General features: G+C 47.7%; 1 protein-coding gene across 5 annotated transcripts; it reads right to left on the reverse strand.

Moving 5' to 3' along the window:
- Positions 1 to 7,088: 7,088 nt before the first annotated feature.
- Positions 7,089 to 44,623, reverse strand: LOC115124916 (lysophosphatidic acid receptor 2-like). 5 transcript variants are annotated; one of them, XM_065015455.1, is made up of 9 exons: positions 44,408 to 44,622; positions 42,204 to 42,449; positions 41,152 to 41,290; positions 21,873 to 22,339; positions 21,497 to 21,606; positions 18,431 to 18,517; positions 18,005 to 18,332; positions 12,549 to 12,814; positions 7,089 to 7,584 (listed from the first exon to the last, which is right to left on the reverse strand). In XM_065015455.1, the coding sequence occupies exons 4-9, from the start codon at positions 22,096 to 22,098 to the stop codon at positions 7,486 to 7,488; spliced, it is 1,116 nt and encodes a 371-aa protein (XP_064871527.1). In that variant the 5' UTR covers positions 22,099 to 22,339; positions 41,152 to 41,290; positions 42,204 to 42,449; positions 44,408 to 44,622; the 3' UTR covers positions 7,089 to 7,485. The 5 variants fall into 5 exon arrangements, with proteins under 5 accessions (XP_064871527.1, XP_064871528.1, XP_064871526.1 ...); XM_065015456.1 differs by lacking the exon at positions 41,152 to 41,290 and having other exon boundaries at positions 42,332 to 42,449; XM_065015454.1 differs by lacking the exon at positions 41,152 to 41,290.
- Positions 44,624 to 71,282: the final 26,659 nt, after the last annotated feature.

Here is a 71,282-nt window from a genome sequence, read left to right on the forward strand (position 1 = left end):
ATCATCCCTAAAGCCAACACCTCATTTGGCCGCCTTTCGTTCCAGTTCTCTGCTGCCTGTGACTGGAACGAATTGCAAAAATCGCTGAAGTTGGGGACTTTTATCTCCCTCACCAACTTCAAACATCTGCTATCTGAGCAGCTAACCGATCGCTGCAGCTGTACATAGTCTATCGGTAAATAGCCCACCCATTTTTACCTACCTCATCCCCATACTGTTTTTATTTATTTACTTTTCTGCTCTTTTCCACACCAGTATCTCTACCTGTACATGACCATCTGATCATTTATCACTCCAGTGTTAATCTGCAAAATTGTAATTATTCGCCTACCTCCTCATGCCTTTTGCACACAATGTATATAGACTCCCCTTTTTTTCTACTGTGTTATTGACTTGTTAATTGTTTACTCCATGTGTAACTCTGTGTTGTCTGTTCACACTGCTATGCTTTATCTTGGCCAGGTCGCAGTTGCAAATGAGAACTTGTTCTCAACTAGCCTACCTGGTTAAATAAAGGTGAAATAAAAAAAAATAAAAAAAATAAAAGACGAGTCCCGTTCCCTTCAGACGAGTCCCGTTCCCTTCAGACGAGTCCCGTTACCTTCAGACGGGCCTTCAGACGAGTCCCGTTCCCTTCAGACTAGTCCTGTTACCTTCAGATGAGTCCTGTTACCTTCAGACGGGCCTTCAGACGAGTCCTGTTACCTTCAGACGAGTCCCGTTCCCTTCAGACGAGTCCCGTTCCCTTCAGACGAGTGCCGTTCCCTTCAGACGAGTCCCGTTCCCTTCAGACGAGTCCCGTTACCTTCAGACGAGTCCCGTTACCTTCAGACGGGCCTTCAGACTAGTCCTGTTACCTTCAGACGAGTCCCGTTCCCTTCAGACTAGTCCTGTTACCTTCAGATGAGTCCCGTTACCTTCAGACGGGCCTTCAGACGAGTCCCGTTCCCTTCAGACGAGTCCCGTTCCCTTCAGACGAGTCCCGTTACCTTCAGACGGGCCTTCAGACGAGTCCTGTTACCTTCAGACGAGTCCCGTTTCCTTCAGACGAGTCCCGTTACCTTCAGACGAGTCCCGTTACCTTCAGACGAGTCCCGTTACCTTCAGACGGGCCTTCAGACTAGTCCTGTTACCTTCAGACGAGTCCCGTTCCCTTCAGACTAGTCCTGTTACCTTCAGATGAGTCCCGTTACCTTCAGACGGGCCTTCAGACGAGTCCTGTTACCTTCAGATGAGTCCCGTTACCTTCAGACGAGTCCCGTTCCCTTCAGACGAGTCCCGTTCCCTTCAGACGAGTGCCGTTCCCTTCAGACGAGTCCCGTTCCCTTCAGACGAGTCCCGTTCCCTTCAGACGAGTCCCGTTACCTTCAGACGAGTCCCGTTACCTTCAGACGGGCCTTCAGACGAGTCCCGTTCCCTTCAGACGAGTCCCGTTACCTTCAGACGAGTCCCGTTCCCTTCAGACGAGTCCCGTTACCTTCAGATGAGTCCCGTTCCCTTCAGATGAGTCCCGTTCCCTTCAGATGAGTCCCGTTACCTTCAGACGAGTCCCGTTCCCTTCAGATGAGTCCCATCACCTTCAGATGAGTCCTGTGGCACTTATGGGGGTCATAGAGCAAAACGGAGAGAACACCATCCTCTTCGTGAGTCTCGGACGTTAGACATTTTCGTGAGAAGACCGATTTTCGGGATGTCTCACGGTCTTGACACACACCGCTCTGTCACCTTTCACCGCAGACTTGGAAATGAGATGCTGTCAGATGTGGTGGATTGAGACGCATCCAATGCAAACAAACAGATATCTCTACCTTAAACTGACGGATTTTGATTGGGATTTTTTTTTAAATGTATCACCAATGTGTCAATCGACTCTAGAGGGTTAACACCTGAGGTGCTGACCTGTTGCACCCTCTATAACCACTGTGATTATTATTGGACCCTGCTGGTCATCAATGAATGTTTGAACATCTTGAAGAACAATCTGGCCTTAATGGCCATATACTCTTATAATCTCCACCCGGCACAGTCAGAAGAGGACTGGCCACCCCTCAGAGCCTGGTTTCTTCCCAGGTTCCAGCCTAGGAGTTTTTCCTAGTCGCATTGCTTCTGTTTGGCGTTTTGGCTGGGTTTCTGTATAAGCACTTTGACATCTGTTGGTGGAAAAAGGGTTTTATAAATAAATGTGATTGAGAGAGGAGGAGGGAGAGTGATTCTATATCACAGGGACTTTTGGGGGGGGGGTGGACTGATTTGTTGGTGGAAAAAGGGCTTTATAACTAAATGTGATTGAGAGAGGAGGAGGGAGAGTGATTCTATATCAGCAGGGATGGGTAAACTTTTGGGAGGGGATGGACTGATTTGTTGGTGGAAAAAGGTCAGTTATTAAAATATACAGGTCCATCATCATTCCTCCATTCTTTCTATCTGGTTCAAGACGTTCAAGTGTGGCCTGAAGAGGGGTGTGGCCTGAAGAGAGGTGTGGCCTGAAGAGGGGTGTGGTCTGAAGAGGGGTGTGGCCTGAGTGGGGGTGTGGTCTGACGAGGGGTGTGGCCTGAAGGGGTTTTCTAACCCCCCCTCTTTAGGATGCACACAAAGATGAACAGTCAGCTAGAATGCAGTGTAACCTGTTAAACCTGTCTGGTGATGACAACACTAAAGTTACTGACAGCTTCTGATCAGTAATGTAGCAGGTGGGTTAGAATCTAATCATTTTAGTTTGTAGTGTCTGATCAGTAATGTAGCAGAATCTAATCATTTTAGTTTGGGTTCAGTAATCTGAATCTAATCATTTTAAGTGTCTTTTAGTTTGTAGTGTCTGATCAGTAATGTAACAGGTGGGTTAGAATCTAATCATTTTAGTTTGTAGTGTCTGATCAGTAATGTAACAGGTGGGTTAGAATCTAATCATTTTAGTTTGTAGTGTCTGATCAGTAATGTAACAGGTGGGTTAGAATCTGATCCTCGGTCTGATCTTAGTCCTGACTCGGGGAAGAACAGGTGTGTTACTGTCATACAGCCTCCATTTTGACTGAGACACAGAGGAGACTTGACAGACAGCAGACTGACACAACACACAACTACAGTGAGTATCTGTGTGTGAGAGAGAGATGTTCTGAAAGTTTGTTTGTGGTGTTTGACTGTATGCTGGTTTTGTTTACCATGTCTAAGTGTATATGTCTTTCCCAATATTTGCTTGTGAATGTTTGTTTCATGTCCAAGTTCAGCTGTTTGTTGTGTGTGTGTGTGTGTGTGTGTGTGTGTGCGTGTGTATGTATGTGTGTGTGTGTCTATGTGTAAATTAGTAGTCTTGCATTATGTCTGTTTTGGGTCATTTGAATTTAATATTAATGAACCGTTTGCTATGATGTCATTCCAGATCAGTACACAAGAACCTCAGCTCTCTTCCTCTCCTCCCTGTCTGCTATGGGGGGCTCTTCCTCTAAGAAGACTGTATTTGGGGGGAGAAAGAAGCAACAGGACTCAGTGTTGACCTGGAGGGAACTGAAGGGGGCACTATCCAATAAGAAACATAAGAGAAGCATCATTATTCCTCCTCTGGACAAACTGTCAGTGGATAACCTGAAGAGGGAGGTCCTTACTCCCAATAATACGTTTTCAGTGGCCGGGAAGAGGAAGGAGTCGCTGTCATTGGGTAACTTTAGGAAGGAGTCAGTGTCACCGAAGTCTCTCTCTCTGGGTAAGAGGAAGAAAGGAGAACAGAATATATTCTCTCTGCTTAACACCAAGAAGGAATCACCTTCTCCTCCACCAGCCAAAAATATATTCTCTCTGGTTAACATCAAGAAGGAATCACCTCCTCCACCACCAGCCAAAAATATATTCTCTCTGGTTAACACCAAGAAGGAATCGTCTCCTCCTCCACCAGCCAAAAATATATTCTCTCTGGTTAACACCAAGAAGGAATCGTCTCCTCCTCCACCAGCCAAAAATATATTCTCTCTGGTTAACACCAAGAAGGAATCACCTCCTCCTCCACCAGCCAAAAATATATTCTCTCTGGTTAACATCAAGAAGGAATCACCTCCTCCTCCACCAGCCAAAAATATATTCTCTCTGCTTAACATCAAGAAGGAATCACCTCCCAAAGAGAGATTATCCCTGGCAAATGTTAACCCCTTACTTTAAACCTGACCTCGGCCCTGGACAGAGAGACGGATGGACGGATGGACAGGCAAGCGGACAGTCAGAGAGACAGGTGGACAGAGAGAGACAGGTGGACAGAGAGAGACCGGTGGACAGAGAGAGACCGGTGGACAGAGAGAGACCGGTGGACAGAGAGAGACAGGTGGACAGAGAGAGACAGGTGGACAGAGAGAGACAGGTGGACAGAGAGAGACAGGTGGACAGAGAGAGACAGGTGGACAGAGAGAGACCGGTGGACAGAGAGAGACCGGTGGACAGAGAGAGACAGGTGGACAGAGAGAGACAGGTGGACAGAGAGAGACAGGTGGACAGAGAGAGACCGGTGGACAGAGAGAGACCGGTGGACAGAGAGAGACAGGTGGACAGAGAGAGACAGGTGGACAGAGAGAGACCGGTGGACAGAGAGAGACAGGTGGACAGAAAGAGACCGGTGGACAGAGAGAGACAGGTGGACAGGTGGACAGAGAGAGACAGGTGGACAGAGAGAGACCGGTGGACAGAGAGAGACAGGTGGACAGAGAGAGACAGGTGGACAGAGAGAGACAGGTGGACAGAGAGAGACAGGTGGACAGAGAGAGACAGGTGGACAGAGAGAGACAGGTGGACAGAGAGAGACCGGTGGACAGAGAGAGACCGGTGGACAGAGAGAGAGGTGGACAGAGAGAGACAGGTGGACAGAGAGAGACAGGTGGACAGAGAGAGACAGGTGGACAGAGAGAGACAGGTGGACAGAGAGAGACAGGTGGACAGAGAGAGACAGGTGGACAGACAGGTGGACAGAGAGAGACAGGTGGACAGAGAGAGACAGGTGGACAGAGAGAGACCGGTGGACAGAGAGAGACCGGTGGACAGAGAGAGACAGGTGGACAGAGAGAGACAGGTGGACAGAGAGAGACCGGTGGACAGAGAGAGACAGGTGGACAGAGAGAGACAGGTGGACAGAGAGAGACCGGTGGACAGAGAGAGACAGGTGGACAGGTGGACAGAGAGAGACAGGTGGGTGGACAGAGAGAGACAGGTGGACAGAGAGAGACAGGTGGACAGAGAGAGACAGGTGGACAGAGAAAGACTGGTGGACAGAGAGAGACAGGTGGACAGAGAGAGACAGGTGGACAGAGAGAGACAGGTGGACAGAGAGAGACAGGTGGACAGAGAGAGACGGTGGACAGAGAGAGACAGGTGGACAGAGAGAGACAGGTGGACAGAGAGAGACAGGTGGACAGAGAGAGACAGGTGGACAGAGAGAGACAGGTGGACAGAGAGAGACCGGTGGACAGAGAGAGACAGGTGGACAGAGAGAGACAGGTGGACAGAGAGAGACAGGTGGACAGAGAGAGACAGGTGGACAGAGAGAGACAGGTGGACAGAGAGAGACCGGTGGACAGAGAGAGACCGGTGGACAGAGAGAGACAGGAGTGTTTAACTTCTAGTTTGTGTCTTTATTCTCGTTCCTAGCAGCATCATAAAGACAGACATGATCAAGCGTTGGCCGCCGCCAGGCATAACCAAGCGATCAGGCAGACAGACACAGATTAAGAATGTATTCATTTTTCTGGCTTTATTTAGAGATGTTTTGGTACAAAAATAAAACTAAAAAACAGTAAGATTTTTTTAAATAAAAGAGAAAAAAAACAGCTTCTCAAAAATGTCGTCTTTAATTTGGGGACATTATTTTAATGGTGAAATATGTTTTCATACATGCTTATAAAAATAATGCATATTAACAGGCATATTTAAATATTTAGAATATTCATAACCAGCATTTCCCTTTTATAGTTTCTCAGGTATGAACTTTTTCCCTTTTCAGAGATGATTTCAGCCAGTAATGGTGAGAGTTGGGGTACGTCCCAGTAATCTCTCCTTAAGGGTGCACCCGTTCACTACAGTCAGAGACACAGATGGACAGTCAGAGAGAGACAGATGGACATACAGTCAGAGAGACACAGATGGACAGACAGTCAGAGAGACACAGATGGACAGACAGTCAGAGACACAGGTGGACAGTCAGAGAGACACAGGTGGACAGACAGTCAGAGAGACACAGTCAGAGACAGGTGGACTGAGTCAGAGAGAGACAGGTGGACAGAGTCAGAAAGAGACAGATGGATGGACAGACAGTAACAGAGAGACAGATGGACAGACAGTAACAGAGAGACAGATGGACAGACAGTAACAGAGAGACAGATGGACAGACAGTAACAGAGAGACAGATGGACAGACAGTAACAGAGAGACAGATGGACAGACAGTAACAGATAAACAGATGGACAGACAGTAACAGAGAGACAGATGGACAGACAGTAACAGAGAGACAGATGGGCAGACAGTAACAGAGAGACAGATGGGCAGACAGTCAGAAGTGTTGTAGGTTCTTTAATAGAAACGGTTTCCATCATTTCTGACCATGAAACTGATTGTGAGGTCACAGAAACAACCAGAACACATCAGTCTACAATACAGACTGGCCTATAGTCTATTCCTTCATTCTCTAGACAGCTAGACAGATAAGAGGGACGGCTGGCAGACGGCTGGAAGGCCAAGACAACATGCAACATGTAGGCAGTATTGGGCAACAGATGGCAGATCAGAGAAGATACACCCTGATGTATAAATGCCTGTTTGATCATGTGTAAAATGTGCTTGCAGCCGAGGCTTTCAGTGCGGTGAATAAACTCTGTGTTTTTACTAGTCGTCCGTTTGAGTTTTTACTCTGTTCAGAACCTAACAATACATTTAATATCAGTAAAATGTCTTTACAAATACCCCCCCCTTCTTAAAACTCACCTAACATGTTATGCAGTACACACACACACCTCTCCAACCTCTGCACACACACCTCCCCTCACTGTATACACACCTCTCCAACCTCTCCACACACACCTCTCACACCTCTCTCACCTCACACACTCTCCCCACACACCCTCACTGTACACACTCAGCGCAGACTATTCTCGTAAGATCAACAACAAAAAATGCATAAATAAAATGTCAAATTAAAAATAAAAAGTCATAAATATTCAGTTCTGATTGTAATGATGACTTTTCTACTGAGCTGACTGCTCAGGTAGACCACATGTCATCACATATCTGAGGAGTGTATATGGGACAATGTCAATAAAGTTGTTTCAAACAGAAACGTCAGTGCCTGTAGGTAACTGTAGTCATGTTTTCTGTAACATACAGTATCATACAAACAACATTTTACATCAATACAACTAAACATCACATTATACAATAAAAACATTTAGCATTATTCAGAAACTCCAAAATAATCACACACTGTGTGTGTGTGTGTGTGTGTGTGTGTGTGCGCATGCTCGTGTCAGCTCTCTGTGGACGTCATCATGTCCTTTGTTCCCTTCAGGATGAGAGGAGCTCCCCTGGTCTTCTCCACCAGCTCCGCATCACCATTCTCATATGGCTGGAGAGGGAGGATGAAGGGGACGAGGAGAGGGGATGAAAGGAGAAAGAGAGGGATGGAGAGGCAGGGTGAAGGGGACGAGGAGAGAGGGATGGAGAGGCAGGGTGAAGGGGACGAGGAGAGGGGATGAGAGGAGAAAGAGAGGGATGGAGAGGCAGGGTGAAGGGGACGAGGAGAGAGGATGAAAGGAGAAAGAGAGGGATGGAGAGGCAGGGTGAAGGGGACGAGGAGAGAGGATGAAAGGAGAAAGAGAGGGATGGAGAGGCAGGGTGAAGGGGACGAGGAGAGGGGATGAAAGGAGAAAGAGAGGGATGGAGAGGCAGGGTGAAGGGGACGAGGAGAGGGGATGAAAGGAGAAAGAGAGGGATGGAGAGGCAGGGTGAAGGGGACGAGGAGAGAGGATGAAAGGAGAAAGAGAGGGATGGAGAGGCAGGGTGAAGGGGACGAGGAGGGGATGAAAGGAGAAAGAGGGATGGAGAGGCAGGGTGAAGGGGACGAGGAGAGGGGATGAAAGGAGAAAGAGAGGGATGGAGAGGCAGGGTGAAGGGGACGAGGAGAGGGGATGAAAGGAGAAAGAGAGGGATGGAGAGGCAGGATGAAGGGGACGAGGAGAGGGGATGAAAGGAGAAAGAGAGGGATGGAGAGGCAGGGTGAAGGGGATGAGGGAGGGGATGAAAGGAGAAAGAGAGGGATGGAGAGGCAGGGTGAAGGGGATTAGGTGGGGACGAGGAGAGAGGGGATGAAAGGAGAAAGAGAGATGGAGTAAGGTCCAGCCATGAAGAGGGAGATAGAGAGAGAGATGAAGAAAGGAGAAATACAGGATGGTGAGGCAGAGGTGAAGGGGAGTAGCTTCATCTCTGGGGATGACAAGCACAGCAAAAGCTGGATGGAGAGGCAGATATCCTCCCTGATGACAAGGCAATAAGCTGGATCACAGCGCGTACAGATATCCTCCCTGGATGACAAGCACAGCAATAAGGTGGATCACAGCAGGCGTACAGATATCCTCCCTGCTCCTCTGGATGACAAGCACAGCAATAAGGTGGATGAAAGGACAGAGAGTTATATCCTCCTGCTCCTCTCCATGACAAGCACAGCAATAAGCTGGATCACAGAAATAAGATATCCTCCCTGCTCCTCTCCATGACAAGCACAGCAATAAGGTGGATCACAGCGCGTACAGATATCCTCCCTGCTCCTCTCCATGACAAGCACAGCAATAAGGTGGATCACAGCGCGTACAGATATCCTCCCTGCTCCTCTCCATGACAAGCACAGCAATAAGCTGGATCACAGCACGTACAGATATCCTCCCTGCTCCTCTCCATGACAAGCACAGCAATAAGCTGGATCACAGCACGTACAGATATCCTCCCTGCTCCTCTCCATGACAAGCACAGCAATAAGCTGGATCACAGCACGTACAGATATCCTCCCTGCTCCTCTCCATGACAAGCACAGCAATAAGCTGGATCACAGCACGTACAGATATCCTCCCTGCTCCTCTCCATGACAAGCACAGCAATAAGCTGGATCACAGCACGTACAGATATCCTCCCTGCTCCTCTCCATGACAAGCACAGCAATAAGCTGGATCACAGCACGTACAGATATCCTCCCTGCTCCTCTCCATGACAAGCACAGCAATAAGCTGGATCACAGCGCGTACAGATAGGAAACACAATAAGGACACAATACAACCAAGCTATAACCTAAATGAAACCCAACTATAACCCACAACCTATTTATTGAGCCATTTCTGTGGGTGGTGGGTAGCCAAGCGGTGAAGCGTGTTGGGCCAGTAACCGAGACGACTAGGTGAAGAATGTCAACGTGCCCTTGAGCAAGGCACTTTAACCCGGATGCTCCTGTAAGTGGCTGTGGATAAGAGCGTCTGCTAAATGACTAACATGTTTAGCTTCTAGTTTGTGTCCTAATTCTCGTTCCTGGCAGCATCATAAAAGACAGACATGATCAAGCGATGGCCGCACCCAGCACCACGATGCCGCCAGGCATAACCAAGCGATCAGGCAGACAGGCACAGATTAGGAATATTTTCATTTTTCTGGTTTTATTTTCAGAGATTTTTTGGTACAAAAATAAAACTAAAAAACAGAAACAGATTTTTAAATGAAAGAGAAAAAACAGTTTCTCTGTTAAATGGAGTATTGTTTTATTTTACAATCTGGGAAAAATATGTTTTCATATGTGCTTATGAAAATAATGCATATTAACAGGCATATTTATATAAAAAATCTAAATATTTAGAATATTAATTACCAGCATTTCCCTTTTATAGTTTCTCAGTTATGAACATTTTCCCTTTACAGAGATGATTTCAGCCAGTAATGGTGAGAGTTGGGGTACGTCCCAATGATCTCTCCTTAAGGGTGCACCCGTTCACTACAGTCAGAGACACAGATGGACAGACAGTCAGAGAGGGAGAGAGTTGGGGTACGTCCCAATGATCTCTCCTTAAGGGTTCACTGGTTCATGACATTCCACACATCTGACAGCATTGGGTTGGTGGAGGGCTGGAGGGAGTTCCCACCATATTTCTTATACCAGTCATTTCCTTTCAAATCAGTGAAGGGAAGTGAACGAGTGCACACTTTGGGAGGAAGAAGAGACAATTGGGACGTGGCCCAGGACTGTAGAAGAGGACGACTTGATTCCACTTGACCACTGGGGGACGCTAATGTATATTACACTTTACTGTGTGTGTGTGTGTGTGTGTGTGTGTGTGTGTGTGTGTGTGTGTAAAACAAAATGACAGTCCGTGTCATGGGTGGGGTAGGGTAAGTACGAGGGGAACATATTTCACTGTCACACCAGAGTTAGTGCAGAATAGCGTGCGACACTGAAATGTTTCCGCCCCTGCCTGTAATTGTGCCGTTTGTTCTCCATTAGTGACATCACTGACAGGATGTGTAAACGTTTAACTGGTGTTTGTGTGGGGTACTGTAAACACACACACACACACACACTCCTGTGTCTCCACACAGAGAGCAACGACACAGTGATGAGTCAGCCGTGTGTTTGTTTGTGTGTGTGTGTGTGTGTGTGTGTGTGTGTGTGTGTGTGTGTACATGCCATAGCTACAGGTCACAGGAAACATGACAACTAGTCAGACCTGTTTGAACCACTTTAACATCTGGTTCACATCCCACCAGGCTGTCCAGGGGTTGGCAGACAGCCTTCCTACAACGTTCCAACAACGTTCCAGAGACATTGTCACTATATAGAAGGTCTGTATGGAAAACAGTTGCATTATCAGAGTCCAGTATGGACCCAGCTGAAGACCAAAACATTGACCGCGGGGGGCTGGTCTTACTCAACCGGACTCATTCAAGTCTTGGCGATGTAGAACGTCTCTTTCTCTCTAGACACACAGATTGAGACATCTGCATTAGAAGCTGCACGGCACCATGTTAACAGAGGAGAGAAATCAGCCCCATCACTCTGTGTTAGAAGCTGCACGGCACCATGTTAACAGAGGAGAGAAATCAGCCCCATCACTCTGTGTTAGAAGCTGCACGGCACCATGTTAACAGAGGAGAGAAATCAGCCCCATCACTCTGTGTTAGAAGCTGCACGGCACCATGTTAACAGAGGAGAAATCAGCCCCATCACTCTGTGTTAGAAGCTGCACGGCACCATGTTAACAGAGGAGAGAAATCAGCCCCATCACTCTGTGTTAGAAGCTGCACGGCACCATGTTAACAGAGGAGAGAAATCAGCCCCATCACTCTGTGTTAGAAGCTGCACGGCACCATGTTAACAGAGGAGAGAAATCAGCCCCATCACTCTCAACCCATTCACAACGTTATGTTTGATCAGGTCTCTTTTTACAAACAGCACGTAGGCTCCGGTTTCTAACAACACGCAGTCACTTCTCCAGACAGCTACCGTTTAGTTTCCAAACAATAATATCTACATGATTAACTATTCATATGGTTCTATATGGATGAGGACAGAGACACACGGGGCTGCTATGTTACAGTATTATAACAACGATGCTACAAACACTCATATAGGCCATATTCTCTGTCTGCTTGTAAAGGGAGATACCTCGTCAGTTGTACAACCGAATGCCTCCTACTGAAATGTGTCTTCCACATTTAACCCAACCCTCTCTGAATCAGGAGGTGGTTGTCGTCGAGGCCTGGTTGTTGTAGGGCTATTTTGTGACATTGTTGTGGTACATGTTCCACTGTAATTCTGTTGTTGTAGGTGTTGTTGTGGTATTGTGTTATGTTGTCGTTGTTGTAGGTGTTGTTGTGGTATTGTGTTACGTTGTCGTTGTTGTAGGTGTTGTTGTGGTATTGTGTTACGTTGTCGTTATTCTAGGTGTTGTTGTGGTATTTTGTTACGTTGTCGTTGTTGTAGGTGTTGTCATGGTATTTTGTTACGTTGTACATATTGTAAGTGGTGTCATGGTATTTTGTTATGTTGTCGTTATTGTAGGTGTTGTTGTGGTATTGTGTTACGTTGACGTTGTTGTAGGTGTTGCCATGGTATTTTGTTACATGGTAGTAGTGTTTAAGTGGTCTTTTATCCAGTGTAGTTATTTTTAAATGTTTTGTTAAGTTGTAGTGGTTACAGTGGTTGATGTTGTTAAGGTGTGTCAGTGCATGGTGGTTGCTATGGTATAGTTTGGAGGCCATAACGTTGTTGTTAGGTTGTAGTTTATGTCATTGTGACAGTGTAGTTACATTGTTGTCACAGGACTGTTAGCTAGTTGTCTGGGCATGGTGATGAAAGTTACTATAGCACCCTGTCAGTGTTGACATTGTTACGGTGTAACTGACAGTTGCTACATTGTTGTCATCGTTAGCGTCTGGGCTGTCACCTATATGTGTCTACTGTCCTCGTCTAATCGTCTGTGTCCAGTGGTCGCCGTGGGGACTTATATGTTTGTTGTCGTCGTCGTGGTGATTGTTGCCGTTGCTCTCGGAGAGTACCTCTTGCTCCAGGGTGTTGCAGCGCATGCCGGACAGCGTGTCTTTGCGGCCGGCGTCGCCACGGCGACACAGGCAGCAGAGGATCCGCTTGAAGGTCTGTAACATGTCCGTGTCTCTGAAGCTGTAGATGATGGGGTTGACCAGGGAGTTACACTCAGCCAGGACCAGACAGTACTTCTCATAACGCAGCACCTGGCAAGATTCACAGCCCAGACCATCCAACATCAACAACACCAGGCCCGGGGTCCAGCAGATCACAAAACAACCTGGAGGAGAGGGGAGGGGAAGGGAGGGAGGGGGGAGGGGGGAGAGGGAGGGGGAGAGAGGGAGAGGGGGGGAGGAGGGAGGGGGAGGAGAGAGGAGAGGAGAGGGGGGAGGGGGAGGAGGAGGGGAGGGGGGGGAGGAGAGGGGGGAGAGGGGGAGGGGGGGGGGGGAGGGGGGGAGGGGGAGGGAGGAGAGGGGGGGAGGAGAGGGGGGAGGGAGGGGAGGGGGGGGGGAGAGGGGGGGGGGAGGGGGGGAGGGGGGGGGAGGGGGAGGGAGGAGAGGGGGGGGGAGGAGGAGAGGGGGGAGGAGAGGGGAGGGGAGGGGAGAGGGGGAGGGAGGAGGGGGAGGAGAGGAGGAGAGGAGGAGGAGGAGAGGGGGAGGAGAGGGGAGGGGAGGAGGAGGGAGGAGGGAGGAGAGGGGGAGGAGAGGAGGGAGGGGAGAGGAGGAGGGAGGAGGGGGGAGGGGGGGGAGGGGGAGGGGGGGGGGAGGGGGGAGAGGGGAGGGGGGGAGGGAGGAGAGGGGGAGGGGGGAGGGGGGAGGGAGGGAGGGAGGAGGAGAGGGGAGGGAGGAGGAGAGGGGGAGGAGGGAGGAGAGGGGGAGAGGAGGAGAGAGAGGAGGAGGAGAGGGGGAGGGAGGAGGGGAGGAGGAGAGAGGAGGGAGGGAGAGGAGGAGAGGGAGGAGAGGGAGGGAGAGAGGGGAGGAGAGGGGAGGAGAGGAGAGGAGGAGAGGAGGAGAGGAGGAGGGGGAGGAGGAGGAGGGAAGAGGAGAGGAGAGGGAGAGGGAGGAGAGAGGAGGAGGGGAGAGGAGGAGTGACAGAGGAGGAGGGAGGTTGGGATGGAGGAGAGGAGGAGAGGGGAGAGGGAGGAGGAGGAGGGGGGAGGGGATGGAGGAGGGGGTCAGGAGATGCAGAGGGGGGGAGAGGGAGAGGGGGAGAGGGGGAGGGAGAGGAGGAGAGGGGGAGGGGAGGAGGAGAGGGGGAGGAGGAGAGGGGAGGAGGGGAGGAGAGGGAGGGAGAGGAGGAGAGGAGGGAGGGGGAGGGAGGAGAGAGGAGAGGGGGAAAGGGGGAGGGGAGAGGGAGAGGATACTGGGGAGGAGAGGAGAGAGGAGAGGGGAGAGGAGGAGACAGGAAGGGAGGGGGAAGGATCTGATCAGCTGGTCAGGAACCCTAGAGGGGGAGGAGGAGTTTGGGGTTGGGGGAGGATATTCAATTAACATCTAACCCTTAACATCTAACACAGAACACTAACACAGGGAGAGAGAAAGGGAGGTTGAAATGGAGGAGGTATTTGGTCGTGGTGGTTTAACTATGCTGTTCCCTGTCAGACATGCACAGACAGGAGAAATTTTTTGTTTTACTAAGAGGAGACCAAACAATTGATTCCCATTCAAAACCTAACCCTAACATCTAAGAGACAAATCTAAAATAACATCTAACCCAGTGAAACTGTACACACACAGAGTCAACCCTAAACCTAACATCTAACCCTAAACATAATGATAATATCTAACCCTAAACCTTCAAATTCCTAACAGACACACACACACACACACACACACCACACAGTGACAACCTAACCTAACATCTAAACCTAAATGGAAGTGTATTTGTGTCCCTAAACATCTAACTATGCTGTAACCCTAACATGCACAGACATTCCTCAACATTTTTGTTTAAACTATCCTGTGGCTAACCCTAAACTAATTGATTCCCATTCAAAACCTATTTTCCCTAACATCTAACCCTAACATCTAACCCTAAACCTAACCCTAACATCTAACCCTAACCCTAACCCTAAACCTAACCCTAACATCTAACCCTAAACCTAACCCTAACATCTAACCCTAAACCTAACCCTAACATCTAACCCTAAACCTAACCCCTAATACCTAACCCTAAACCTAACCCTAACATCTAACCCTAAACCTAACCCCTAACATCTAACCCTAAACCTAACCCTAACCTAACCCTAAACCTAAACCTAACCCTAAACCTAACCCCTAATATCTAACCCTAAACCTAACCCCAAGAGTAACCCTAAGCCCTAACACTAACACTAACACCATGCCTAAGCCTCTCTCACTCACGTAACCCTAACATTTAACCCTACCATGCCAGAAAGAGCACACAACCCCCTCACTCTCACTTACCATGGCTAAACACAAGCCCCTCACACACTTACCATGGCAGAGAGTACACACAGCCTCCCTCACTCACACTTACCATGGCAGAGAGTACACACACAGCCTCCCTCACTCACACTTACCATGCCAGAGAGTACACACACAGCCTCTCTCACTCACCCTCACCATGCCAGAAAGAGCACACACAGCCTCTCTCACTCTCACTTACCATGGCAGAGAGAGTACACACAGCCTCTCTCACTCACACTTACCATGGCAGAGAGTACACACAGCCTCTCTCACTCACACTTACCATGCCAGAAAGAGCACACACAGCCTCTCTCACTCTCACTTACCATGGCAGAGAGAGTACACACACAGCCTCCCTCACTCACACTTACCATGCCAGAGAGTACACACACAGCCTCCCTCACTCACACTTACCATGGCAGAAAGAGCACACACAGCCTCCCTCACTCACACTTACCATGCCAGAAAGAGCACACACAGCCTCTCTCACTCTCACTTACCATGGCAGAGAGTACACACACAGCCTCCCTCACTCACACTTACCATGCCAGAGAGTACACACACAGCCTCCCTCACTCACACTTACCATGCCAGAGAGTACACACACAGCCTCTCTCACTCACACTTGCTATGCCAGAAAGAGAGACAACCAGAAATTCAAGGATTGTATGAGCCTATATGTGAGAAACAGAGACGTCAAATTCCTTCCAGAGGAATTTAATCAGAAGTTAAAAATGCTGGAGCAGAATCTTGGGAGAGAAGCAGGAAAGAGGAGAAGGAAGGAAGGAAGGAAGGAGGAAGGGAGGGAGAGAGTGAGGGATGTGGGGGTGGAAGTAGAGTGTCTGGTTAAACGAGTTCGGACAAGCCAGAGAGGTGCCTGAATGCCGGAGAGAGAGTGTGTGTGTGTGTATATGTATAAACAGTTGAAGTCAGAAGTTTACATACACTTAGGTCGGAGTCATTAAAACTCGTTTATTCAACCACTCCACAAATTTCTTAACATACTATAGTTTGGGCAAGTCGGTTAGGACATCTACTTTGACACATGACACAAGTCATTTTTCCAATGATTGTTTACTGACAGATTATTTCACTTATAATTCACTGTATCACAATTCCAGTGGGTCAGAAGTTTACACACACTAAGTTTATTGTGCTTTTAAAAAGCTTGAAAAATTCCAGAAAATGATGTCATGGCTTTAGAAGCTTCTGATAGGCTAATTGACATAATTTGAGTCAATTGGAGGTGTACCTGTGGATGTATTTCAAGGCCTACCTTCAAACGCAGTGCCTATTTTCTTGACATCATGGGGAAATAAAAAGAAATCAGCCAAGACCTCAGAAAAAAAGACCTCCACAAGTCTGGTTCATCCTTGGGAGCAATTTCCAAACGCCTGAAGGTACCATGTTCATCTTTACAAACAATAATACTCAAGTATAAACACCATGGGACCACGCAGCTGTCATACCGCTCAGGAAGGAGACGCGTTCTGTCTCCTAGAGATGAACTAACTCACCAACTCTGGTGTCTCCTAGATATTAACGTACTTTGGTGCGAAAAGTGCAAATCAATCCCAGAACAACAGCAAAAGACCTTGTGAAGATGCTGGAGGAAACAGGTACAAAAGTATCTATATCCACAGTAAAACGGGTCCTATATCGACATAACCTGAAAGGCCGCTAAGCAAGCAAGAAACCACTGCTCTAAAACCACCATAAAAAAGCCAAACTACAGTTTGCAACTGCACATGGGGACAAAGATCGTACTTTTTGGAGAAATGTCCTCTGATCTGATTAAACAAAAAACCAAAGCCAATTCCTCGTTTGGCCGCATTTCCTTCCAGTTCTCTGCTGCCAAATACTGGAACGAATTGCAAAAATCACTGAAGCTGGAGACTCAGATCTCCCTCTCTAACTTTGAGCACCAGTTGTCAGAGCAGTTCACAGATCACTGCATATAGCCCATCTGTAAATAGCCCATCCAACTACTTCATAATTGTTTGCTCCTATGCACACCAGTATATCTTCTGCACATCTATCACTCCAGTGTTAAATTGCTAAATTGTAATTATTTTGCCACAATGGCCTATTTATTGCCTTTACCTCCCGAATCTTACCTCGTTTGCACACTGCATATAGACTTATTGACTGTATGTTTGTTTATTCCATGTGTAACTGTGTTATTGACTGTATGTTTGTTTATTATTGACTGTGGTATTATGTTTGTTTATTCCATGTGTAACTCTGTGTTATTGACTGTATGTTTGTTTATTCCATGTGTAACTCTGTGTTATTGACTGTATGTTTGTTTATTCCATGTGTAACTCTGTGTTATTGACTGTATGTTTGTTTATTCCATGTGTAACTCTGTGTTATTGACTGTATGTTTGTTTATTCCATGTGTAACTCTGTGGTATTGACTGTATGTTTGTTTATTCCATGTGTAACTCTGTGGTATTGACTGTATGTTTGTTTATTCCATGTGTAACTCTGTGGTATTGACTGTATGTTTGTTTATTCCATGTGTAACTCTGTGGTATTGACTGTATGTTTGTTTATTCCATGTGTAACTCTGTGTTGTTGTTTTTTGTTTGTGTCGCACTGCTTTGCTTTATATCGCCCAGGTCACAGTTGTAAATGAGAACTCATTCTCAACTGGCCTATCTATCATACACTAACCTACCTAAGTACACTAACCTAAGTTGTTCTCAACCTGGTTAAATAAAGGTGAAATAAAAATAAACGTTTGACCCAAGTTAAACAATTTAAAGGCAATGCTACCAAATACTAATTGAGTGCATGTAAACTTCTGACCCACTGGGAATGTGATGAAAGAAATAAAAGCTGAAATAAATCATTCTCTCTACTATTATTCTGACATTTTAGGGACCTAAGACAGGGAATTTTTACTGGGACTAAATGTCAGGAATTGTGAAAAACGGAGTTTAAATATATTTGGCTAAGGTGTATGTAAACTTCAACTGTATGTGTGTGTATGTATATATATGATATATATATATAGTTGTCCAGGCCTTCCTCACCCAGGATCATAGAAACCGTCTTCATCAGGTTGAACACAGTCTCCTTGTGTCGTATCTGGCTGGTGTGCTGAGACATCCTCTGGCTCTTGTGTCTGACATACACAAAGATCCTGGTGTAGGCAGCCACCATGAGAGAGAAGGTGAACAGGTTGAGCACAGCCCAGAACACCAGGTAGGAGCGTTTGTACATGGGGGCCATGGTGGAACAGTTTTCCAGGTCACACACACAGTGCCAGCCCATGGTGGGAACCAGGCCCATGAAGATGGCTAGGCCCCAGATAAGGGCGATGAGCAGCACCACGCGGCGGTTGGTCATCTTACTGTGGAGCTGAGATGATATATACTTTATTAGTCCATAACAGATGGAAACCGCTTTCTCCTGACCACTCTACTGTAATATCAACACACACACACACACACACACACCTGCATGGTGAAGATGGTCTGGTGGCGCTCCAAGGCGATGGCCAGGAGGTTCAACACCGATGCTGTCAGACTGGAGTCGATCAGGGTCTGGAGGGAGGAATAATTCATCTATATTTGAAGGGTTTTTAACATATTGACTGAGACAGGACAGTTGAAAGGAGACAGGAAAGGTAGGAGAGATGGAGAGTCAGAAGACCAGAGGGTGGAGTACAACCCACGCTGACTGGTAAACTTGGCTGTACAGTCGTGGCCAAAAGTTTTGAGTGTCAAAGGCTTTTATTGACAATTACATGAAGTTGATGCAAAGAGTCAATATTTGCAGTGTTGACCCTTCTTTTTCAAGACCTCTGCAATCCGCCCTGGCATGCTGTCAATTAACTTCTGGGTCACATCCTGACTGATGGCAGGATGTTTTCTTGGAGTTTGTCAGAATTTGTGAGTTTTTATTTGCCTCTTGAGGATTGACCACAAGTTCTCAATGGGATTAAGGTCTGGGGAGTTTCATGGCCATGGACCCAAAATATCAATGTTTTGTTCCCCGAGCCACTTAGTTATCACTTTTGCCTTATGGCAAGGTGCACTATGCTGGAAAAGGCATTGTTCGTCACCAAACTGTTCCTGGATGGTTAGGAGAAGTTGCTCCTGGAGGATTCTTTATTCTTTATTCATGGCTGTGTTCTTAGGCAAAATTGTGAGTGAGCCCACTCCCTTGGCTTAGAAGCAACCCCACACATGAATTGTCTCAGGATGCTTTACTGTTGGCATGACACAGGACTGATGGTAGCGCTCACCTTGTCTTCTCCGGACAAGCTTTTTTCCGGATGCCCCTAACAATCGGAAAGGGATTCATCAGAGAAAATGACTTTACCCCAGTCCTCAGCAGTCCAATCCCTATACCTTTTGCAGAATATCAGTCTGTCCCTGATGTTTTTCCTGGAGAGAAGTGGCTTCTTTGCTGCCCTTCTTGACACCAGGCCATCCTCCAACAGCCTTTGCCTCACTGTGCGTGCAGATGCACTCACACCTGCCTGTTGCCATTCCTGAGCAGGCTCTGTACTGATGGTGCCCCGATCCCACAGCTGAATCAACTTTAGGAGACGGTCCTGGCGCTTGCTGGACTTTCTTGGGCACCCTGAAGCCTTCTTCACAACAATTGAACTGCTCTCCTTGAAGTTCTTGATGATCTGATAAATGGTTGATTTAGATGCAGTCTTACTGGCAGCAATCTCCTTGCCTGTGAAGCCCTTTTTGTGCAAAGCAATGATGACGGCACGTGTTTCCTTGCAGGTAACCATGGTTGACAGAGGAAGAACAATGATTCCAAGCACCACCCTCCCTTTGAAGCTTCCAGTCTGTTATTCAAACTCAATCAGCATGACAGAGTGATCTCCAGCCTTGTCAACACTCACACCTGTGTTAACGAGAGAATCACTGACATGACAGCTGGTCATTTTGTGGCAGGGCTGAAATGCAGTGGAAATGTTTTTGGGGGGATTCAGTTCATTTGCATGGCAAAGAGGGATTTGCAAATAATTACAATTCATCTGATCACTCTTCATAACATTCTGGAGTATATGCAAATTGCCATCATACAAAATGAGACAGCAGACTCCGTGAAAATTAATATTTGAGTCATTCTCAAAACATTTGGCAACGACTGTACATGTGTGCCGGGTTCCTCGACCACAGCGGGTCCAGCCATTTCAACTATGTGGGCCTTTTGCTTATAATAGCTTAGTAAGCATAAATCACACAAACCTACAGTACTTTGACAGGAAAAGTTTTCCCAGTTTGAAAGAAAAAAATGTGGATTAATGGGCCCTAGCAAGCATCAACTCAGGGACGGACCATGGATCAGTAATCAGCCCAGGCTTTTCTGACATGCCGGCCCATTTTTTCCTCAAGGACCTCATCACTAGATAAGTAATGCTAATTATGTGGAAGAGAAACTGCCCTTTGGCCAGTCCATTTCTGCATGAACTAATCCTATGGGAAGAACTTGTCTTGTGCACCTGGCTTACTGGCCATTGGTTCTTGGGCCAGATTGATGGTCCAGGGTTAGTTAGGGTGTGTGTTGGACTCTCCTACCTGGCTTACTGGCCATTGGTTCTTGGGCCAGATTGATGGTCCAGGGTTAGTTAGGGTGTGTGTTGGACTCTCCTACCTGGCTTACTGGCCATTGGTTCTTGGGCCAGATTGATGGTCCAGGGTTAGTTAGGGTGTGTGTTGGACTCTCCTACCTGGCTTACTGGCCATTGGTTCTTGGGCCAGATTGATGGTCCAGGGTTAGTTAGGGTGTGTGTTGGACTCTCCTACCTGGCTTACTGGCCATTGGTTCTTGGGCCAGATTGATGGTCCAGGGTTAGTTAGGGTGTGTGTTGGACTCGGATAGGATAAAGTAATCCTTCTCCCCCCCCCCTTAAAAGACCTAGATGCACTATTGTAAAGTGGCTGTTCCACTGGATGTCATAAGGTGAAAGCACCAATTTGTAAGTCGCTCTGGATAAGAGCGTCTGCTAAATGACTTAAATGTAAAATGTAATGACTCTCCTACCTGGCTTACTGGCCATTGGTTCTTGGGCCAGATTGATGGTCCAGGGTTAGTTAGGGTGTGTGTTGGACTCTCCTACCTGGGGTACAAACCACTGGTTCTTGGACAGCTTGATGGTCCAGGGTTAGTTAGGGTGTGTTGGACTCTCCTACCTGGCTTACTGGCCATAGGTTCTGGGCCAGATTGATGGTCCAGGGTTAGTTAGGGTGTGTGTTGGACTCTCCTACCTGGCTTACTGGCCATTGGTTCTTGGGCCAGATTGATGGTCCAGGGTTAGTTAGGGTGTGTGTTGGACTCTCCTACCTGGCGTATAAACCACTGGTTCTTGGACAGCTTGATGGTCCAGGGTTAGTTAGGGTGTGTGTTGGACTCTCCTACCTGGCGTATAAACCACTGGTTCTGGCTTGATGGTCCAGGGTTAAGGGTGTGTGTGGGACCACTGGCGTACAAACCACTGGTTCTCGGGCCAGATTGATGGTCCAGGGTTAGTTAGGGTGTGTGTTGGACTCTCCTACCTGGCGTACAAACCACTGGTTCTTGGACAGCTTGATGGTCCAGGGCCCAGTGTGGAACATCAGGTGCAGGTAGGCGATACCTGAGAACAGGTCTGCTGCCGCCAGGTTGCCTAGGGGATAGTCGACAAGGACATTAGTAGGGTTGCTAAGGGGGGTAATATTACTGGTAACTTTCTAAAATGTACCAGTTAACTCCTGGATTTTAGGGAATTTTCACAGATATAAAGAAAATGACATAAATATGACTAAATGTATTGAAAGTATAATCTACCAAATTTTGTAGATTTAAAAATGACCAAAACTTCTGAAAATTCTGGTAAATTTGGTAAATTAGTGGGAGCAGCTGCTAATTGACAGACACACACATACACCCTACCTAGCAGATAGTAGATAGGGAAGTGGAAACGTCGGTTGATGAAGATGGCCACCATGACCAGGATGTTGGCCAGGATGACGATGACAGACACACCCATGCCCAGGCTCACCACCACGTAGTCCCGAGGACGCCAGTGGGCACTGATGTTCTTGCCACTATGTTCGTAGAAGAACTGCACTGTACGGTTGTAGTAGCACCCGGGGACATCGTCTGTCAACTTGTCCATCTTGACCAATCAGATGGGGTGGAGCGTAGAGTGGGCAGGAGTTAAGTGGAGTGAGGGGGACCAATTGGATTGTCCGGACGGATGAGTGGTGGCGGGGGTTCGTGTGGATGGGACTCGCCCTATTGGTGGGTTGGGGGTGGTCTCGCCATGAGGGGTGGGAGGGAATGGACGGCGTCCAGTTTGATTGACGTCTATCTCCTCCAATCGTGTGTGGGCTGAGACGTTGTCCCTTCTCTTTGGTCTGTTGGGGGAAAGAGAAGAAAAACATGTAACAACATAGCTGAAGACACACACACTCTCTATTTTAATTATGACTAGTGTTAGGAGTTTTTCCTTCAGAGCCCTCAACTAGGGTCTATAGACTTTCCTTCAGAGCCTTCAACTAGGGTCTATAGACTTTCCTTTAGAGCCCTCAACTAGGGTCTATAGACTTTCCTTCAGAGCCTTCAACTAGGGTCTATAGACTTTCCTTCAGAGCCTTCAACTCAGGTGTATAGACTTTCCTTCAGAGCCTTCAACTAGGGTCTATAGACTTTCCTTCAGAGCCCTCAACTAGGGTCTATAGACTTTCCTTCAGAGCCTTCAACTAGTTTCTAGAGACTTTCCTTCAGAGCCTTCAACTAGGGTCTATAGACTTTCCTTCAGAGCCTTCAACTAGTTTCTAGAGACTTTCCTTCAGAGCCTTCAACTAGGGTCTAGAGATGTTCCTGGTCCTGAAGTTAACATCCTCCCTGTAACAAACACCTCTACAGCAGGTTGTTCTGGTCCTGAGGTTAACACTGATGAACCAGCATCCCTCTGCAGTGTTGACTGTAAACCAGGCTGCCTGCTGGGGTTTAGATAACAACAACATGCCTTCTACCCCAGAGTATGATCTGTGTAGTCTTTACTGAACCCGGGGAGTTATTACCAATGTAGTGATGTCTTCATTCTAGCAGGTTAGTGGACTGAAGCTAGTGATTTAGTAACATAACTAGTCCCTCCTCGGCTCGACTCTCCTCCTAACAAAAGAAACAACAGAGCAGCTTTCTGGAGCAGAGAGACACACCTCACAATTACACAATCCAACAGTGTAACCTAATCTGAATCCAAACACACAGCAACACACACACAGCCTTGGTGCCGCGCTCTACGACTGCCAGACAGGGGGAGAGAGAGAGGGAAACAGAAAGAGATTGAAAGCGGAAGAGTGGAAACGAGAGAGGGAAGATTAGATGTATACAGGAGAGGAATGGAAGAGACTGAAAGGTAATGAAAACATGAAGGATTGGGGGGGTGTTAAATAGCTGAGTTGGAGTCAGAAACAGAGGAATGCAGAGGGAGTGTTTGTGGTGTGTGAGCCGTGTACTAAGAGATGGTCGTCTGGCCTCGAGGTCCCTCCCACCAGTCTCCCTGTCTGACCCCTAAACAGAATGGAAGTACAGCTGTCCCTCTCTAAAGCACCAGGTATCTAAACCACGACCACTAACTAACCTTCTCCTGACATAATCACCCGGCCATTACGTAGCAGACATCTTAATCCACAGCCACTCAGAGGAGTGTCTGCACTGTGCAGAAGATCACTTAAAATGGGAGGCCACCGAGGAAATCAAACACATGACAATGGCATTGCGAGAACCATGTTCTACCAACTGAACCCCACAGGACCTCTACCCTGATCTGACTGTCTAACTGAACCCCACAGGACCTCTACCCTGATCTGACGGTCTAACTGAACCATACAGGACCTCTACCCTGATCTGACTGTCTAACTGAACCATACAGGACCTCTACCCTGATCTGACGGTCTAACTGAACCATACAGGACCTCTACCCTGATCTGACTGTCTAACGGAACCCCACAGGACCTCTACCCTGATCTGACGGTCTAACTGAACCATACAGGACCTCTACCCTGATCTGACTGTCTAACTGAACCATACAGGACCTCTACCCTGATCTGACGGTCTAACTGAACCATACAGGACCTCTACCCTGATCTGACTGTCTAACTGAACCCCACAGGACCTCTACCCTGATCTGACGGTCTAACTGAACCATACAGGACCTCTACCCTGATCTGACTGTCTAACTGAACCATACAGGACCTCTACCCTGATCTGACGGTCTAACTGAACCATACAGGACCTCTACCCTGATCTGACTGTCTAACTGAACCATTCAGGACCTCTACCCTGATCTGACTGTCTAACTGAACCATACAGGACCTCTACCCTGATCGGACTGTCTAACTGAACCATACAGGACCTTTACCCTGATCTGACTGTCTAACTGAACCATACAGGACCTCTACCTCTACCCTGATCTGACTGTCTAACTGAACCCCACAGGACCTCTACCCTGATCGGACGGTCTAACTCAGTGGTCACCAAACTACGGCCCTTGGCCGGATACGCCCGTCAGCACATTTGGCCCGGCCCTCTGAACAATACCAGAGACGCTATCGAATTTTTTTCCTATTTGGCCTCCAGAAAAAAAATCCTAGGCCCGGCCCTGTCAAAGAGAGAACGGAATAATGGCGAAAAGGTTAGGTAAGAGAAAAATTTATTCAGAATGCAGGGTATTTAACCTGCAGTGGACAAACAATTTTTTTTGTTCAATGCAAAGAAAAGGCTGTTTGTCTCATCTGTCAAGAGACGGTGGCGGTATTCAAAGAATACAATCTTCGCCGACACTATGAATCCCGTCACAAAGACAAGTACGATAGCTTGCAAGGCCAAATACGAGCAGACAAACTCTCAAAGCTAAAAAGTGGACTACTATCTCAACAGAATACATTTGTACGCCAAGCTCAGCTGAACCAGGCATCCGTTCGGGCCAGCTTTCGGGTTGCTAAACTGATAGCAAGAAGCGGTAAGCCTTTCACTGACGGAGAGTTTGTTAAGAAATGTATGGATGCTGTCGCGGAGGAGGTGTGTCCCGAGAAGAAAGATGCATTTAATGCCGTAAGTCTGTCGGCGAGTACAATCACCAGACGCGTTGAAGAAATTGGGAGTAATGTATATGCCCAGCTGTAGCAGAAGACGAAAGAATTTGACTTTTTTTCATTAGCACTGGATGAGAGCACGGACGTGCAAGACACAGCGCAACTGCTCATTTTTATTCGTGGAGTTAGCGCAAACTTTGAGATATGCGAGGAGCTGGCAGCCCTCCAAAGTCTCAAAGGGACTACAACGGGAGAGGATATTTTTGACAAAGTGTGCCAAACCATGGAGAAGTTGGACCTGGACTGGTCAAAGCTAGCTAGCATCACGACTGACGGGGCTCCTAGCATGGTGGGCGAAACTCGCTGTCTAATAGGACGCATGAACCGGGAGTTGGAAAAAAGGGGTCTCACCGCCCCGCTACGAGTCCACTGCCTAATTCACCAGCAAGCACTGTGCTGCAAAGTGTTGAAGTGGGATTCTGTAATGAAGGTTGTGGTGTCGTGCATAAACTTCATCAGAGCAAAGGGACTTAAACACAGGCAGTTCCAAGAATTCCTGTCTGAACTGGAGTCTACGCACAGAGATGTGCTGTACTACACAGAGGTCCGATGGCTGAGCCGGGGCAGAGTTTTGAGGCGTTTTACGAGCTGCTACCGAAATTAACGCATTTCTTCATTTAAAAGACAAAACGGTCCCAGAGCTGATCGACCCAGAATGGAAATGGCACCTCGCATTTTTAACAGACGTGACAGAAATACTTAACAGCCTTAACTTGCAGCTACAAGGCGAGGGGAAACTCATTTGCGACATGTATTCACACATAAAAGCATTTGAGGTGAAATTAGCGCTGCTTTTGGAACAAGTGAAAAAGCGCAACTTCGTCCATCTTCCTGCTACCCAAAACCTGTCGACAGAGAACTCAGCGGTCCCGTTCCCAGCTGAAAAGTGCGTGGAAGCACTGGAAATGCTGAAGGCGGAGTTCGGTGTGCGATTCAGTGAACTACATGTTCATGCAAAAGAAATCCGTCTTTTTCAGAACCCCTTTGTTGCCGACATTGATGAAGCCCAGCCTTCATATCAGTTTGAGTTGGCTGAGTTGCAGAACTGTGATGTTCTGAAAGACGCATTCAAGCCCAACAGTCTCATTGACTTCTATGCCGCCCTCCCAAACGACACATATCCAAACATCAAAAAACACGCAATGAAAATGTCCACAGTTTTTGGCAGCACGTATATCTGCGAGAAAACCTTTTCTCGCATGAAACTGCTGAAAACCCCGATGAGATCAAGATTGACAGATGAACATTTGCATCAGTGCTTGAGACTGGCTGTAACTAGAATGGAACCTGATATTCAACTTCTCACCAGCCAGATGCAGGCCCACAGTTCACACTGATGAACATACATAGGTAAGCTCACTTTTCTGACTTGAATGAGTCATTCTGAGCATAAACAAATATAATCATAATAAAATCTACTGGGATAAAATCCATCTTTACAACCATACTGGTAGTGAAATGTATTGTGCTGTGTAGGTGCTGTATCACTTAGTTCAGTTTCTCAACCTGCTTCTTTTGTGGTTTTCACAGGGAAGTTGATGAGAGAGAGCTGCAAACAGCGGTGTCTACAAGCCTACTGGAACCTACAAAAGGATTATAAGGAAGGAACACAAGAACTTTAAGAGACTGCTCATATGTGTCAGAGAGATTCTGCTCTGACAACTGAGCTGAACTTTTATCTGTTAAGATTGTGCATGGCACGACAGAAAGTTAATGTTCCATGGCTTTTTTTTCTATGAAGAACCCAGAGAGAGTTATTTAGTTATTATTTATTTCCTGTTTTTTTCTGTGAAGAACTCAGAGGGGTTATTTAGTTATTATTTATTTCATTAATAGTGTTATTATTTGTTTCCTGACTTTTTTTCTGTAAAGAACCTGGAAAGGGTTATTTGGTTATGTGTGGCTTTCTGGAAAACAATACATTTTTTAAGCTCCCCTACGATCGTCACACTTTTTCTGTTACAAACTGACACCGGCCCCCCATCAGAGAAGGGAAAAGTTATGTGGCCCTCACAGGAAAAAGTTTGGGGACCCCTGGTCTAACTGAACCATACAGGACCTCTACCTCTACCCTGATCTGACGGTCTAACTGAAACCCACAGGACCTCTACCCTGATCTGACTGTCTAACTAAACCATACAGGACCTCTACCCTGATCTGACTGTCTAACTGAACCATACAGGACCTCTACCCTGATCTGACTGTCTAACTGAACCATACAGGACCTCTACCCTGATCTGACTGTCTAACTGAACCATACAGGACCTCTACCCTGATCTGACTGTCTAACTGAACCATACAGGACCTCTACCCTGATCGGACTGTCTAACTGAACCATACAGGACCTCTACCTCTACCTGATCTGACGGTCTAACTGAACCCCACAGGACCTCTACCTCTATCCCTGATCTGACTGTCTAACTGAACCCCACAGGACCTCTACCTCTACCCTGATCTGACTGTCTAACTGAACCCCACAGGACCTCTACCCTGATCTGACTGTCTAACTGAACCATACAGGACCTCTACCCTGATCTGACTGTCTAACTGAACCATACATGACCTCTACCCTGATCTGACTGTCTAACTGAACGTCTACCCTGATCTGACTGTCTAACTGAACCATACAGGACCTCTACCATATCCCTGATCGGACTGTCTAACTGAACCATACAGGACCTCTACCTCTACCCTGATCTGACTGTCTAACTGAACCATACATGACCTCTACCCTGATCTGACTGTCTAACTGAACCCCACAGTACCTCTACCATATCCCTGATCTGACTGTCTAACTGAACCATACAGGACCTCTACCTCTACCCTGATCTGACTGTCTAACTGAACCCCACAGGACCTCTACCCTGATCTGACTGTCTAACTGAACCATACAGGACCTCTACCCTGATCTGACTGTCTAACAACCATACAGGACCTCAACCCTGATCTGACTGTCTAACTGAACCTCTACCCTGATCTGACTGTCTAACTGAACCATACAGGACTCTACCATACCCTGATCTGACTGTCTAACTGAACCTACAGGAACCTCTACCCTGATCTGACTGTCTAACTGAACCATACAGGACCTCTACCCTGATCTGACTGTCTAACTGAACCTCTACCCTGATCTGACTGTAACTGAACCTCTACAGGACCTATCCCTGATCTGACTGTCTAACTGAACCCCACAGGACCTCTACCTCTACCCTGATCTGACTGTCTAACTGAACCATACAGGACCTCTACCCTGATCTGACTGTCTAACTGAACCATACAGGACCTCTACCCTGATCTGACTGTCTAACAACCATACAGGACCTCAACCCTGATCTGACTGTCTAACTGAACCTCTACCCTGATCTGACTGTCTAACTGAACCATACAGGACCTCTACCCTGATCTGACTGTCTAACCTACAGGAACCTCTACCCTGATCTGACTGTCTAACTGAACCATACAGGACCTCTACCCTGATCTGACTGTCTAACTGAGGACCTCTACCCTGATCTGACTGTCTAACTGAACCATACAGGACCTCTACCCTGATCTGACTGTCTAACTGAACCCCACAGGACCTCTACCCTGATCTGACGGTCTAACTGAACCATACAGGACCTCTACCTCTACCCTGATCTGACTGTCTAACTGAAACCCACAGGACCTCTACCCTGATCGGACTGTCTAACTGAACCATACAGGACCTCTTCCCTGATCGGACTGTCTAACTGAACCTCTACCCTGATCTGACTGTCTAACTAAACCATACAGGACCTCTACCCTGATCTGACTGTCTAACTGAACCATACAGGACCTCTACCTCTACCCTGATCTGACTGTCTAACTGAAACCCACAGGACCTCTACCCTGATCTGACGGTCTAACTGAACCATACAGGACCTCTACCCTGATCTGACTGTCTAACTGAACCTCTACCCTGATCGGACTGTCTGAACCATACAGGAGGACCTCTACCTGATCTGGCTGTCTAACTGAACCTCTACCCTGATCTGACTGTCTAACTGAACCATCAGAGGACCTCTACCCATCTGACTGTCTAACTAAACCTTCAGGACCGCTGTGAACAGATAATGTTAACTAGAAGTGTAAGGCCCATTCCACTGTAGTCAACCTCCCAGGACGTGGCTGCAAAGATGATAGAAGATCGCAGCGACAGATTGTTTGAAAGGTGGAGAAAAGCTCCCTCTGGATCAACTGCCACACAGATTCAAGCTGACCTTCAGACAGACAAGCTCACAGTTTCAACTCTGTCCATCCGTCTCCAACTCAATGAAAGGGTCTTTATATGGTAGGAGAGCCAGCAGGATCCCATTCTGGAGAGAGAGACATCAGATTTGGTCCAAAACACACATGAACATTTCAAAATCCTTCTGGGAGAATGTCCTGTAGAACAGATGAGCCCAAATAGAGATTTCTGGTAAAGCACACCATCCTCTGTGTGTACAGCCTTCAAAGAAAGAATACCTTCCCTACAGTCAAATATTGTGACGTTCTAGGGTCATATCCTGCTTAGGGTCTTCCCTCCCTCTGGCACTAGATACTAGCTCATATCCTGCTTAGGGTCTTCCCTCCCTCTGGCACTAGATACTAGATCATATCCTGCTTAGGGTCTTCCCTCCCTCTGGCACTAGATACTAGCTCATATCCTGCTTAGGGTCTTCCCTCCCTCTGGCACTAGATTCTAGCTCATATCCTGCTTAGGGTCTTCCCTCCCTCTGGCACTAGATACTAGATCATATCCTGCTTAGGGTCTTCCATCCCTCTGGTACTAGATACTAGCTCATATCCTGCTTAGGGTCTTCCCTCCCTCTGGTACTAGATACTAGCTCATATCCTGCTTAGGGTCTTCCCTCCCTCTGGCACTAGATTCTAGCTCATACCCTGCTTAGGGTCTTCCCTCCCTCTGGCACTAGACACTAGCTCATATCCTGCTTAGGGTCTTCCCTCCCTCTGGCACTAGATACTAGCTCATATCCTGCTTAGGGTCTTCCCTCCCTCTGGCACTAGATACTAGCTCATATCCTGCTTAGGGTCTTCCCTCCCTCTGGCACTAGATACTAGCTCATATCCTGCTTAGGGTCTTCCCTCCCTCTGGCACTAGATTCTATCTCATATCCTGCTTAGGGTCTTCCCTCCCTCTGGCACTAGATACTAGCTCATATCCTGCTTAGGGTCTTCCCTCCCTCTAGCACTAGATTCTAGCTCATATCCTGCTTAGGGTCTTCCCTCCCTCTGGCACTAGATTCTAGCTCATATCCTGCTTAGGGTCTTCCATCCCTCTGGTAGTAGATACTAGCTCATATCCTGCTTAGGGTCTTCCCTCCCTCTGGCACTAGATACTAGCTCATATCCTGCTTAGGGTCTTCCCTCCCTCTGGCACTAGATTCTAGCTCATATCCTGCTTAGGCTCTTCTTCAGGATAAGCTGTTTAGATGCAGCTTTGATATCCCACTCATGAGTATCCCTGTATCCATGACTAAACAGAATAGTCATCATTGAAATATATGGGTTAAATGGAATAGTAACTGAAATATGGACACTGGACTGAACTATAACCTGCAGCGTAATTATTATTATTTCCTTGCAGTGAAATTAAACTAAATGTTAATGTCGTCTCGGGAACAGGAGTGGAGAAATTGTAGATTTCTTTCAGCATCTCTTGAGAAAATGTGCATGTAATGGGTTATCCTTAACACTGTTATACCATTAGACAGTATTTCAACCACAATATATGCACCCAAGACCAACTGAAGTCTTAGCTGGAGACAAAACGGTTTCAGATATCTAGATATCAGGTAGCAGTACATCACAGCTCCATCTATCTAGATATCAGGTAGCAGTACATCACAGTTCCATCTATCTAGATATCAGGTAGCAGTACATCACAGCTCCATCTATCTAGATATCAGGTAGCAGTACATTACAGCTCCATCTATCTAGATATCAGGTAGCAGTACATCACAGCTCCATCTATCTAGATATCAGGTAGCAGTACATCACAGTTCCATCTATCTAGATATCAGGTAGCAGTACATCACAGCTCCATCTATCTAGATATCAGGTAGCAGTACATCACAGCTCCATCTATCTAGATATCAGGTAGCAGTACATCACAGCTCCATCTATCTAGATATCAGGTAGCAGTACATCACAGCTCCATCTATCTATCTAGATATCAGGTAGCAGTACATCACAGCTCCATCTATCTAGATATCAGGTAGCAGTACATCACAGCTCCATCTATCTATCTAGATATCAGGTAGCAGTACATCACAGCTCCATCTATCTATCTAGATATCAGGTAGCAGTACATCACAGCTCCATCTATCTATCTAGATATCAGGTAGCAGTACATCACAGCTCCATCTATCTATCTAGATATCAGGTAGCAGTACATCACAGTTCCATCTATCTAGATATCAGGTAGCAGTACATCACAGTTCCATCTATCTATATATCAGGTAGCAGTACATCACAGCTCCATCTATCTATCTAGATATCAGGTAGCAGTACATCACAGCTCCATCTATCTAGATATTCGAAAAATAAATGGGTAAATTATATTATTTTCTACTAATACAATTGCTTGGTGAAAAATGAGAGACCAGAGGTGGCAGAACAGAGTACTCTGGTTGGGGTGTAGGGTTTCAGCAGAGCCTGAAGGTAGGGAGGGCCAAGAGACCAGAGGTGGCAGAACAGAGTACTCTGGTTGGGATGTAGGGTTTCAGCAGAGCCTGAAGGTAGGGAGGGCCAGTTCCTCTTGCTGCACCGTAGGTAAGTACCATTAGCATCCACACTTCTACATTCATGTGGATCCAGTGACACAAAATGTAGATTTAATTTATTTTAAAGTCAGCCTATAACGCAACAAAATGTGGATAAAGTCAAGGGATGTGAATAGTTTCTGAAGGTTCTGTACATACCAAACACAGGCTCTAGTAAAGACTCTGGTCTTCACCCAGTAACTCAGACTGTCACTGGTCATAGTAAAGGGACCTTCACCCAGTAGCTCAGACTGTCACTGGTCATAGTAAAGGGACCTTCACCCAGTAGCTCAGACTGTCACTGGTCATAGTAAAGAGACCTTCACCCAGTAGCTCAGACTGTCACTGGTCATAGTAAAGAGACCTTCACCCAGTAGCTCAGACTGTCACTGGTCATAGTAAAGAGACCTTCACCCAGTAGCTCAGACTGTCACTGGTCATAGTAAAGAGACCTTCACCCAGTAGCTCAGACTGTCACTGGTCATAGTAAAGAGACCTTCACCCAGTAGCTCAGACTGTCACTGGTCATAGTAAAGGAACCTTCACCCAGTAGCTCAGACTGTCACTGGTCATAGTAAAGAGACCTTCACCCAGTAGCTCAGACTGTCACTGGACATAGTAAAGAGACCTTCACCCAGTAGCTCAGACTGTCACTGGTCATAGTAAAGAGACCTTCACCCAGTAACTCAGACTGTCACTGGTCATTTCACTTCCCTTACATGCTTTTAGCGTGTTCCCATTGTGACTCTTGGTGTGTTACGCTCCAGGACTAGTATGTTTTAGTTGGAAAAGACAATTATTGTCATTAGATGCCTTATTCTTATCATATTTTGTAATTCCAGACCCATATCCCTGAGATAAATGTTGTATATAATGTTATGATAGCATTGCTTTTTGTAGCATATTGGGGGGTTTTACCTTAGTCTTTCAATAAAATGTATTGTTTTACTAACATGACATTACTAGTGCATGTCCCTTCTCTGCAAGGCACTGGAAAACCTCCCTGGTCTTTGTGGTTCAATCTATGTTCCAAATTCACTGCTCGACTGAGGGACCTTCTAGATAATTGTACATGTGGGTTACAGAGATGAGGCAGTCATTCAATAATCATGTTAGACACTATTATTGCACACAGAGTGACTCCATGCAGCGCATTATGTGACCTGTGTTGGACACGGACTAATGCAGGAGGCTGTATCACATCCGGCCATGATTAGGAGTCCCATAGGGCATCGTCTGGTTTTGGCCGGGGTAGGCAGTCATTTTAAATAACAATTTGTTCTTAACTGACTTCCCTAGTTAAAAGGTAAAAAATATATATATATGTAAATTCATACTTTGTCTTTGCAGCTGTATGGTCCAGTGCGGTTTAATTTAGGCGGTAAATTTAGGCGGTAAATTTAGGCGGTAAAACAATAAAATGTGGAAAAAGTCAAATATACTATCCAGATAATAAACTGTCTGATCACAGAACATAGAATTCTACAAAAATACCTCCTTTCACTAGAACAGCTGTAACTCATCATTCACAGCAAAAAGGTCTTCTGATTTCAAATGATCAATCCTTACAAAATAAGGGAAAAAAAGTAGAGCATGTTGAGTCTATCGTCATTAGGAAGTTGTGCTCAAGGCACAAGAGACATTTCACAGGTGTTTTTCTTGACTGATTACCATTTGATCGATGTATATTGGATGTCATATCATTTGAAAGGGCTGTTTCTAAGCTTTCAAAATATGTATCATACTTTCATATATGGTTTGACACCAGTAAAGTATGATCATTAATGTAGGCACTGGTCACGGTCTCGGAAAAATTCAGGAATTCCAGAACTCTCTCCGATGATGCAACAATGCCAATATGGCGATTTCCAGTTAGCTGGTGTTCTAAAGACTAGTGTTTCATTCTCCTTTAACTGGGAGAGACAGACAGACAGCTGGCAGTTACAAATGGGCCATGCAAAAACACAGACATCCTGTAGCTTACCACAAACACACAGAGTACTATGGTGAGTGTTTTTGTGTAACTATGTGTGTGTGCACAGTAGACTGTTCCGTTGCCCTACAAACTGAAGAAGGCTACCAAGCCAAAACAGTCAGTTGTAAGACCAAATGGATGGCCTTTCATGGATTCGAGTACAGTTAAATCGTTAACACACACACACACGGACGCAGCGGTCTAAGGCACTGCATCTCAGTGCAAGAGGCGTCACTACAGTCCCTGGTTCGAATCAAGGTTGTATCACATCCGGCCGTGATTGGGAGTCCCATAGGGCGCCACACAATTGGCCCAGCGTCGTCCGGGCCGTCATTGTAAATAAGAATTTGTTCTCAACTGACTTGACTAGTTAAATAAAGGTTACACACACACACACACACACCACACTAACCAAAAAGTGTGTTGTTTTTATAACCAAAACCTATTTTTTTCACTTTCTTGCTGTGCTGTTTCATTGTTCATTTGTTCAGTCGTTTCATTCTCAACCAGGATTTCTACGGAACGCCATTTGGGTCATTTAAAAAAAGATACGTCAAATAAGACTATTTGACATGTTCACCAATCAGGACCTGAATATGACTCCATGTTCACCAATCAGGACCTGAATATGACTCCATGTTCACCAATCGGGACCTGAATATGACTCCATGTTCACCAATCGGGACCTGAATATGACTCCATGTTCACCAATCGGGACCTGAATATGACTCCATGTTCCAATCGGGACCTGAATATGACTCCATGTTCACCAATCAGGACCTGAATATGACTCCATGATCACCAACCAGGACCTGAATATGACTCCATGTTCACCAATCAGGACCCGAATATGACTCCACGTCAAATAATTTAACATTTAAAGTAGTTATTACACCATCACTCGTATTTCATAGATCACAACGATTCATCGATACGTATGCTATGATGCTGGTACTTGTCTCGAGCACCTACAGTGTTGGTCATAAAAAAGCTAGCTAGCTCATGGATGCAAACAATCTTCCCCATAAACAATGCAAAACAACATCTGTTTCAGTAGCTATAGTTAGCTAGCTAGCTAACTATATAGCTAGGTGTCATCATCTAAAATAACCCTTACTTATAAGACAGTTCTTATTTGATTAATCGTGGTCGGACCCATCTATGTGAAGCTAGCCACAATAAGGATTAACCAATAGTGGATTTTGTGGTTAGCCTTCAAAATAAAAGTATGGCATACTTCTACTATCTGTATTCATTTGCATCACAGTCAATTACATACTTTTATTTAGAAGGCAAAAAGCAAATTCCACTATTGTGCCTAATCCTTATTGTGGCTAGCTTCACAACACATAACCCGGTCCAGTCAAGCCTCACTAGCCAGATGAAGCTAGCTGGCTGCTTATAACGTTAGCTTTGGGCAACAGGTTTAAGTAGCTGGCTAGCTATTTATTTTCATGAACTGGAGTTCAATTTCAGTAGGCGAACAACAAGTGGCAACCTAGCTAATACTTACTCACAAGGATTCCTAAATCATTGCTAAGAATAATGAAAATTACTGCAATTTCAACTGGTCATTGTTTCCAGGCTGGCTGTATTGGTGCTAGCTAGGTACCAAGCTAAAGCTAGCTACCCTAGAAGTTGTGGTTGTACAAATTATGCTTTATTACCAATGCGGTATTGTAAACATCGTTCGTGGCCAGTGTTTGCAGGATTTTTTTGTATAGCTTTGACAGTGCTACTGTATCTTTTCTGGCAAAGACCCAAACAGCGTTCCATAGTATGCATGTCGAAAAGCTAATAGCAGTGACGCTACTACTGTGTAACTCCGGCAGGGCAACATCTGAAAAATAGCGCACTTGTTAGTGTGTACCGGTGCTCGACCAGTCGGCGAAAGCCGACATCACCCACGACAGAGAACGGTTGATTGTCAAGGGCAATGAATTCCATTATGTTGGCTTTAATGGATTTGGCCTTTGAGTCGTCTCGCTGAAATGTTCTTACTCTTTCAAATACCTCGACTTATTGACTGCTCGATCCACACAGCAGACATTGTGGGCCAGGTTAGGAATGCTGTATTGCCTGCTCGATCCACACAGCAGACATTGTGGGCTAGGTTAGGAATGCTGTGTTGCTTGCTCGATCCACACAGCAGACACTGTGGGCCAGGTTAGGAATGCTGTGTTGCACGTGTTGACTGCGCGATCCACACAGCAGACATTGTGGGCCAGGTTAGGAATGCTGTGTTGCAGTGTAGCGCATCATTTTACATGGCGTTATTACGGCATGTACCTACTTTGTACAGGTATGCACAGTAGCTTCGACATAAGTTTCTAACATCGGGCGTTAAACTAGACATCGGGCCGATACCGATGTTGGCATTTTTAGCTAATATCGTCCGATTCCGATATGTTCACCGATATATCGTGCATCCCTAGTTCGGATGTTAACCTCTTAAGTCGACCCTCTACTTTTTTGAACATTCTGTTAAAAATCGTGCAACATTTCAGCGCCCTGCTACTCATGCCAGGAATATAGTATATGCATTTGCTTAGTCTGTGTGGATAGAAAACACTCAGACGTTTATAAAACTGGTTAAATCACTGCTGTGGCTTTACCAGAACAGCATTTACATCGAAAAGCACAGGAAAAACTGATCACTGAAAATGGGAAAATATATCCATGCGCTACTTGAACCCATTGATAAAGGTGAACCACAATTAATTGACTGAGGTTGCAGTACCTACAGCTTCCACACGGTGTCTAGAGACTTGTCATTTCCCTTCGAGTTTTTTCTTGGTCAAACACATGCAGGGCACCGTATCTCCTCGGGTCTAGGACCGGATATTTTCGTTGAGTTTCTAGCCGGACATTTTTCCAGACGGACAGCTAATGATCTTTACATCGCCTCCTGATGAATTTTATCGCTTATTAACGTTTACTAATACCTAAAGTTGCATTACAAACGTATTTCGAAGTGTTTTGTGAAAGTTTATCGTCGACTTTTTGAATTTTAAAAAATGACGTTACGTTTTGAAACAATGTTTTTCGTTTATCACACAGTCTACATATAACGATATCTAGGCTTTATATGGACCGATTTAATCGAAATAAAGACCCAAATAGTGTTTATGGGACATCTAGGAGTGCCAGCAAAGAAGATGGTGAAAGGTAATGAATGTTTTCTATTTTATTGTGCGGTTTGTGTAACGCCGAAATGCTAATTATTTTGTTTACGTCCCCTGTGGGTCTTTTGGGGTGTTACATGCTATCAGATAATAGCTTCTCATGCTTTCGCCGAAAAGCATTTTAAAAATCTGACTTGTTGCCTGGATTCACAACGAGTGTAGCTTTAATTCGATACCCTGCATGTGTATTTTAATGAACTTTTGAGTTTTAACTAATACTATTAGCATTTAGCGTAGCGCATTTGCATTTCCAGAGCTCTAGTTGGGACGCAAGCGTCCAGAGTAGAAGCAAGAGGTTAAGAACCGTTTTTGTGAGAAGACCGGTGTTCGGTATCTCATTGTCTGACAAACAACGCTGTAGCTCAGCCACCTTCCACCACAGATGCAGAAGTGAAACATCGGCTGTGATTTGAGATGCATCCAATGCAACAAAACATATATTTCTAGATGAAATTGACAGATTCTGATGGGGATGAACGGTGCTTCCTGACTGACTCTAGGGAGCTAAACAGATTCTGATGGGGATGACCGGTGCTTCCTGACTGACTCTAGGGAGCTAAACAGATTCTGATGGGGATGAACGGTGCTCCTGACTGACTCTAGGGAGCTAAACAGATTCTGATGGGGATGACCGGTGCTTCCTGACTGACTCTGACAGATTCTGATGGGGATGAGCTGACTGACTCTAGGGAGCTAAACAGATTCTGATGGGGATGAACGGTGCTTCCTGACTGACTCTAGGGAGCTAAACAGATTCTGATGGGGATGAACGGTGCTTCCTGACTGACTCTAGGGAGCTAAACAGATTCTGAGAGGTGTGTGTGTGTGATTAAGAGAGGAAGTGCGTGTCTCATATATCAGAACTCTAAACACTGAGCTGTCTGATTTATACTTCCTGTTATGCCAGTGTGTGAGTACTGGGAAGAATCAGTAAACACTAGTTTGAATGCAAACAGGTCATTACAGATGGAGACACACCCTTTGCAGGAGCCTCTCTCCCTCCCCCTCTCCCTCTTTCTTAAAGGAGAAGTGATTTTTTCCTTACAACCAAATCTAAAAACAAATATGTAAATGGTATGTTGTAGAAGTATCCACTCTGTATTAGGTTGTATTCCCTGTAGTGTGACTCGAGCCGTCTCACCTACACAGCTGTTCCCTTCACCGTGTAGCCTGCTGCTACAGGTAACTCCCAAAATAAAGGAAACACCAGCCTAAAGTGTGTTAACAGGGACTTGGGCCACCAGATCAGCTTCACTGTGCCTTGGCATACATTCTACAAGTGTCTGTAACTTCCTGTATGGAAGCAACCCATGCTTCAGTTTCAATATACTTTCTACCCCTCTTTTACTAAAGTGCACCCTTTATTTTGGCAGTTACCTGTAGAATGGAAAGGAGAGGTGTCGCTGGAGGCACATCAAAATGGAAAGGAGAGGTATCGCTGGAGGCACATCAAAATGGAAAGGAGAGGTATCGCTGGAGGCACATCAAAATGGAAAGGAGAGGTATCGCTGGAGGCACATCAAAATAGAAAGGAGAGGTATCGCTGGAGGCACATCAAAATGGAAAGGAGAGGTGTCGCTGGAGGCACATCAAAATGGAAAGGAGAGGTATCGCTGGAGGCACATCAAAATGGAAAGGAGAGGTATCGCTGGAGGCACATCAAAATGGTAGGCACATCAAAATGGAAAGGAGAGGTATCGCTGGAGGCACATCAAAATGGAAAGGAGAGGTATCGCTGGAGGCACATCAAAATGGAAAGGAGAGGTATCGCTGGAGGCACATCAAAATGGAAAGGAGAGGTATCGCTGGAGGCACATCAAAATGGAAAGGAGAGGTATCGCTGGAGGCACATCAAAATGGAAAGGAGAGGTATCGCTGGAGGCACATCAAAATGGAATACAGCATTGTGGCCAAAGTTCAGGATGACACAATGTCATGTGTAGTTATAACTGTTATATTAGTCTGCATTCTACTGTCCAGTCTGTTTAGTTATAACTCTGTTATATTAGTCTACATTCTACTGTCTAGTTATAACTATGTTATATTAGTCTACATTCCAGTCTGTTTAGTTATAACTCTGTTATATTAGTCTACATTCTACTGTCTAGTTATAACTATGTTATATTAGTCTACATTCTACTGTCTAGTTATAACTCTGTTATATTAGTCTACATTCTACTGTCTAGTTATAACTCTGTTATATTAGTCTACATTCTACTGTCTAGTTATAACTCTGTTATATTAGTCTACATTCTACTGTCTAGTTATAACTCTGTTATATTAGTCTGCATTCTACTGTCTAGTTATAACTCTGTTATATTAGTCTACATTCTACTGTCCAGTCTGTTTAGTTATAACTCTGTTATATTAGTCTATATTCTACTGTCTAGTTATAACTCTGTTATATTAGTCTGCATTCTACTGTCTAGTTATAACTCTGTTATATTAGTCTGCATTCTACTGTCTAGTTATAACTCGGTTATATTAGTCTGCATTCTACTGTCTAGTTATAACTGTTATATTAGTCTGCATTCTACTCCAGTCTGTTTAGTTATAACTCTGTTATATTAGTCTGCATTCTACTGTCTAGTTATAACTCGGTTATATTAGTCTGCATTCTACTGTCCAGTCTGTTTAGTTATAACTCTGTTATATTAGTCTATATTCTACTGTCCAGTCTGTAGTTATAACTGTTATATTAGTCTATATTCTACTGTCCAGTCTGTTTAGTTATAACTCTGTTATATTAGTCTGCATTCTACTGTCCAGTCTGTTTAGTTATAACTCTGTTATATTAGTCTACATTCTACTGTCTAGTTATAACTGTTATATTAGTCTACATTCTACTGTCTAGTTATAACTCTTATATTAGTCTACAATCTACTGTCTAGTTATAACTGTTATATTAGTCTACATTCTACTGTCCAGTCTGTAGTTATAACTGTTATATTAGTCTACAATCTACTGTCTAGTTATAACTCTGTTATATTAGTCTACATTCTACTGTCTAGTAATAACTGTTATATTAGTCTGCATTCTACTGTCCAGTCTGTAGTTATAACTCTGTTATTTTGTATTAGTCTGGGTTCACAAACTGATTACCACATAGTCAGTCCACTCAGAGATGTAGGGTCAGTTCAGGTCTCCCTAGTCCTGTAGCCTTTAACACTGACAGTCGGAATAAAACAGCAATGCTGTGTGTGTGTGTGTGTGTGTGTGTGTGAGTCAGATAGACCCCCTATATGCGGCTCCGTGCAGCGAGTCTCCTCTATTCTTGTCATTCAACCACACACACACACACACACACACTACTCCCCCTCTCCTCCTGCCTGCGTTATCAGTTGAGATGTTGTTTCGTTCCAATCTTACCGAGAATTAAGAGCAGTTTCATCCGCAAGCGGAAAGTCATTTTCTAGTTTCCAAACAAACCTTATCTTTCCATTACATCAGAGGGCCGGCTACTAGAACGAACTGAGGTGAGAGAGACGTTGACTGTTTTCTGAGAAACAAAAGGTGTTTTCTTTGTTCACATCTCCAACTGTCGGCTAAAGACTGAAACTGGACCCACCTCCATTAGTTGACTTCCAGGATGCAGGTCTAGTTCACTTCCGTCTCTCGGTTCTTCACTTTACAACGTCACTATTCAGATCCTCTTAGCCCATTGACACAGACAAAACCCCGTCTCTTGACATTTAGTTAGCTTCTTTTTGGGATATGTTAAAGGGGTAGGAGGTAAAGAACATGGTACATATTGACCCAGCTGGAGACCTTCTGCCTCAGTCTCTCACCTTCTGCCTCACTCTCACCTTCTGCCTTCTCACCTCAGTCCCTCACCTTCTGCCTCAGTCCCTCACCTTCTGCCTCAGTCTCTGCCATTCTCTCACCTTCTGCCTCACTCTCACCTTCTGCCTCACTCTCACCTTCTGCCTCAGTCTCTGCCAGTCTCTCACCTTCTGCCTCAGTCTCTCACCTTCTGCCTCAGTCTCTGCCATTCTCTCACCTTCTGCCTCACTCTCACCTTCTGCCTCATTCTCACCTTCTGCCTCACTCTCACCTTCTGCCTCACTCTCACCTTCTGCCTCAGTCTCTGCCAGTCACTCACCTTCTGCCTCAGTCTCTCACCTTCTGCCTCAGTCTCTGCCAGTCTCTCACCTTCTGCCTCAGTCTCTGCCAGTCTCTCACCTTCTGCCTCAGTCTCTGCCAGTCTCTCACCTTCTGCCTAAGTCTCTGCCAGTCTCTCACCTTCTGCCTCAGTCTCTGCCTGTGTGCAAGTGGATGTGTTTGAGTTGTCATCGATCCCCCCACCTCTCACACACCTTTACAACGTTTAATTGACAGGCTACTAAAGAGATAAGGTGATCAACAGTCTATTCGTGGTGTTGTGGTGAGCTCTGTGTAGATCTACAGGGGGCAAAGCCGTGCTGGACAGGGCAATCACCGTGGAGGAGCCGCCCGCGCCGGGGGGCAATAAAAACAACAGATAACACCGTGAGATCAACTCTGACCCATTAAATAGTCTTCTTTTACGCGCTCTCTCTCTCGCTCTCCCGCCGAACGCTCCACAGAGCGAGTGCGTGGGAATTGCAGAAGCAGAGCGCTTACAACATGTGGGTGCGCCAAGGCCGAGTGTGCACCTTTTTTTGGTGTGAAACATGTTGGTTTGACAAGTTTAGAAACATGACTCTCAATAGGTCTATGCAAAATGCTGTAATTGACCAAATGGCAGCTGGAAAAAAAGAACAGAACAAAAACATGTAGGCTAAAAAAGCCACATAAAATCTAGATATTTTACAGCCTATATCCGGGAAACGAGCACATACACTACGTGCACAGGTCAACTCTTGCATCGGTGCAGTTACCATCGAATGTCACGCGATACAGCGGAGCAACCGCGAGCCAGCCAGCGAGACACAGCAAAACCGAGAATATTTTACTAAGGTTATTAACATTTGTTTTTCCCCCGTAAGGAAAAACTCCACAACCATTATCCAAAAGTGCTGACAATGCGCAATGTTCTTTTACGAGTTTATCAAGTTAAACCAGTCATTAAGGCCTATAACGTAGCCTAAATTAAGTTTTTCGCAAGTAGCCTATCCGAGTTTAGCTTTCACTCACTAAACAATGAAAAGGTGCTTTCGTTAAAACTAAAAACATTAAAATATCAAATTTCTTACCTTAGTGCCTATCCCTTCATATCCGCTTCCAGACACGAGTTTAGTCTTTGTTTAATCCATACATTTGGCCAAAAATTACAATCCAAATGTGACTTTCGAGTGACTTTGGTCGTTTGGCCGCAGTTTACCTGTGCGCGGTAGAGAAAGGGTGCGGCAGAGCTTGCTCTCGGTCTCTGACTGTCAGAATGTGGCCTCGGACAACCTGGGAGCCCAACGTACCCGCCTCCACTGCTTCCCGGTTGGATACTGGAACGGCAAAACAACCAATGAGAGGAGAAGAAAGGATGATTGACAGCGTAAGTACAGCGTTTGGCGAAGGCAGTGTTTTTACCCCCATGCTGGGCTGTAGTGTTGGGTGTGATTTTGTTTTGACAAGGAGCAAGACATTATGTATAGAACAAGACAATAGAAAGGCTAAAGGGTTCCTTAGGGGCGTCTGAAGACAGATTATGCTATAGGCGTTAGATGACAGTGAAGGCAGATTATGCTATAGGCGTTAGGAGATGACAGTGAAGGCAGATTATGCTATAGGCGTTAGGAGATGACAGTGAAGACAGATTATAGGCGTTAGGAGATGACAGTGAAGGCAGATTATGCTATAGGCAATAGGAGATGACAGTGAAGGCAGATTATGCTATAGGCGTTAGGAGATGACAGTGAAGGCAGATTATAGGCGTTAGGAGATGACAGTGAAGGCAGATTATGCTATAGGCGTTAGGAGATGACAGTGAAGACAGTTATGCTATAGGCGTTAGGAGATGATAGTGAAGACAGATTATAGGTGTTAGGAGATGACAGTGAAGACAGATTATGCTATAGGCGTTAGGAGATGACAGTGAAGACAGATTATGCTATAGGCGTTAGGAGATGACAGTGAAGACAGATTATGCTGTAGGCGTTAGATGACAGTGAAGACAGATTATGCTATAGGCGTTAGGAGATGACAGTGAAGACAGATTATGCTATAGGCGTTAGGAGATGACAGTGAAGACAGATTATAGGCGTTAGGAGATGACAGTGAAGACAGATTATGCTATAGGCGTTAGGAGATGACAGTGAAAACAGATTATGCTATAGGCGTTAGGAGATGACAGTGAAGACAGATTATAGGCGTTAGGAGATGACAGTGAAGACAGATTATGCTGTAGGCGTTAGGAGATGACAGTGAAGACAGATTATGCTGTAGGCGTTAGGAGATGACAGTGAAGACAGATTATGCTGTAGGCGTTAGGAGATGACAGTGAAGACAGATTATGCTGTAGGCGTTAGGAGATGACAGTGAAAACAGATTATGCTATAGGCGTTAGGAGATGACAGTGAAAACAGATTATGCTATAGGCGTTAGGAGATGACAGTGAAGACAGTGATGCTAGGAGGCGGAGGCGTTAGGAGATGACAGTGAAGACAGTGATGCTAGGAGGCGGAGGCGTTAGGAGATGACAGTGAAGACAGTGATGCTAGGAGGCCAACAGAATAATACCCTCCACATTATAAACATTGAGACGGGACAAAGTACGTTTAAAATAAGCTAAATAATATAATTATAGCCTACATACATTTTTAGCTGTCTCTCCCTCATCATAGTTCATAAATAAAGTTTTTTTTAAATATATATATTTCATGGACTGAGGTTGAGAGCTCTTTTTAGGCAGGACGGTGGGCAGGTATATTACCACTGGCTGTGATTGGGAGTCCCATAGGGCGGCGCACAATGGGCCCAGCGTCGTCCGGGTTAGGGTTTGGCCGTGGTAGGCCGTCATTGTAAATAATAATTTGTTCTTAACTGACTTGCCTAGTTAAATAAAAGTTCAATTAAAAAAACATCTGTTCTTATGCGGAGTGCCTGGACACAGCGCCTGGACACAGCGCCTGGACACAGCGCCTGGACACAGCCTCTCCCCAAAAATACAAAATAAGCACATTTTCACAAGCTCCTTTTAGGCAGGACGGTGGGCAGGCATATTATTACAATGATACATGTGTAGATGTTTATATTTAAGCAATAAGGCCCGAGGTGGTGTGGTATATGGCCAATATACCACGGCTAACGGCTGTTCTTGTGCATGACGCAACGCGGAGTGCCTGGACTCAGCTCTTAGCAGTGGTATATTAGCCAGATACAACAAACCCCCGAGGTGCAGTGTTGCTATTATGAACTGGTTACCAACGTAATTAGAACAGTAAAAATGTACGTTTTGTCCTACCGGTGGTATACTGTCTGATGTGCCACGGCTGTCGGCCAGGGCTCGATGTGCCACGGCTGTCGGCCAGGGCTCGATGTGCCACGGCTGTCGGCCAGGGCTCGATGTGCCACGGCTGTCGGCCAGGGCTCGATGTACCACGGCTGTCGGCCAGGGCTCGATGTACCACGGCTGTCGGCCAGGGCTCGAGCCACCCAGTTGAAAATCAGAATCCCCCTCACCCCTTACTCTCTCTCTTTCCCCTCCTCTCTACAGTCTCTCTCCCCTCTCTCTACAGTCTCTCTCCCCTCTCTCTCTACCGTCTCTCTCTACCGTCTCTCTCCCCTCTCTCTCTACAGTCTCTCTCCCCTCTCTCTCTACAGTCTCTCTCCCCTCTCTCTTTACAGTCTCTCTCCCCTCTCTCTCTACAGTCTCTCTCCCTCTCTCTCTACAGTCTCTCTCCCTTCTCTCTACAGTCTCTCTCCCCTCTCTCTTTACAGTCTCTCTCCCCTCTCTCTCTACCGTCTCTCTCTACCGTCTCTCTCCCCTCTCTCTCTACAGTCTCTCTCCCCTCTCTCTCTACAGTCTCTCTCCCCTCTCTCTCTACAGTCTCTCTCCCTCTCTCTCTACAGTCTCTCTCCCCTCTCTCTTTACAGTCTCTCTCCCCTCTCTCTCTACCGTCTCGCTCACCTTCATTTCTCTCCACCCTTCTCCCCCATCTCTCTAACCCCTCCCCCATCTCTCTAACCCCTCCCCATCTCTCTAACCCCTCTCCCTCTCCTCTCTGCTTCACATTATGAATGACTCAAACCCCAGCCCTTCGCTCCAGTGCCACATAGTTACTCAATATGTTCCCACATTTGTTATGGTTTACGTGTTTACAACAGGGAAGGCTTTTTCTGTGACACAGTGTTGTTTAAGGAGAGGTTGATCTCTCCAGCTTGTTGTATGACAACAGACGTAATCAAAACATTTCAACTAGACTAATGAAACCGCTTTTTTTTTGCGTCTCAAATAGAACCCTATTCCCTATTATTATTATTTAACGAGGCAAATCAGTTAAGAACAAAGGTTAACTGGCCTAGGAACAGTGGGTTAACTGGCCTAGGAACAGTGGGTTAACTGGCCTAGGAACAGTGGGTTAACTGGCCAAGGAACAGTGGGTTAACTGGCCTAGGAACAGTGGGTTAACTGGCCTAGGAACAGTGGGTTAACTGGCCTAGGAACAGTGGGTTAACTAGGAACAGTGGGTTAACTGGCCTAGGAACAGTGGGTTAACTGGCCTAGGAACAGTGGGTTAACTGGCCTAGGAACAGTGGGTTAACTGGCCTAGGAACAGTGGGTTAACTGGCCTAGGAACAGTGGGTTAACTGGCCTAGGAACAGTGGGTTAACTGGCCTAGGAACAGTGGGTTAACTGGCCTAGGAACAGTGGGTTAACTGGCCTAGGAACAGTGGGTTAACTGGCCTAGGAACAGTGGGTTAACTGGCCTAGGAACAGTGGGTTAACTGGCCTAGGAACAGTGGGTTAACTGGCCTAGGAAGGAACAGTGGGTTAACTGGCCAAGGAACAGTGGGTTAACTGGCCAAGGAACAGTGGGTTAACTGGCCAAGGAACAGTGGGTTAACTGGCCTAGGAACAGTGGGTTAACTGGCCTAGGAACAGTGGGTTAACTGGCCTAGGAACAGTGGGTTAACTGGCCTAGGAACAGTGGGTTAACTGGCCTAGAACAGTGGGTTAACTGGCCTAGAACAGTGGGTTAACTGGCCTAGGAACAGTGGGTTAACTGGCCAGAACAGTGGGTTAACTGGCAAGGAACAGTGGGTTAGGAACAGTGGGTTAACTGGCCTAGGAACAGTGGGTTAACTGGCCTAGGAACAGTGGGTTAACTGGCCTAGGAACAGTGGGTTAACTGGCCTAGGAACAGTGGGTTAACTGGCCTAGGAACAGTGGGTTAACTGGCCTAGGAACAGTGGGTTAACTGGCCTAGGAACAGTGGGTTAACTGGCCTAGGAACAGTGGGTTAACTAGGAACAGTGGGTTAAGGAACAGTGGGTTAACTGGCCTAGGAACAGTGGGTTAACTGGCCTAGGAACAGTGGGTTAACTGGCCTAGGAACAGTGGGTTAACTGGCCTAGGAACAGTGGGTTAACTGGCCTAGGAACAGTGGGTTAACTGGCCTAGGAACAGTGGGTTAACTGGCCTAGGAACAGTGGGTTAACTGGCCTAGGAACAGTGGGTTAACTGGCCTAGGAACAGTGGGTTAACTGGCCTAGGAACAGTGGGTTAACTGGCCTAGGAACAGTGGGTTAACTGGCCTAGGAACAGTGGGTTAACTGGCCTAGGAACAGTGGGTTAACTGGGCCTAGGAACAGTGGGTTAACTGGCCTAGGAACAGTGGGTTAACTGGCCTAGGAACAGTGGGTTAACTGGCCTAGGAACAGTGGGTTAACTGGCCTAGGAACAGTGGGTTAACTGGCCTAGGGAACAGTGGGTTAACTGGCCTAGGAACAGTGGGTTAACTGGCCTAGGAACAGTGGGTGGAACAGTTAACTGGCCTAGGAACAGTGGGTTAACTGGCCTAGGAACAGTGGGTTAACTGGCCAAGGAACAGTGGGTTAACTGGCCTAGGAACAGTGGGTTAACTGGCCTAGGAACAGTGGGAACAGTGGGTTAACTGGCCTAGGAACAGTGGGTTAAGGAACAGTGGGTTAACTGGCCTAGGAACAGTGGGTTAACTGGCCTAGGAACAGTGGGTTAACTGGCCTAGGAACAGTGGGTTAACTGGCCTAGGAACAGTGGGTTAACTGGAACAGGAACAGTGGGTTAACTGGCCTAGGAACAGTGGGTTAACTGGCCTAGGAACAGTGGGTTAACTGGCCTAGGAACAGTGGGTTAACTGGCCTAGGAACAGTGGGTTAACTGGCCTAGGAACAGTGGGTTAACTGGCCTAGGAACAGTGGGTTAACTGGCCTAGGAACAGTGGGTTAACTGGCCTAGGAACAGTGGGTTAACTGGCCTAGGAACAGTGGGTTAACTGGCCTAGGAACAGTGGGTTAACTGGCCTAGGAACAGTGGGTTAACTGGGTTAACTGGGTTAACTGCCTTGTTCAGGGGCAGAATGACAGATTTCTACCTCGTCAGCTCGAGGAGAACGATCTGGCAAACTTTCGGTTACGAGTCCAACGCCCTGACCACTAGGCTATCGAGTGCACTACTTTCGACTAGAGCCCTACATGTTGGCTTGACTTCCAATATATACATGAGCCCCTCCTTATACGACTAGCCTCAAGACCACAGTCTACTTTCCTAGCAGCAGTCTCTCATTCTGTGTGTGTTACAAGCAGTTTCTTTGCGCAAGCGTCTCTCTGTGTGTTGCTGCATGTATGTCTCTCTGTGTAGCTGTGTGTCTCTGTGTGTTGCTGTATGTATGTCTCTCTGTGTAGCTGTGTGTCTCTGTGTGTTGCTGTATGTATGTCTCTCTGTGTAGCTGTATGTATGTCTCTCTGTGTAGCTGTGTGTCTCTCTGTGTAGCTGTGTGTCTCTCTGTGTAGCTGTATGTATGTCTCTCTGTGTAGCTGTGTGTCTCTCTGTGTAGCTGTGTGTCTCTCTGTGTAGCTGTATGTATGTCTCTCTGTGTAGCTGTGTGTCTCTCTGTGTAGCTGTGTGTCTCTCTGTGTAGCTGTGTGTCTCTCTGTGTAGCTGTCTGTCTCTGCGTGTGTCTCTGTGTAGCTGTGTGTCTCTGTGTGTTGCTGTATGTATGTCTCTCTGTGTAGCTGTGTGTCTCTGTGTGTAGCTGTGTGTCTCTGTGTGTAGCTGTGTGTCTCTGCGTGTCTCTCTGTGTAGCTGTGTGTCTCTGTGTGTCTCTGTGTGTAGCTGTGTGTCTCTGTATGTATGTCTCTCTGTGTAGCTGTGTGTCTCTGTATGTGTCTCTGTGTGTTGCTGTATGTATGGCTCTCTGTGTAGCTGTGTGTCTCTCTGCGTGTGTCTGTGTGTGTGCGTGTGTGTGAGGCTGTGTATTTCTCTGTGTGTGTGCGTGTGCGTATGTGTGTGTGTGTCTCTGTGTGATCACAGCCTGATCCATCATCCAGACCAACACAATCTGTGTAGTGAACAGAAGGCAAACTGACAAGATCAGGATGGTTCAACAAGGCTAGTTTTAATCAGTGACCCACGGAGAACTAGGTCTAGCTGTGCCTCATTACTTGGCAACCACAGGGCCAGTTTGAAGGAACTATTGACTTGAGATGATCTTGGCTGTTTGGTTTGGAGATGATTAAACTGTTGCGACACAATGTTCAATGTTTACGGAAGATTCGCTATCAGACATACAAATGTGCGTGTCCAGCATGTGTGTCCCCAGTATGTGTGTGTGTGTGTGTTTGTGTGTCTGTCATTGTTTCCAGTTATTTAACTAGCCGTCTCAACTTCCTGCTGTGTTCTTCGTGTCACAGGAAGCAGTGCCGCTGCTAGGCAACCCAGACATGCATGCCCTGTGCGCGCGCACACACACACACACACACACACACACACACACACACACACACACCTGTGAGAGGAAGTGTAATTGGAGATAGGAAGAAGAGAGATAGATTAGGGCAAGAAAAGGAGGGAAGATGAGAAAGAGGGCGAGGAAGCTGGGAGAATATGTTTAGAAAAGAGAGAGGGATCGTAGGAGAGAAAGAGAGAGGGGTAGGAGAGAAAGAGAGAGGGAACGTAGGAGAGAAAGAGAGGGGGATGGTAGGAGAGAAAGGAGAGAAAGGGGATGGTAGGAGAGAAAGAGAGGGGGATGGAGAGGAGAGAGGGATCGTAGGAGAGAAAGAGAGGGATGGTAGGACAGAAAGAGGGAGGGATGGTAGGAGAGAAAGAGAGGGATGGTAGGACAGAAAAGAGAGGGATGGTAGGACAGAAAGAGAGAGGGATGGTAGGAGAGAAAGAGAGGGATGGTAGGACAGAAAGAGAGAGGAGGTAGGAGAGAAAGAGGGGATGGTAGGGAGAAAGATAGAGGGGTGATAGGAGAGAAAAGAGAGGGATGGTAGGAGAGAAAGAGAGAGGGGTGATAGGAGAGAAGAGAGGATGGTAGGAGAGAAAAAGAGAGATGGTAGAAGAAAGAGGGGATGGTAGGAGAGAAAGAGAGGGGATGGTAGGAGAGAAAGAGAGGGATGGTAGGAGAGAAAGAGAGGGATGGTAGGAGAGAAAGAGAGGGATGGTAGGAGAGAAAGAGAGGGATGGTAGGAGAGAAAGAGAGGGATGGTAGGAGACAAAGAGAGGGATGGTAGGACAGAAAGAGAGAGGGATGTTAGGAGAGAAAGAGAGGTGGTAGGAGAGAAAGAGAGAGGGGTGATAGGAGAGAAAGAGAGAGGGATGGTAAGAGAGAAAGAGAGAGGGATGGTAAGAGAGAAAGAGAGAGGGATGGTAGGAGAAAGAGAGAGGGATGGTAGGAAAGAAAGAGAGAGGGATGTTAGGAGAGAAAGAGAGAGGGGGATAGGAAAGAGAGGGGTGATAGGAGAGAAAGAGAGAGAGGGATGGTAGGAGAGAAAGAGAGAGGGATGGTAGGAGAAAGAGAGAGGGGTAGGAGAGGGATGGATAGGAGAGAAAGAGGGGATGGTAGAGAGAAAGAGGGGGATGGTAGGAGAGAAAGAGAGGGATGGTAGGAGAGAAAGAGAGGGATGGTAGGAGAGAAAGAGAGGGATGGTAGGAGAGAAAGAGAGGGATGGTAGGACAGAAAAGAGAGGGATGGAGGAGAGTAAGAGAGAGAGAGGGATGGTAGGAGAGTAAGAGAGAGGAGGGAGTAGAGAAAAGAGAGAGGGATGGTAGGAGAGAAAAGAGGGGGATGGTAGGAGAGAAAGAGAGAGGGATGATAGGAGAGAAAGAGAGAGGGATGGTAGGAGAGAGAGAGGATGGTAGGAGAGAAGAGAGAGGGGATGGTAGGAGAGAAAGAGAGAGGGGTGATAGGAGAGAAAGAGAGGGGATGGTAGGAGAGAAGAGAGAGGGATGGTAGAGAGAAAAGAGAGGGATGGTAAGAGAGAAAGAAGAGAGGGGTAGGAGAGAAAGAGGGGATGGTAGGAGAGAAAGAGGGGATGGTAGGAGAGAGAGGGGGATGGTAGGAGAGAAAGAGAGGGGATGGTAGGAGAGAAAGAGAGGGATGGTAGGAGAGAAAGAGAGATGGATGGTGAGTAGGGATGGTAGGAAAGAGAGAGGGATGGTAGGAGAGTAAGAGAGAGGGATGGTAGGAGAGTAAAGAGAGGGATGGTAGGAGAGAGAGAGGGATGTAGGAGAGAAAGAGAGGGGATCGTAGGAGAGAAAGAGAGATGGTAGAGAGAAAGAGGGGGATGGTAGGAGAGAAAGAGAGGGATGGTAGGAGAGAAAGAGAGGGATGGTAGGAGAGAAAGAGAGGGATGGTAGGACAGAAAGAGAGGGATGGTAGGTGGAGGAGAGAAAAGAGAGGGATGGTAGGAGAGAAAGAGAGAGGGATGGTAGGAAAGAAAAGAGAGAGGGTGGTAGGAGAGAAAGAGAGAGGGATGGTAGGAGAGAAAGAGAAGGGATGGTAGGAGAGAAAGAGAGAGGGGATGTAAGAGAGAAAGAGAGAGGGATGATAGGAGAGAAAGAGAGAGGGATGGTAGGAGAGAAAAGAGAGGGATGGTAGGAGAGAAAGAGAGAGGGGGTGAGTAGGAGAGAAAGAGAGGGATGGTAGGAGAGAAAAGAGAGGGATGGTAGGAGAGAAAGAGAGGGATGGTAGGAGAGAAAGAGAGGGATGGTAGGAGAGAAAGAGGGGGATGGAAGTAGGAGAGGGGATGGTAGGAGAGAAAGAGAGGGATGGTAGGAGAGAAAGAGAGGGATGGTAGGAGAGAAAGAGAGGGATGGTAGGAGAGAAAGAGAGGGATGGTAGGAGAGAAAGAGAGGGATGGTAGGACAGAAAGAGAGGGATGGTAGGACAGAAAGAGAGAGGGATGGTAGGAGAGAAAGAGAGGGATGGTAGGAGAGAAAGAGAGGGATGGTAGGGAGAGAAAGAGAGGGGATGGTAGGAGAGAAAGAAGAGGGATGGTAGGAGAGAGGGATGGTAGGAGGAGAGAAAGAGAGGGAGGTAGGAGAGAAAGAGAGAGGGGTAGGAGAGAAAGAGGGGGAAGAGAAAGAGGGGGATGGTAGGAGAGAAAGAGAGGGATGGTAGGAGAGAAAGAGAGGGATGGTAGGAGAGAAAGAGAGGGATGGTAGGAGAGAAAGAGAGAGGGATGGTAGGAGAGAAAGAGAGAGGGGGTAGGAAAAAAGAAAGAGGGGATGGTAGGAGAGTAAGAGAGAGGGATGGTAGGAGAGAAAAGAGAGGGATGGTAGGAGAGAAAGAGAGAGATGGTAGGAGAGAAAGAGGGATGGTAGGAGAGAGAAAGAGAGGGGATGGTAGGAGAGAAAGAGAGGGATGGTAGGAGAGAAAGAGAGGGATGGTAGGAGAGAAAGAGAGGGATGGTAGGACAGAAAGAGAGGGATGGTAGGACAGAAAAGAGAGGGGATGGTAGGAGAGAAAGAGAGAGGGATGGTAGGAGAGAAAGAGAGGGATGAAAGGGAGAAAGAGAGAGGGATGGTAGGAGAGAAAGAGAGAGGGTGGTAGGAGAGAAGAGAAGGGTGATAGGAGAGAAAGAGAGGGGGGTGATAGGAGAGAAAAGAGAGGGAGAGGGTGAGAAGAGAGAGGGATGGTAGGAGAGAAAGAGAGGGAGAGAGAGAAGAGAGAGGGATGGTAGGAGGAGAGAAGAGAGAGGGATGGAGGAGAGAAAGAGAGAGGGATGGTAGGGGAGAAAGAGGGGATGGTAGGAGAGAAAAAGAGGGGGATGGTAGGAGAGAAAGAGGGATGGTAGGAGAGAAAGAGAGGGATGGTAGGAGAGAAAGAGGGGGATGGTAGGGAGAGAAAGAGGGATGGTAGGAGAGAAGAGAGAGGGATGGTAGGACAGAAAGAGAGAGGGATGGTAGGAGAGAAAGAGAGGGATGGTAGGAGAGAAAGAGAGAGGGATGGTAGGAGAGAAAGAGAGAGGGATGGTAGGAGAGAAAGAGAGAGGGATGGTAGGAGAGAAAGAGGGGGATGGTAGGAGAGAAAGAGAGGGATGGTAGGAGAGAAAGAGAGGGATGGTAGGAGAAAGAGAGGGATGGTAGGAGAGAAAGAGGGGGATGGTAGGAGAGAAAGAGAGGGATGGTAGGAGAGAAAGAGAGGGATGGTAGGAGAGAAAGAGAGGGATGGTAGGAGAGAAAGAGAGGGATGGTAGGACAGAAAGAGAGAGGGATGGTAGGAGAGTAAGAGAGAGGGATGGTAGAAAGAGAGGGGGTGATAGGAGAGAAAGAGAGGGGTGATAGGAGAGAAAGAGAGGGATGGTAGGAGAGAAAGAGAGAGATGGTAGGATGGAAAGAGAGAGATAAGAGAGAGGGGTGATAGGGAGAGAAAGAGAGAAAGGGTAGAGAGTAGGAAGAAAGAGAGAGGGATGGTAGGAGAGAAAGAGAGGGATGGTAGGAGAGAGAGAGGGGGATGGTAGGAGAGAAAGAGGGGATGGTAGGAGAGGGGAAAGAGAGAGAGGGTGGTAGGAGAGAAAGAGAGGGTGGTAGGAGAGAAAGAGAGAGGGATGGTAGGAGAGAAAGAGAGAGGGATGGTAGGAGAGAAAGAGAGGGATGGTAGGAGAGAAAGAGGGGGATGGTAGGAGAGAAAGAGGGGGATGGTAGGAGAGAAAGAGGGGGATGGTAGGAGAGAAAGAGAGGGATGGTAGGACAGAAAGAGAGAGGGATGGTAGGAGAGAAAGAGAGAGGGATGGTAGGAGAGAAAGAGAGAGGGATGGTAGGAGAGAAAGAGAGGGATGGTAGGAGAAAGAGAGAGGGATGGTAGGAGAGAAAGAGAGGGATGGTAGAAAGAGAGAGGGTGATAAGAGAGGGATGGTAGGAGAGAAAGAGAGAGGGATGGTAGGAGAGAAAGAGAGAGGGGTGATAGGAGAGAAAGAGAGAGGGATGGTAAGAGAGAAAGAGAGAGGGATGGAAAGGGAGAAAGAGAGAGGGGTAGGAGAGAAAGAGAGGGATGGAGAGAGAAAGAGGGGATGGTAGGAGAGAAAGAGAGGGATGGTAGGAGAGAAAGAGAGAGGGGATGGTAGGAGAGAAAGAGAGAGGGATGGTAGGAGAGAAAGAGAGAGGGATGGTAGAGAGAGAAAGAGAGGGGATGGTAGGAGAGAAAGAGAGGGGATGGTAGGAGAGAAAGAGTGGGGGATGGTAGGAGAGAAAGAGAGAGGGATAGGAGAGAAAGAGAGGGATGGTAAGAGAAAGAGAGGGATGGTAGGAGAGAAAGAGAGGGATGGTAGGAGAAAGAGAGGGATGGTAGGAGAGAAAGAGAGAGGGGATGGTAGGAGAGAAAGAGAGAGGGATGGTAGGAGAGAAAGAGAGAGGGGGTAGGAGAGAAAGAGGGGGATGGTAGGAGAGAAAGAGGGGGATGGTAGGAGAGAAAGAGAGGGATGGTAGGAGAGAAAGAGAGGGATGGTAGGAGAGAAAGAGAGGGATGGTAGGAGAGAAAGAGAGAGGGATGGTAGGAGAGAAAGAGAGAGGGATGGTAGGAGAGAAAGAGAGGGGTGGTAGGAGAGAAAGAGAGGGATGGTAGGAGAGAAAGAGAGAGGGATGGTAGGAGAGAAAAGAGAGGGATGGTAAGAGAAAGAGAGAGGGATGGTAGGAGAAAGAGAGAGGGATGGTAGGAGAGAAAGAGGAGGATGGTAGGAGAGAAAGAGGAGGGAGTAGGAAGAAAGAGAGGGATGGTAGGAGAGAAAGAGAGAGGGATGGTAGGAGAGAAAGAGAGGGATGGTAGGAGAGAAAGAGAGGGGATGGTAGGAGAGAAAGAGAGGGATGGTAGGAGAGAAAAGAGAGAAAGAGAGGGATGGTAGGAGAGAAAGAGAGGGATGGTAGGAGAGAAAGAGAGAGGGATGGTAGGAGAGAAAGAGAGGGATGGTAGGAGAGAAAGAGAGAGGGATGGTAGGAGAGAAAGAGAGGGATGGTAGGAGAGAAAGAGAGGGATGGTAGGAGAGAAAGAGAGGGATGGTAGGAGAGAAAAGAGAGGGATGGTAGGAGAGAGAAAGAGAGGGATGGTAGGACAGAAAGAGAGGGATGGTAGGGAAGAGAGAGGGATGGTAGGAGAAAGAGAGAGGGATGGTAGGAGAGAAAGAGAGGGATGGTAGGAGAGAAAGAGAGAGGGATGGTAGGAGAGAAAGAGAGAGGGATGGTAGGAGAGAAAGAGAGAGGGGTGATAGGAGAGAAAGAGAGAGGGGTGATAGGAGAGAAAGAGAGGGGTGATAGGAGAGAAAGAGAGGGATGGTAAGAGAGAAAGAGAGGGGGATGGTAGAGAGAAAGAGAGAGGGATGGTAGGAGAGAAAGAGGGGATGAGAAAGAGGAGAGAAAGAGGGGGATGGTAGGAGAGAAAGAGGGGATGGTAGGAGAGAAAGAGAGGGATGGTAGGAGAGAAAGAGAGGGATGGTAGGAGAGAAAGAGAGGGATGGTAGGAGAGAAAGAGAGAGGGATGGTAGGAGAGAAAAGAGAGGGATGGTAGGAGAGAAAGAGAGGGATGGTAGGAGAGAAAGAGAGAGGGATGGTAGGAGAGTAAGAGAGAGGGATGGTAGGAGAGAAAGAGAGAGGGATGGTAGGAGAGAAAGAGAGAGGGATGGTAGGAGAGAAAGAGAGGGATGGTAGGAGAGAAAGAGAGGGATGGTAGGAGAGAAAGAGAGGGGATGGTAGGAGAGAAAGAGAGAGGGATGGTAGGAGAGAAAGAGAGGGATGTAGGAGAGAAAGAGAGGGATGGTAGGAGAGAAAGAGAGGGATGGTAGGAGAGAAAGAGAGGGATGGTAGGAGAGAAAGAGAGAGGGATGGTAGGAGAAAGAGAGAGGGATGGTAGGAGAGAAAGAGAGAGGGGTGATAGGAGAGAAAGAGAGGGATGGTAGGAGAGAAAGAGAGAGGGATGGTAGGAGAGAAAAGGGAGATAAGAGAGAAAGAGAGGGGATAAGAGAGAAAGAGAGGGATGGTAGGAGAGAAAGAGAGAGGGATGGTAGGAGAGAGAGAGAGGGATGGTAGGAGGAGAAAGAGAGGGATGGTAGGAGAGAAAGAGAGGGATGGTAGGGAGAGAAAGAGAGAGGATGGTAGGAGAGAAAGAGAGAGGGATGGTAAGAGAGAAAGAGAGGGGTGTAGGAGAGAAAGAGGGGGATGGTAGGAGAGAAAGAGGGGGATGGTAGGAGAGAAAGAGAGGGATGGTAGGAGAGAAAGAGAGGGATGGTAGGAGAGAAAGAGGGGATGGTAGACAGAGAGAGAGGGATGGTAGGAGAAAGAGAGGGATGACAGTAGGAGAGAAAGAGAGGGATGGTAGGAGAGTAGGAGAGAGAGAGGGATGGTAGGAGAGAAAGAGAGAGGGATGGTAGGAGAGAAAGAGAGGGATGGTAGGAGAGAAAGAGAGAGGGATGGTAGGAGAGAAAGAGAGAGGGATGGTAGGAGAGAAAGAGAGAGGGATGGTAGAGAGAGAAAGAAAGAGAGGGATGGTAGGAGAGAAAGAGAGGGATGGTAGGAGAGAAAGAGGAGGGATGGTAGGAGAGAAAGAGAGGGATGGTAGGAGAGAAAGAGAGGGATGGTAGGTAGAAAGAGAGGGATGGTAAAGAGAGAGAGAGGGATGGTAGGAGAGAAAGAGAGAGGGGTGATAGGAGAGAAAGAGAGGGGATAGGAGAGAAAAGAGAGGGATGGTAGGAGAGAAAGAGAGGGATGGTAGGAGAGAAAGAGGGGGTGAGAGAGAGGGGTGATAGGAGAAAGAGAGAGGGATGGTAGGAGAGAAAAGAGAGGGATGTAGGGAGAGAAAGAGAGAGGGGGGTAGGAGAGAAAGAGAGAGGATGGTAGGAGAGAAAGAGAGGGATGGTAGGAGAGAAAGAGAGGGATGGTAGGAGAGAAAAGAGAGGGATGGTAGGAGAGAAAGAGAGGGATGGTAGGAGAGAAAGAGAGAGGGATAGGAGAGAAAGAGAGAGGGATGGTAGGAGAGAAAGAGAGAGGGATGGTAGGAGAGAAAGAGAGAGGGATGGTAGGAGAGAAAGAGAGGGATGGTAGGAGAGAAAGAGAGGGATGGTAGGACAGAAAGAGAGAGGGATGGTAGGAGAGTAAGAGAGAGGGATGGTAGGAGAGAAAGAGAGAGGGATGGTAGGGAAAGAGAAAGAGAGAGGATAGGAGAGAGAGAAAGAGAGGGATGGTAGAGAGAAAGAGAGAGGGATGGTAGGAGAGAAAAGAGAGGGATGGTAGGAAAGAAAGAGAGAGGGATGGTAGGAGAGAAAGAGAGAGGGATGGTAGGAGAGAAAGAGAGAGGGATGGTAGGAGAGAAAGAGAGGGTGGTAGGAGAGAAAGAGAGGGATGGTAGGAGAGAAAGAGAGGGGATGGTAGGAGAGAAAGAGAGGGATGGTAGGAGAGAAAGAGAGGGATGGTAGGAGAGAAAGAGAGGGATGGTAGGAGAGAAAGAGAGGGATGGTAGGAGAGAAAAGAGAGGGATGGTAGGAGAGAAAGAGAGAGGGATGGTAGGAGAGAAAGAGAGAGGGATGGTAGGAGAGAAAGAGAGAGGGATGGTAGAGAGAAAGAGAGAGGATGGTAGGAGAGAGAGAAGGAGAGAAAGAGGGATGGTAGGAGAGAAAGAGAGGGATGGTAGGAGAAGAGAGAGGGATGGAGGAGAGAGAGAGAGGGATGGTAGGAGAGAAAGAGAGGGATGGTAGGAGAGAAAGAGAGGGGTGATAGGAGAGAAAGAGAGAGGGATGGTAGGAGAGAAAGAGAGGGATGGTAGGAGAGAAAGAGAGAGGGTGATAGGGAGAGAAAGAGAGAGGGATGGTAGAGAAAAAGGAGAGAAAGAGAGAGGGATGGTAGGAGAGAAAGAGAGGGATGGTAGGAGAGAAAGAGAGGGATGGTAGGAGAGAAAGAGGGGGATGGTAGGAGAGAAAGAGGAGGGATGGTAGGAGAGAAAGAGAGGGATGGTAGGAGAGAAAGAGAGGGATGGTAGGAGAGAAAGAGAGGGATGGTAGGAGAGAAAGAGAGGGATGGTAGGAGAGAAAGAGAGAGGGATGGTAGGAGAGAAAGAGAGAGGGATGGTAGGAGAGAAAGAGAGAGGGATGGTAGGAGAGTAAGAGAGAGGGATGGTAGGAGAGAAAGAGAGGGATGGTAGGAGAGAAAGAGAGAGGGATGGTAGGAGAGTAAGAGAGAGGGATGGTAGGAGAGAAAGAGAGAGGGATCGTAGGAGAGAAAGAGAGAGATGGTAGGAGAGAAAGAGAGGGATGGTAGGAGAGAAAGAGGGGGATGGTAGGAGAGAAAGAGAGGGATGGTAGGAGAGAAAGAGAGGGATGGTAGGACAGAAAGAGAGGGATGGTAGGACAGAAAGAGAGGGATGGTAGGAGAGAAAGAGAGAGGGATGGTAGGAGAGAAAGAGAGGGATGGTAGGAGTGAAGAGAGAGGGATGAAAGGAGAGAAAGAGAGAGGGATGGTAGGGAGAAAGAGAGAGAGGGATGGTAGGAGAGAAAGAGAGAGGGTGGTAGGAGAGAAAGAGAGAGGGATGATAGGAGAGAAAGAGAGAGGGATGGTAGGAGAGAAAGAGAGAGGGGTGATAGGAGAGAAAGAGAGAGGGATGGTAGGAGAGAAAGAGAGGGATGGTAGGAGAGAAAGAGAGAGGGATGGTAGGAGAGAAAGAGAGAGGGATGGTAGGAGAGAAAGAGAGAGGGATGGTAGGAGAGAAAGAGAGAGGGATGGTAGGAGAGAAAGAGGGGAGGAAGAAAGAGAGGGGATGGTAGGAGAAAGAGAGGGATGGTAGGAGAGAAAGAGAGGGATGGTAGGAGAGAAAGAGAGGGATGGTAGGAGAGAAAGAGAGGGATGGTAGGAGAGAAAGAGAGAGGGATGGTAGGAGAGAAAGAGAGGGATGGTAGGACAGAAAGAGAGGGATGGTAGGAGAGAAAGAGAGAGGGATGGTAGGAGAGAAAGAGAGGGATGGTAGGAGAGAAAAGAGAGGGATGGAGGAGAGAAAGAGAGGGATGGTAGGAGAGAAAGAGAGGGATGGTAGGAGAGAAAGAGAGGGATAGGAGAGAAAAGAGAGGGATGGTAGGAGAGAAAGAGAGGGGATGGAAGAGAGAAAGAGAGAGGGATGGTAGGAGAGAAAAAGAGAGGGATGGTAGGAGAGAAAGAGAGGGATGGTAGGACAGAAAGAGAGGGATGGTAGGACAGAAAGAGAGAGGGATGGTAGGAGAGAAAGAGAGGGATGGTAGGAAAGAAAGAGAGAGGGATGATAGAGAGAAAGAGAGAGGGGGATAGGAGAAAGAGAGAGGGATGGTAGGAGTGAAAGAGAGGGATGGTAGGAGAGAAAGAGAGAGTAGGGTGATAAGAGAGAGGGTGATAGGAGAGAAAGAGAGAGGGATGGTAGGAGAGAAAGAGAGAGGGATGTAGGAGAGAAAGAGAGAGGGGTAGGAGAGAAAGAGAGAGGGGTAGGAGAGAAAGAGAGGGATGGTAGGAGAGAGAGAGGGATGGTAGGAGAGAAAGAGAGGGATGGTAGGACAGAAAGAGAGGGGATGGTAGGACAGAAAAGAGAGGGATGGTAGGAGAGAAAGAGAGGGATGGTAGGAGAGAAAGAGAGAGGGATCGTAGGAGAGAAAGAGAGAGAGGGGTAGGAGAAAAGAGAGGGATGGTAGGAGAGAAAGAGAGAGGATGGTAGGAGAGAAAGAGGGGGATGGTAGGAGAGAAAGAGAGGGATGGTAGGACAGAAAGAGAGAAGGGTGGTAGGAGAGAAAAGTAGGATGGTAGGAAAGAAAGAGAGAGGGGTGATAGGAGAGAAAGAGAGGGGTGGTAGAGAAAGAGAGAGGGATGGTAGGAGAGAAAGAAAGAGAGAGGGAGAGTAGGAGAGAAAGAGAGGAGGGGGTGATAGGAGAGAAAGAGAGGGTGGTAGGAGAGAAAGAGAGAGGGGTGATAGGAGAGAAAGAGAGGGGATGATAGGAGAGAAAAGAGAGGGGTGATAGGAAAGAGAGAGAGAGATGGAGAGAAAAGAGGGGGATGATAGGAAAGAAAGAGAGAGATGGATAGGAGAGAAAGAGAGAGGGATGATAGGAGAGAAAGAGAGGGATGGTAGGAGAGAAAGAGAGAGGGGTGATAGGAGAGAAAGAGAGAGGGGTGATAGGAGAGAAAGAGAGGTGATAGGAGAGAAAGAGAGGGGTGATAGGAGAGAAAGAGAGAGGGATGGTAGGAGAGAAAGAGAGGGATGGTAGGAGAGAAAGAGAGGGATGGTAGGAGAGAAAAGAGAGGGATGGTAGGAGAGAAAGAGAGGGATAGGGAGAAAGAGAGAGGGATGGTAGAAAGAAAGAGGGTGATAGGAGAGAAAGAGAGAGGGATGGTAGGAGAAAAGAGAGGGATGGTAGGAGAGAAAGAGAGAGGGATGGTAGGAGAGAAAGAGAGGGATGGTAGAGAGAAAGAGAGGGGATGGTAGGAGAGAAAGAGAGAGGGGTAGGAAAGAGAAAGAGAGAGGGAAAGAGAAAGAGAGGGATGGTAGGAGAGAAAGGGAGGATGGTAGGAGAAAGAAAGAGAGGGATGGTAGGAGAGAAAGAGAGAGGATGGTAGGAGAGGTGGTAGGAGAGAGGGAAAGAGAGAGAGGGTGGTAGGAGAGAAAGAGAGAGGGTGATAAGAGAGAAGAGAGAGGGTGATAGGAGAGAAAGAGAGAGGGATAGGAGAAAAGAGAGAGGGTGATAAGAGAAAGAGAGAAAGAGAGGGGTGATAAGAGAAAGAGAGAGAGGGAAGGAGAGAAAGAGAGGGATAGGAGAGAAAGAGAGAGGGATAGGAGAGAAAGAGAGAGGGGTGATAGGAGAGAAAGAGAGGGGTGATAGGAGAGAAAGAGAGAGGGGTGATAGGGATGGTAGAGAAAGAGAGGGGTGATAGGAGAGAAAGAGAGAGGGATGGTAGGAGAGAAAGAGAGGGGTGATCGGAGAGAGAGAGAGAGAGAGATGGAAGAGAAAGAGAGGGATGGAAGAGAAAGAGAGAGGGAGGGTAGGAGAGAAAGAGAGAGGGAGGGTAGGAGAGAAAGAGAGGGAGGGTAGGAGAGAAAGAGAGGGAGGGTAGGAGAGAAAGAGAGGGAGGGTAGGAGAGAAAGAGAGGGAGGGTAGGAGAGAAAGAGAGGGAGGGTAGGAGAGAAAGAGGGAGGTTGCGAGAATTGGAAACATAAGAGAGAGAAGGAAGGAGGAAAGAAGTGGGGGATGACAGCCAAACTGCATCACCCTCCCACCATAAAACCAACTCCCAGCCTGGAACAGTGACTGGGCCTGCTACAATGCGTCAGTCAATCTCAATTTGATGTGTGAGCATTTGCAATTATCAGTGTGTGTGAGAGAGTTCTGTGTGTGTGAATCACATATGGAGTTGATTATTGTCATCTGGCATCAATTTAGGGAGGGCCTTGATGTCTCAATGATTACCCCCCCATCCCTTCTGAGAGAGAGAGAGAGTGAGAGAGGTTGAGAGAGGGAGAGGTGGGGGGGGGGGGGGGGGGTGAGAGAGGGAGAGGCATGTCCTTTGCTTGTAAAACTCCTAGCACCTCTCTATAACTCCTAGCACCTCTCCTAGCACCTCTATAACTACTAGCACCTCTCTATAACTCCTAGCACCTCTCTATATCTACTAGCACCTCTCTATATCTACTAGCACCTCTCTATAACTCATAGCACCTCTCTATAACTCATAGCACCTCTCTATAACTCATAGCACCTCTCTATAACTCATAGCACCTCTCTATAACTCATAGCACCTCTCTATAACTCATAGCACCTCTCTATAACTCATAGCACCTCTCCAATTATTTCTCGATTCAATTTTTTTTTACAGGAGTAGATCATCATAGTCTCCTTTCTGGTTAACTTTCCCCTAAGGGCTTAACTAAGGTCAGTCATGTCCACCCCCTGAACGTTTCCATTGGGGTAAGCAAAACTGATCCTAGATCTGTTGTTAGGGACAAGGTCTGCCTTGAGAAGGGAATGAATGTGACTCACTGCTACAAGAGGCACATGATTAGAACATGGAACACACAAGAGAACCAGTATCGGGGAGGGAGACCCGCACGCACAAGCACACACTTCTATTTTCATTCACCAAAACCACTGTAATGACTGAGCCTCTTCTCTCTCTCTCTTCAGTTCTTCCTCCCAGCTTTCCTCTCTCTCTCTCTCTCTCTCTCTCTCTCCTCTCTCCCTCTCTCTCTCATCCTCTCACCCTCTCTCTCTCCTTTCTACTCATCAACTCCCTCTAGTTCTTCCTCTCTCCTTTTTCACCTCTCCATCAATTTCTCTCTAACAACTTCTCCCCGTGTCTCTCTCCCTCCTATGTACACAGCTTCACCCTCTCTCCCCTGTCCCATCCTAATTTCCCTCATATTTTCTCCTACACTCTACCCCCCTCTCCCACCTCTCTCTCCCCCCAACCCCTTCTCTCCCCTTCCCTCCCTCTCTCTCTCTCTCCCTCTCTCCCTGGGTGATGATAAAGTCATGGATGTGCTCTGGCAGCGAGCCCTCTAATTTGGTTTCTACTCTGTGGGGTTCTGGAAACGCTCTGTGTTTCTGTCACGCCCTTGACTTGATTCTCACAAACAAAATCAATATGCAAAAGCACAATGGCCATGATGTCAGTGTGTGTGTGTGAGAGGGAGTGCACAATTGCCATGATGACAGTGTGTGTGAGAGAGAGAGGGAGTGCACAATGGCCATGATGTCAGTGTGTGTGAGAGAGAGAGGGAGTGCACAATGGCCATGATGTCAGAGTGTGTGAGAGAGGGAGTGCACAATTGCCATGATGTCAGTGTGTGTGTGTGAGAGAGAGTGCACAATGGCCATGATGTCAGTGTGTGTGTGAGAGAGGGAGTGCACAATTGCCATGATGACAGTGTGTGTGAGAGAGAGAGGGAGTGCACAATGGCCATGATGTCAGTGTGTGTGAGAGAGAGGGAGTGCACAATGGCCATGATGTCAGTGTGTGTGTGTGAGAGGGAGTGCACAATGGCCATGATGTCAGTGTGTGTGAGAGAGAGGGAGTGCACAATGGCCATGATGTCAGTGTGTGTGTGAGAGGGAGTGCACAATGGCCATGATGTCAGTGTGTGTGTGAGAGGGAGTGCACAATGGCCATGATGTCAGTGTGTGTGTGAGAGAGAGGGAGTGCACAATGGCCATGATGTCAGTGTGTGAGAGAGAGAGGGAGTGCACAATGGCCATGATGTCAGTGTGTGAGAGAGAGGGAGTGCACAATGGCCATGATGTCAGTGTGAGAGAGGGAGGGAGTGCACAATGGCCATGATGTCAGTGTGTGAGAGAGAGAGGGAGTGCACAATGGCCATGATGTCAGTGTGTGAGAGAGAGAGGAGTGCACAATGGCCATGATGTCAGTGTGTGAGAGAGAGAGAGGGAGTGCACAATGGCCATGATGTCAGTGTGTGTGAGAGAGAGGGAGTGCACAATGGCCATGATGTCAGTGTGTGAGAGAGAGAGGGAGTGCACAATGGCCATGATGTCAGTGTGTGAGAGGAGAGGGAGTGCACAATGGCCATGATGTCAGTGTGTGTGTGTGTGTGGAGAGGCACAATGGCCATGATGTCAGTGTGTGAGTGAGAGGGGAGTGCACAATGGCCATGATGTCATGCCATGTGTGTGTGAGAGAGGGAGTGCACAATGGCCATGATGTCAGTGTGAGAGAGAGAGGGGAGTGCACAATGGCCATGATGTCAGTGTGTGTGAGAGAGAGGGAGTGCACAATGGCCATGATGTCAGTGTGTGTGAGAGAGAGGGAGTGCACAATGGCCATGATGTCAGTGTGTGTGTGAGAGAGAGGGAGTGCACAATGGCCATGATGTCAGTGTGTGTGAGAGAGAGGGAGTGCACAATGGCCATGATGTCAGTGTGTGTGAGAGGGAGGGAGTGCACAATGGCCATGATGTCAGTGTGTGTGAGAGAGAGGGAGTGCACAATGGCCATGATGTCAGTGTGTGTGTGAGAGAGAGGGAGTGCACAATGGCCATGATGTCAGTGTGTGTGAGAGAGAGAGGAGTGCACAATGGCCATGATGTCAGTGTGTGTGCACAATGGCCATGATGAGTGTGAGAGAGAGAGAGAGTGCACAATGGCCATGATGTCAGTGTGTGTGTGAGAGAGGGAGTGCACAATGGCCATGATGTCAGTGTGTGTGTGAGAGAGGGAGTGCACAATGGCCATGATGTCAGTGTGTGTGAGAGAGAGAGAGGGAGTGCACAATGGCCATGATGTCAGTGTGTGAGAGAGAGAGGGAGTGCACAATGGCCATGATGTCAGTGTGTGTGAGAGAGGGAGTGCACAATGGCCATGATGTCAGTGTGTGTGAGAGAGGGAGGGAGTGCACAATGGCCATGATGTCAGTGTGTGTGTGAGAGGGAGTGCACAATGGCCATGATGTCAGTGTGTGTGTGAGAGGGAGTGCACAATGGCCATGATGTCAGTGTGTGAGAGAGGGAGTGCACAATGGCCATGATGTCAGTGTGTGTGGGAGAGAGGAGTGCACAATGGCCATGATGTCAGTGTGTGTGAGAGAGAGGGAGTGCACAATGGCCATGATGTCAGTGTGTGTGAGAGAGGGAGTGCACAATGGCCATGATGTCAGTGTGTGTGATGAGAGAGGGAGTGCACAATGGCCATGATGTCAGTGTGTGTGAGAGAGGGAGTGCACAATGGCCATGATGTCAGTGTGTGAGAGAGAGGAGTGCACAATGGCCATGATGTCAGTGTGTGTGTGAGAGAGAGAGGAGTGCACAATGGCCATGATGTCAGTGTGTGAGAGAGAGGGAGTGCACAATGGCCATGATGTCAGTGTGTGTGTGAGAGAGAGGGAGTGCACAATGGCCATGATGTCAGTGTGTGTGAGAGAGGGAGTGCACAATGGCCATGATGTCAGTGTGTGTGTGAGAGAGAGAGGGAGTGCACAATGGCCATGATGTCAGTGTGTGAGAGAGAGGGAGGGAGTGCACAATGGCCATGATGTCAGTGTGTGTGTGTGAGAGGGAGTGCACAATGGCCATGATGTCAGTGTGTGTGAGAGAGGAGTGCACAATGGCCATGATGTCAGTGTGTGAGAGAGAGAGGGAGTGCACAATGGCCATGATGTCACTGTGTGTGAGAGAGGAGAGGGAGTGCACAATGGCCATGATGTCAGTGTGTGAGAGAGAGGGAGTGCACAATGGCCAGTGATGTCAGTGTGTGTGATGAGAGAGAGGGAGTGCACAATGGCCATGATGTCAGTGTGTGAGAGAGAGGGAGTGCACAATGGCCATGATGTCAGTGTGTGAGAGAGAGAGAGGGAGTGCACAATGGTCATGATGTCAGAGAGAGTGTGTGTGTGTGTGTGTGTGAGAGGGAGTGCACAATGGCCATGATGTCAGTGTGTGAGAGAGAGGGAGTGCACAATGGCCATGATGTCAGTGTGTGAGAGGGAGAGGGAGTGCACAATGGCCATGATGTCAGTGTGTGTGTGTGTGTGTGTGTGTGTGTGTGTGAGAGGGAGTGCACAATGGCCATGATGTCAGTGTGTGAGAGAGAGAGGGAGTGCACAATGATGCCATGATGTCATGGTGTGTGTGTGTGTGAGAGAGGGAGTGCACAATGGCCATGATGTCAGTGTGTGTGAGAGAGAGGAGTGCACAATGGCCATGATGTCAGTGTGTGTGAGAGAGAGGGAGTGCACAATGGCCATGATGTCAGTGTGTGTGAGAGAGAGAGGAGTGCACAATGGCCATGATGTCAGTGTGTGTGTGAGAGAGAGGAGGAGTGCACAATGGCCATGATGTGTGTGTGTGAGAGAGAGAGGGAGTGCACAATGGCCATGATGTCAGTGTGTGTGAGAGAGGAGTGCACAATGGCCATGATGTCAGTGAGAGTGAGAGAGGGAGTGCACAATGGCCATGATGTCAGTGTGTGTGAGAGAGAGGGAGTGCACAATGGCCATGATGTCAGTGTGTGAGAGAGAGAGGGAGTGCACAATGGCCATGATGTCAGTGTGTGAGAGAGAGGGAGGGAGTGCACAATGGCCATGATGTCAGTGTGTGTGAGAGAGGGAGTGCACAATGGCCATGATGTCAGTGTGTGTGAGAGAGGGAGGGAGTGCACAATGGCCATGATGTCAGTGTGTGTGAGAGAGGGAGGGAGTGCACAATGGCCATGATGTCAGTGTGTGTGAGAGAGAGGGAGTGCACAATGGCCATGATGTCAGTGTGTGTGAGAGAGGGAGTGCACAATGGCCATGATGTCAGTGTGTGTGAGAGAGAGGGAGTGCACAATGGCCATGATGTCAGTGTGTGTGAGAGAGAGGGAGTGCACAATGGCCATGATGTCAGTGTGTGAGAGGGAGAGAGTGCACAATGGCCATGATGTCAGTGTGTGAGAGAGAGAGGGAGTGCACAATGGCCATGATGTCAGTGTGTGTGAGAGAGAGAGGGAGTGCACAATGGCCATGATGTCAGTGTGTGTGAGAGAGAGGGAGTGCACAATGGCCATGATGTCAGTGTGTGTGAGAGAGAGAGGGGGAGGGAGTGCACAATGGCCATGATGTCAGTGTGTGTGTGAGAGAGAGGGAGTGCACAATGGCCATGATGTCAGTGCCATGATGTCAGTGTGAGAGAGGGAGTGCACAATGGCCATGATGTCAGTGAGAGAGAGAGAGAGAGGGACAATGGCCATGATGTCAGTGTGTGTGAGAGAGAGAGGGAGTGCACAATGGCCATGATCATGTGTGTGTGTGTGTGTGAGAGGAGTGCACAATGGCCATGATGTCAGTGTGTGAGAGAGAGGGAGTGCACAATGGCCATGATGTCAGTGTGTGTGTGAGAGAGAGGGAGTGCACAATGGCCATGATGTCAGTGTGTGAGAGAGAGGGAGTGCACAATGAGCCATGATGTCAGTGTGAGAGTGAGAGGGAGTGCACAATTGCCATGATGTCAGTGTGTGTGAGAGAGGGAGTGCACAATGGCCATGATGTCAGTGTGTGTGAGAGAGGGAGTGCACAATGGCCATGATGTCAGTGTGTGTGAGAGAGAGAGAGGGAGTGCACAATGGCCATGATGTCAGTGTGTGTGAGAGAGGGAGTGCACAATGGCCAGTGTGATGTCAGTGTGTGAGTGAGAGAGGAGGGAGTGCACAATGGCCATGATGTCAGTGTGTGTGAGAGAGGGGAGTGCACAATGGCCATGATGTCAGTGTGTGAGAGTGAGAGGGAGTGCACAATGGCCATGATGTCAGTGTGTGTGTGTGAGAGAGGGGAGTGCACAATGGCCATGATGTCAGTGTGTGTGTGAGAGGGAGTGCACAATGGCCATGATGTCAGTGTGTGTGTGAGAGGGAGTGCACAATGGCCATGATGTCAGTGTGTGTGAGAGAGAGGGAGTGCACAATGGCCATGATGTCAGAGTGAGAGAGAGAGAGGGAGTGCACAATGGCCATGATGTCAGTGTGTGTGAGAGAGAGAGGGAGTGCACAATGGCCATGATGTCAGTGTGTGTGTGTGTGAGAGGGAGTGCACAATGGCCATGATGTCAGTCTGTGTGTGTGTGTGTGTGAGAGGGAGTGCACAATGGCCATGATGTCAGTGTGTGTGAGAGAGAGGAGTGCACAATGGCCATGATGTCAGTGTGAGAGAGAGAGAGGGAGTGCACAATGGCCATGATGTCAGTGTGTGTGTGAGAGAGGGAGTGCACAATGGCCATGATGTCAGTGTGTGTGAGAGAGGGAGTGCACAATGGCCATGATGTCAGTGTGTGTGAGAGAGAGAGAGGGAGTGCACAATGGCCATGATGTCAGTGTGTGAGTGAGAGAGGAGTGCACAATTGCCATGATGTCAGTGTGTGTGAGAGAGAGAGGGAGTGCACAATGGCCATGATGTCAGTGTGTGTGTGTGTGAGAGGGAGTGCACAATGGCCATGATGTCAGTGTGTGTGAGAGAGAGGGAGTGCACAATGGCCATGATGTCAGTGTGTGTGTGTGAGAGAGGGAGTGCACAATGGCCATGATGTCAGTGTGTGTGTGAGAGAGGGAGTGCACAATGGCCATGATGTCAGTGTGTGTGAGAGAGAGGGAGTGCACAATGGCCATGATGTCAGTGTGTGTGTGTGTGAGGAGTGCACAATGGCCATGATGTCAGTGTGTGTGTGTGCACAATGGCCATGAGAGGGAGTGCACAATGGCCATGATGTCAGTGTGTGAGTGAGAGAGAGAGGGAGTGCACAATGGCCATGATGTCAGTGTGTGAGAGAGAGAGAGGGAGTGCACAATGGCCATGATGTCAGTGTGTGAGAGAGAGAGGGAGTGCACAATGGCCATGATGTCAGTGTGTGAGAGAGAGGGAGTGCACAATGGCCATGATGTCAGTGTGTGAGAGAGAGGGAGTGCACAATGGCCATGATGTCAGTGTGTGTGAGAGAGAGGGAGTGCACAATGGCCATGATGTCAGTGTGTGAGAGAGAGAGAGAGGGAGTGCACAATGGCCATGATGTCAGTGTGTGAGAGAGAGAGGGAGTGCACAATGGCCATGATGTCAGTGTGTGAGAGAGAGAGAGGGAGTGCACAATGGCCATGATGTCAGTGTGTGTGAGAGAGAGAGGAGTGCACAATGGCCATGATGTCAGTGTGTGTGTGTGATGAGTGTGAGAGAGGAGTGCACAATGGCCATGATGTCAGTGTGTGTGAGAGAGAGAGGGAGTGCACAATGGCCATGATGTCAGTGTGTGTGTGAGAGGGAGTGCACAATGGCCATGATGTCAGTGTGTGTGAGAGAGAGGGAGTGCACAATGGCCATGATGTCAGTGTGTGTGAGAGAGGGAGGGAGTGCACAATGGCCATGATGTCAGTGTGTGTGAGGGAGGGAGTGCACAATGGCCATGATGTGAGTGTGTGTGGGAGGGAGTGCACAATGGCCATGATGTCAGTGTGTGAGAGAGAGGGAGGGAGTGCACAATGGCCATGATGTCAGTGTGTGTGAGAGAGGGAGTGCACAATGGCCATGATGTCAGTGTGTGAGAGAGAGAGGAGTGCACAATGGCCATGATGTCAGTGTGAGAGAGGGAGAGGGGAGTGCACAATGGCCATGATGTCAGTGTGTGAGAGAGAGAGGGAGTGCACAATGGCCATGATGTCAGTGTGCACAATGAGAGAGAGTGTGGAGTGCACAATGGCCATGATGTCAGTGTGTGTGAGAGAGGGAGGGAGTGCACAATGGCCATGATGTCAGTGTGTGTGAGGTGAGAGGAGTGCACAATGGCCATGATGTCAGTGTGTGTGAGAGAGGGAGGGAGTGCACAATGGCCATGATGTCAGTGTGTGAGAGAGAGGGAGTGCACAATGGCCATGATGTCAGTGTGAGAGAGAGGGAGTGCACAATGGCCATGATGTCAGTGTGTGTGAGAGAGAGAGGAGTGCACAATGGCCATGATGTCAGTGTGTGTGAGAGAGAGGGAGTGCACAATGGCCATGATGTCAGTGTGTGTGAGAGAGAGAGGGAGTGCACAATGGCCATGATGTCAGTGTGTGTGTGAGAGAGGGAGTGCACAATGGCCATGATGTCAGTGTGTGTGTGAGAGGGAGTGCACAATGGCCATGATGTCAGTGTGTGTGTGTGAGAGAGAGTGCACAATGGCCATGATGTCAGTGTGTGTGTGTGAGAGAGGAGTGCACAATGGCCATGATGTCAGTGTGTGTGTGAGAGAGGGAGTGCACAATGGCCATGATGTCAGTGTGTGTGAGAGAGGGAGTGCACAATGGCCATGATGACAGTGTGTGTGAGAGAGGGAGTGCACAATGGCCATGATGTCAGTGTGTGTGAGAGAGGGAGTGCACAATTGCCATGATGACAGTGTGTGTGAGAGAGAGAGGGAGTGCACAATGGCCATGATGTCAGTGTGTGAGAGAGAGGGAGTGCACAATGGCCATGATGTCAGTGTGTGAGAGAGAGAGGAGTGCACAATGGCCATGATGTCAGTGTGTGAGGAGAGGGAGTGCACAATGGCCATGATGTCAGTGTGTGTGTGTGTGTGAGAGGAGTGCACAATGGCCATGATGTCAGTGTGAGAGAGGGAGAGAGTGCACAATGGCCATGATGTCAGTGTGTGAGAGAGAGAGGGAGTGCACAATGGCCATGATGTCAGTGTGTGTGAGAGAGAGAGGGAGTGCACAATGGCCATGATGTCAGTGTGTGTGTGAGTGGAGAGGGAGTGCACAATGGCCATGATGTCAGTGTGTGTGAGAGAGAGAGGGAGTGCACAATGGCCATGATGTCAGTGTGTGTGAGAGAGAGAGAGGGAGTGCACAATGGCCATGATGTCAGTGTGTGTGTGAGAGAGAGGGAGTGCACAATGGCCATGATGTCAGTGTGTGTGAGAGAGAGGGAGTGCACAATGGCCATGATGTCAGTGTGTGTGAGAGAGGGAGTGCACAATGGCCATGATGTCAGTGTGTGAGAGAGAGAGAGAGGGAGTGCACAATGGCCATGATGTCAGTGTGTGAGAGAGAGGGAGTGCACAATGGCCATGATGTCAGTGTGTGTGTGTGTGTGTGTGTGTGTGTGAGAGGGAGTGCACAATGGCCATGATGTCAGTGTGTGTGTGAGAGAGAGAGGGAGTGCACAATGGCCATGATGTCAGTGTGTGTGTGAGAGAGGGAGTGCACAATGGCCATGATGTCAGTGTGAGAGAGAGAGAGAGGAGTGGACAATGGCCATGATGTCAGTGTGTGTGAGAGAGGGAGTGCACAATGGCCATGATGTCAGTGTGTGTGAGAGAGGGAGTGCACAATGGCCATGATGTCAGTGTGTGAGAGAGAGAGAGAGAGAGGGAGTGCACAATGGCCATGATGTCAGTGTGTGTGTGAGAGGGAGTGCACAATGGCCATGATGTCAGTGTGTGTGAGGAGAGAGAGAGAGAGGGAGTGCACAATGGCCATGATGTCAGTGTGTGAGAGAGAGAGGGGAGTGCACAATGGCCATGATGTCAGTGTGTGTGAGAGAGGGAGTGCACAATGGCCATGATGTCGGTGTGTGTGTGAGAGAGAGAGTGCACAATGGCCATGATGTCAGTGTGTGAGGGAGGGGAGTGCACAATGGCCATGATGTCAGTGTGTGTGTGAGAGAGAGGGGAGTGCACAATGGCCATGATGTCAGTGTGTGTGAGAGAGGGAGTGCACAATGGCCATGATGTCAGTGTGTGTGAGAGAGGGAGTGCACAATTGCCATGATGACAGTGTGTGTGAGAGAGAGAGGGAGTGCACAATGGCCATGATGTCAGTGTGTGTGTGGAGAGGGAGTGCACAATGGCCATGATGTCAGTGTGTGTGTGAGAGAGAGGGAGTGCACAATGGCCATGATGTCAGTGTGTGTGTGTGTGAGAGAGGGAGTGCACAATGGCCATGATATCAGTGTGTGTGTGTGAGAGGGAGTGCACAATGGCCATGATGTCAGTGTGTGTGAGAGGGAGTGCACAATGGCCATGATGTCAGTGTGTGTGTGAGAGAGAGGGAGTGCACAATGGCCATGATGTCAGTGTGTGAGAGAGAGAGAGGGAGTGCACAATGGCCATGATGTCAGTGTGTGTGAGAGAGAGGGAGTGCACAATGGCCATGATGTCAGTGTGTGAGAGAGAGAGGGAGTGCACAATGGCCATGATGTCAGTGTGTGTGTGAGAGAGGGAGTGCACAATGGCCATGATGTCAGTGTGTGAGAGAGAGAGAGGGAGTGCACAATGGTCATGATGTCAGAGTGTGTGTGTGTGTGTGTGAGAGAGGGAGTGCACAATGGCCATGATGTCAGAGTGTGTGTGTGAGGGGAGGAGTGCACAATGGCCATGATGTCAGAGTGTGTGTGAGAGGGAGGGAGTGCACAATGGCCA

This window comes from Oncorhynchus nerka, unplaced genomic scaffold, assembly GCF_034236695.1.
Source record: "Oncorhynchus nerka isolate Pitt River unplaced genomic scaffold, Oner_Uvic_2.0 unplaced_scaffold_1416, whole genome shotgun sequence".
NCBI lineage: Eukaryota > Metazoa > Chordata > Actinopteri > Salmoniformes > Salmonidae > Oncorhynchus > Oncorhynchus nerka.

Coding starts and splice junctions, on each gene's coding strand:
- LOC115124916 (XM_065015457.1), bottom strand. CDS start 22,098: ATGGACAAGTTGACAGACGATGTCCCCGGGTGCTACTACAACCGTACA. Junction 18,333..18,430: donor AGACCATCTTCACCATGCAG/GTGTGTGTGTGT, acceptor ATATCATCTCAG/CTCCACAGTAAGATGACCAA. Junction 7,585..12,548: donor GCAACACCCTGGAGCAAGAG/GTACTCTCCGAG, acceptor CTCCCTCTCCAG/CCATATGAGAATGGTGATGC.